The 51,528-nt window shown below is 37.9% G+C and overlaps 2 protein-coding genes across 4 annotated transcripts; both read left to right on the top strand.

Moving 5' to 3' along the window:
* The first annotated feature begins 480 nt into the window (after nucleotides 1-480).
* Nucleotides 481-20,041, top strand: LOC135599002 (formin-like protein 18). Of its 3 annotated transcripts, XM_065093618.1 has the most exons (18): nucleotides 484-1,065; nucleotides 1,760-2,460; nucleotides 9,232-9,453; nucleotides 9,526-11,273; nucleotides 11,362-11,491; nucleotides 12,267-12,338; nucleotides 12,708-12,806; nucleotides 12,963-13,004; nucleotides 13,312-13,392; nucleotides 13,474-13,524; nucleotides 13,631-13,712; nucleotides 16,712-16,806; nucleotides 17,415-17,486; nucleotides 17,560-17,676; nucleotides 18,846-18,914; nucleotides 19,011-19,077; nucleotides 19,381-19,737; nucleotides 19,829-20,041. In XM_065093618.1, exons 1-17 carry the CDS (start codon nucleotides 993-995, stop codon nucleotides 19,539-19,541), a joined length of 3,882 nt encoding a protein of 1,293 aa, XP_064949690.1. In that variant the 5' UTR covers nucleotides 484-992; the 3' UTR covers nucleotides 19,542-19,737; nucleotides 19,829-20,041. The 3 variants fall into 3 exon arrangements, with proteins under 3 accessions (XP_064949691.1, XP_064949692.1, XP_064949690.1); XM_065093620.1 differs by lacking the exon at nucleotides 1,760-2,460 and having other exon boundaries at nucleotides 482-1,065; XM_065093619.1 differs by lacking the exons at nucleotides 16,712-16,806; nucleotides 18,846-18,914; nucleotides 19,011-19,077; nucleotides 19,381-19,737; nucleotides 19,829-20,041 and having other exon boundaries at nucleotides 481-1,065.
* A 27,658-nt stretch (nucleotides 20,042-47,699) lies between these two features.
* Nucleotides 47,700-48,887, top strand: LOC103998599 (probable F-box protein At1g44080). The gene has a single exon (XM_009420105.3). The coding sequence runs from the start codon at nucleotides 47,700-47,702 to the stop codon at nucleotides 48,885-48,887; it is 1,188 nt and encodes a 395-aa protein (XP_009418380.3).
* The last annotated feature ends 2,641 nt before the right edge of the window (nucleotides 48,888-51,528 follow it).

Here is a 51,528-nt window from a genome sequence, read left to right as displayed (position 1 = left end):
GATTAATATCCCTATGAAAATTTCATATTTATTTGTTTTAATTTAAATAAAGAAATATATAAATAACATTCCAATGATAATTAATTGATTTTAATTTAGGGTTTAATTAATCATCTAATGTTAGTTGAATCATGGAAAATAAGCCACATTGAAATATATGTTTTTCTAATATATTTTGCAGGGATATATGCTAAACTTAGAATTAGACGGATGAATAATGATCACTTTCACAATTTTCTTTTATCTTAAGTTTTAACCATTAACTTACTCGTATCAGTGCTAGAATAGGTTTAATTTCTTTAGGAAACAATTTAATTTTTGGTTGTAGTCATATTTAACAGCACCTCTCTCTCTCTCTCAAAAAAAAAAAAAAAAAGAAAAAGAAGTGGAGGAGAGTAGGAAAAATGGTGCGTACAAATATCAACAGCATCACATGAGAACAAAGAAGAAGAAGAAGAAGAAGAAGAATTCCACACGTCATCTCTGCAGCATAGGCAAAAGGAAGGGATACGGGCGGGTCGCTGAATCCCAGATCTCCTTCTTCCTCCCGACGATTTTAATCCACCAACGATTCCTTCCTCCTAAAAATGTGATTATTAGGTGTTGATTACTCGCAAAAGATTATTATTATTATTATTATTATTTTTTTGTTTTCTCCATATCCACAAAAGGAGAGGGATTAAAGTAATAGGAGCGGGAGAAAAAAACAAACACAAAAAAAAGGCGCAAGCGATTCCTTAAAGTTGCAGCAAAATCCATGCTCTATTTCCGAATCCACACTCCCTCTGCTCCAAAGATAAGATTTTGATGGTGCTTTCCCCCTTTGCCCCTCCCATCTCTCCAAATGTTTCCGAGATCGTCAGGTAGGGGCGAGAGAGAGAGAGAGAGAGAGAGAGCTGCCATGAGCTCTACCCTTTCGCCTAGGGTTTCTTGATCTTGCCCGATTGTTTGGTGGCATCGGTGTTTCCGTTTGATTCGGCTGGATCTTGACGATGGCGCTGTTTCGGAAGTTCTTTTACCGCAAGCCACCCGATGGGCTGCTGGAGATTTCCGAGAGAGTCTATGGTATGCTTCTGAGACCTGACCTCTTGATCTCTTCAAACGCTTCTTTTTTGACAATGCTGCACAATCGAGTAGATCTTTCTGGACCTTCTGACAATAGTTTGTGTGATTTGTCCGTGACTTGTGACTTGCGATTCATGACTAAAGGTTGAATCTTTATCATACTTTGTAATTTGTCATTTCGTGTTTGATGTCGTGGTGTTGCAATGGAGCTCGCGGTTGCCAACTTGACGCTCGTCGTTGTATCATGTGATACGAACTCTGCGGTTTTCAGTTCACTAATCGAGAAGTGCATCCATTTGCACTTAACGCATTACCTCGAAGGACTTGAATCTGTCCACTTATAGCAAATTCTTCATTTGGTGCTACGTTTTCTCTAAATTTTGATCAGAAAGTATCCCTAACCTGTGAAAGGAGATCAAATAACTGTGTTTGATGAAATAATTTTTAGTTGTATTGTAGAGCCTATAAACATCAATGTCTTGGTGAAATCGCCATGCAGCATCTATTTTGATGATGTACCCAAGTTTCCCTTGTTTAAGTCAGTTTCAGTTGCCAGTTTCAGCATCTAATTCTATATAAGAACCATCCCCTTTCTAAACAAAACCTTGGTGCATATGATACGGGCTTAAATGGAGTAGTTATGTCTGATAAATTTTGCTTGGGAGAAATCAGCTTCTATTAAATGGTTTTGCAGTGTTTGACTGCTGCTTCACGACTGATGTATCGGAACAAGATGAATATAAGGTCTACATTGGAGGCATTGTGGCACAGCTTCGGGACAATTTCCCTGATGCCTCCTTCATGGTGTTTAACTTCCGGGAGGGAGAGACTCAAAGCCAGATTTCCAGTATATTGTCAGAGCATGACATGACTGTGATGGATTATCCAAGGCAGTATGAAGGATGTCCGCTTCTCACGATGGAAATGATTCACCATTTCTTGAGGTCAAGCGAGAGTTGGCTCTCACTGGGTCAGCAGAATCTCTTGTTGATGCACTGTGAGCGAGGTGGCTGGCCGGTTCTAGCTTTTATGCTGGCAGCGCTTCTAGTTTACCGCAAGCAGTATGCAGGCGAACAGCGGACATTGGACATGATCTACAAGCAAGCCCCTCATGAGCTCCTGCACTTTTTGTCACCACTGAATCCACTGCCTTCCCAACTGAGATACTTGCATTATATATCAAGGAGAAATGTTGGTGCTCAATGGCCTCCACTTGATCGGGCCCTTACTCTGGACTGTATAATCCTTAGGTTTATCCCTGACTTTGATGGAACAGGTGGGTGCAGGCCAATATTTCGAATTTATGGACAGGATCCTTTTATTGCTTCTGATCGGACTCCAAAAGTTCTATTCTCAACACCAAAGAAGGGCAAACTTGTTCGGTTTTACAAGCAGGTAATATTCTATGTCCTCTCTGAAATTAGGTGTTTCTTAAAATGTCCAAAGATGTTTTATAAACTTTTGTCCTTTTCTGTTTGTATCTTTTCTTTTATGGTTTACACTAACTGTTACTATATTGTCATGGCCTTAGCTGGAATTGCCTAAGGCGTGAGGCACCCTTGCGGCCAAGATGCGAACTTAGCTTGCGTTGCCTAAGTCGCGAGGCACCCTTATGGCAAAGACGCGAACTTAGCTTGCGTCGCCTAAGTCGCGTTTCACCCTTGCGATATTGCTCCGCAAAGATCAGCCCACTTGCAACCTCTCGCAGGTCCCGAAGGACCTGTAAAAGAGAAAGTTGATTAGTTCGAAAGAACGAGCGACGAATAAGTCTCGACGTCTCGCGAAAAGGGGAAGCTTCACAAGCAATTCAACGAGCACCTTGTGTGCACAAGAGAAAAGAGGGAGAGGGAGGAAAACAAGGACTTTAGAGGGTTGAACGAACAACTGCAAGTCCGCAAACAGTTGCTCATCGGGTGCCGGGGCGACAACAAGTTCTCGTCAAGGTAACGTGCGAACTTGCGAAAGGTTGTTCAACGCCCGACACTATACCGAAGCCCCATCCACCCCTGTGTCACCTGGGGGGTTCAAAGGGGCTGAGATGGCTGATGTTTTGGTGAGCGGAGGCGGGCTGCAGAAAACAGCCCGCGGCACACGAAAACGGAGTTGTTTTGGGCTGTTTTGGGGCTATTTTACTCGATTCGGTGAGCGGTCACTTTGTAGTGCTGCAACTTGTTCGAACTTATATTTTTACAAGCAAAATGACTCAAAACCAAGGCAAAACAGACTGCCAAGTAGCTGTACATGTAGATGAGAGCGACGAACGGTTCGTTGAACGGAGTTGTTGCGGGTGCGCGACGATCGTTCGTGACATTCTCCCCCACTTAAACTGTCGACGCCCTCGTCGACGCTTGTTTGTAGTTGTTGATGATTGCTTCTTCATGTCGTTGGGCGTCTTCAGGCTCCCAACTAGCTTCAGTTCGGGGAAGTTTTCGCCACTTCACGAAGTACTATGTTTGCTCAGCTCCATTGGGTAGCTTTATCTTGCGGTCCGTCAGAATAGTTTCAACTCGCTTCTCGTAGGAGGCTGTGATGGGAGGTAGCTGAGTTGGAACACTTCGGGAAGCATCTTGCGGATCCGAGTGGTAGGCTTTTAGGTTGCTGGCGTGAAGAACGTTGTGAATTTTGAACCACGCCGACAGCTGCAACTTGTAAGAGACGTTGCCTACCCTGCTGATAATTGGGAAGGGCCCTTCATACTTGCGCACCAATCCTTTATGGATTTTGTTCCTAAAGAATCGGAGTGATGCTGGTTGGAGCTTTACCAACACCAAATCGCCAACCTTGAACTCTTGCGGTCGCCTTCCCAAGTTTGCCCACTTCTTTATCCATTTTGTCGTCTTCTCCAAGTAAGCCCGTGCGATATCTGCATTTCGGTGCCACTCCTTTGCGAAGTGGTAGGCTGACGGACTACTCCCAGTATACCCAATTGCCATGGTGTGAGGAGTTGACGGTTGTTGTCCGGTAATGATCTCGAAGGGGCTCTTGTTGGATGCAGAGCTCCGCTGCAAGTTGTAGGAGAATTGGGCAATGTCCAACAGCTTCACCCAATCTCGTTGGTTGGCACTCACGTAGTGCCGACGATATTGCTCCAGGAGTGAGTTTATCCTCTCAGTTTGGCCATCCGTCTGGGGGTGGAGACTTGTGGAGAAGTATAACTTGGATCCCAACAGTTTGAATAACTCGGTCCAGAATCGTCCCAGGAACCGAGCATCCCGATCACTGATGATATTGTGCGGGACTCCCCAATACTTTACCACATCCTTCATCATCAGCTTAGCCGCCTCCTCTGCTGAACAGTGTAGGGGAGCAGCAATGAAAGTTACATACTTTGAAAATCGATCGACTACCATGAGTATCGATCCGAGTCTCCCTACTAGTGGCAAGCTCGATATGAAGTCTAAGGAAATGCTCTCCCACGACCTTTCTGGTACGGGCAACGACTCCAAAAGTCCCACCGGCTTTCGTTGCTCCGCCTTGTCTTGTTGGCAAGTGAGGCATGTTCGAACATATTCCTCCACATCAGTCCCCATCTTCGGCTAGTAGAAGGCCCTCTCCACGAGAGCCAACGTTCGATGAATACCTAGGTGTCCAGCCCAAAGGGAATCGTGACACTCTCTTAAGAGTTCACGCCTCAAATTGTCCACTCGAGGAACATAAACCCGATTCCCTTTTGTGTACATGAGTCCCTCCTGGACCCAAAATTGTCGTGCCTTGCCTTTTTTGATGAGCTGCATCAGGAGAACTGCCTGGGGGTCACCATACAGTCCATCCCTGATCCTGGAAAGGAAGTTGGAGTGCAATTGACTTGCTTGGCCTCCGCCCTCCAATTGTACGGCATTCACGTGCTCCACTTTCCGACTCAATGCATCGGCCACAACATTTGCCTTCCCAGACTTATACTCCATTGCCATATCAAATTCAGCCAAGAAGTCCTGCCACCGTGCTTGATTTGGGGAAAGTTTCTTCTGTGTTTGGAAATAGCTCAGAGCGATGTTGTCTGTCCTCAGCACAAATCACGATCCGAGAAGGTAGTGTCGCCAAACTCGTAGACAGTGGATCACCGCTGTCATCTTCGTCTCGTGCACTGGATACCGCTGCTCGGTCTCGTTGAGCTTGCTGCTCTCGTAGGCCACCGGATGACCTTCCTGCATGAGTACTCCCCCAATAGCGAAGTCCGAAGCATCTGTTTGGACTTCAAAAGGCTCCCCATAGTCTGGCAATTTGAGCACTGGTTCTTTCATAACAGCAGCCTTCAGATCTTGGAATGCTATTTCACATTTGTTCGACCACTTCCAAGGCTGCTCCTTCAGTAACTCCGTCAGTGGAGTTGCACGCTTCGAGTACTCCGCTATGAAGCGTCGATAGTAGTTGATGAAACCAAGGAAGGATCTCAACTCTGGCACATTCTTTGGAGTTCGCCATTCCGCAACCGCTTGCACTTTTGATTTGTCCATGCGAATGGAACCATTACCGATTCGATGCCCCAAGAATAAGATCTCCGTTTGGGCGAAGTAGCATTTCTCCCTTTTTACGAACAAAGTGTTCTCCCTGAGAACCTTGAAAATTGTCCGAAGGTGCCGAACATGCTCCTCGAGCGTTTGGCTGTATACGACGATATCGTCTAAGTAGACAACCACAAACTTGTCCAAATACTCCTTGAATAGTTGGTTCATGAGAGTGCAGAACGTGGCCGGAGCGTTGGTTAAGCCGAAAGGCATCACCAAGAACTCAAACGCTCCATACCTGGTCACACAGGTAGTCTTCGCTTCATCGCCTTCAGCAATGCGCACCTGCCAATACCCCGACCGAAGGTCGAGTTTCGAGAAATACTTGGCTTTGCCCAACTGGTCGAACAAGTCCGCGATGAGCGGGATGGGATACTTGTTCTTCACTGTCACTTTGTTAAGGGCTCAGTAATCGACGCATAGTAGGAGGCTCCCATCTTGTTTCTTCTGGAAGAGAACTGGAGCTCCGAAAGGTGCTTTAGAGCTGCGGATGAGACCACCGCTTAGCAGTTCACCTAACTGCTTTTTGAGTTCTGCCAACTCTGGCGGGGACATGCGGTAGGGTGGTCTCGCTAGAGGTTTCACTCCTGAATCCAGCTCGATGTTGTGATCCACGCCTCTGCGTGGTGGAAGAGTCTTCGGCAACTCGGGTGGCATAACGTCATTGAACTCTTTCAGGATGTTCGCCACCACAGCAGGTTCTTGAATGGCCTTCTCGTCGAGTGGCTCTAGCTTCATAGCAGCCACGAATGTTAATTCACCTTTTCGCACCCCTTTCTTGAGTTGTAATGCCGATATGTGTTGGGGCTCCTTGGTTCCTCTCCGAGAGACAGGAACCACGCAGGGGTCGTCACCTCCCATTATACACAGGGAGTTCAAGAACGGCATTCGCACCAACTTCGCCGCGTGCATGAACTCCATTCCAAGAATCACTTGGAAGTCGTCCACTGGCACTGCTATCATATTGGTGTTCTTGCTCCATGTCCCGATTTTGATAGGAACTCCCTTCGCCAACCCGGAGATTTGCCTGGCCTCCGAGTTCACCGCCTTCATTCGGCTTGGGCTCTTCTCTAAGATCAACCCAAGTCGCTTTGCTTCTCGATCGGCTATGAAGTTGTGGGTAGCACCCGTGTCCACCATTGCACGGGTCGTTTGGCCATTTAGTTTGATGTCCACATACATCAGCTCACTACTTCCTGCTTTTTGTAGCTTTGTCTTCATGTTCTCCCCCACTTGACCCCGCATGGTGTTCAACAAACACATTGCTCCCATCCGGGGTCCTTACGACTCCTCGTCGTCGCTGCTGGATTCAGAACTGCTCGAACTAAGAACAACAGCTTTGCCCTTGTCCGATCAGGGGTGGATGGAAGTCGTCAAAGCATTGAGTGCCTGTTTTTGTGGGCATTCCCTCACCATGTGCGATCCTCCGCACAAGAAGCATCCTTCAGGTTTTGAGGCCTTGCCTTTCGGGTTTGGCCCTGTGTGGGAACTCTTCTTCTTTTGTTCGTCCCCGAGCTCCTTCCCTCGAGAATGTTTTGGAGGGCGATTGCCTGAAGATTGTTTCCTTCTCCCTGGGTCTTCGGAGGAAACAAAGTCGGCGAGCCTTTCTGCAGCAGCAATTGCCCCGACCACATCGGTGACATTCCTTCGATTTAGTTCCTGTTGAGCCCATGGCTTCAAACCATCGAGGAAGCTGAACAACTTGTCCTTCTCGGACATGTCCTGTATGTCCAGCATTAGTGCAGAAAATTGTTTCACATAGTCTCGAATGGTGGTACTCTGGCGGAGTTGTCTCAACTTCCTTCTTGCGACGAACTCTGTGTTCTCGGGTAGGAACTGAGTTCTCAACTCTCGCTTCAAGTTCTCCCATGTGTCAACCCGACATCGACTTTGTTGGATCTCCTCCCAACGGGTTCGCCACCAAAGTTTCACATCTTCGTTCAGATACATTGTTGCTATAGAAACTTTGATATCTTCAGAATCCCTCGTAGCTCAAAAGTATTGTTCCATGTCGAACAGAAAGTTCTCGAGTTCTTTGGCATCTCTGGCCCCTCCATATCCATGAGGCTCGAGTGCCCTCAAATTTTGTGGTGGTGCAACGCGGGTGTTGCTTCCTCCCGCATTTAGTGCTCTTGTGAGCATGGCCACCCTTGAAGTGAGTTCCGCCACAACTTCCTACAGGTGTTGCACGGAGTCTTTGGTGTCATCTGACAGTCGGTCGACTTGGGCCTTGACCTTGTCGATCCTGGACTCCGCTTCCTCTTGCGAGCTCTCTACCCCAACAAGCCTTTGTTGGCCATGGTAAAGTTCCTCCACGCTCGCTTTAAGAACATCTAGGTGGGTTTCCGCTGTTGTGAGTCTCTCCTTGTGACTCTTTTTCCCAGTTGGCGCTCTAGATTGCGCCTCCTTCGCTTGCGGAGAGTAGCCAACTTCTCGCTCATCATGTTCGCTGCCGCGCTCCTCTTGATCGGCTTCAATAGCCTGAGAGCGAGTGTGCACATGCAGCCCACCTACGGCTGCTTGGGGCAAGGGTCCGGCTTGCCCCATCTTGCTTGATTCGCCATGATGCTTTGCCATGGCGAAGTTGCGAAGTTCCTTCGCTGCTCGCTCGAAGTGCTTGCCCGCTTTGATACCACAATGTCACGGCCTTAGCTGGAATTGCCTAAGGCGTGAGGCACCCTTGCGGCCAAGACGCAAACTTAGCTTGCGTTGCCTAAGTCGCGAGGCACCCTTACGGCAAAGTCGCGAACTTAGCTTGCGTCGCCTAAGTCGCGCTTCGCCCTTGCGATATTGCTTCGCAAAGATCAGCCCACTTGCAACCTCTTGCAGGTCCCAAAGGACCTGTAAAAGAGAAAGTTGATTAGTTCGAAAGAACGAGCGACGGACAAGTCCTGACGTCTCGCGAAAAGGGGAAGCTTTACAAGCAATTCAGCGAGCACCTTGTGTGCACAAGAGAAAAGAGGAAGAGGGGGGAAAACAAGGACTTTAGAGGGTTGAACGAACAGCTGCAAGTCCACAAACAGCTGCTCACCGGGTGCCGGGCGCGACAACAAGTTCCCGTCAAGGTAACGTGCAAACTTGCGAAAGGTTGTTCAATGCCCGACACTATACTGGAGCCCCATCCAGCCCTGTGCCACCCGGGGGGTTCAAAGGGGCTGAGATGGCTGACGTTTTGGTGAGCGGAGGCGGGCTGCAGAAAACAGCCCGCGGCACACGAAAACGGAGCTGTTTTGGGGCTGTTTTGCTCGGTTCGGTGAGCGGTCGCTTTGTAGTGTTGCAACTTATTCGAACTTACATTTTTACAAGCAAAATGACTCAAAACCAAGGCAAAACAGGCTGCCAAGTAGCTGTACATGTAGATGAGAGCGACGAACGGTTCGTTGAATGGAGTTGTTGCGGGTGCGCGACGATCGTTCGTGACAATATGACATGCTTAAATTAATTTCAATGACAGTGAAGATGATGGGCATGCTGTGACTTGTAACCAATTATTCCCATTAAAACAAGAAGTTGAGATTCTAATGAATGCAGACCTTGCTTTTTTATTGAACGGTATAATTTAAAGGAGTTTAATGTGTGTAAAACTTGTCTTCAAATGCCATTTCCCAGCTTCTACAAGATCCTGTTTCAATATTTTGATCATTTCTGTTGACAAATACAGGAAGATTGTGAACTTGTTAAAATCGATATTCATTGCCATATTCAAGGAGATGTTGTACTTGAGTGCATCAGCTTGGATGAGGATCTAGAACGTGAAGTGATGATGTTCAGGGTGATGTTCAATACAGCCTTCATTAGGTCTAACATTTTGATGTTAGATCGTGATGCAATTGATATCTTGTGGGATTCCAAAGATAGGTTTCTAAAGGATTTCAGAGTTGAGGTCTGTTCTCTTTCTATTCTTCAATGAATTAGTCCTCCAAATTTGTACTGATACTCTTTTTTCTGTGGGAAGGTAATTCTTTCAGAGATGGATGCAGCTAATTCACTAACATTGTTAGAATTTACAAGTGGTGAGGAAAAAGAGGGACTTCCAGTTGAAGCATTTGCCAAAGTACAAGAAATGTTCAACAATTTGGATTGGCTAGAAACAAAAGCGGATGCTGCGACGAAGGTTCTTCAGCAGATAACTTCATCAAAGAATTTGCAAGAGAAGTTGGATGCAGTTTCTCCACAGAAATTAGAAGCTGATGTTATGCTAACAAAGTCAAGTACTGATGTCCTTCATGAGAAAGTCCAATCTGGTGAAACCAATGATAGAAACAAGAAACCATTACCCTCTTCTCCTAAGAATCTGCCTTTTCCACTTAATAGAAGTTCTGATTCAGTTACAAAGAACCAAAATACTGAACTTCATGGTCTGCAGATCTCATCACATCAACCTTCCCAGATTAAAATAATATCCCAACGAATCCCAGCATCTCGATCGACTCCTGTGTTTTCTTCTAATTCTCTGTCAGGTTCCCATGTAACTGTTTCAAGATATCATAGTGCACCTTCAGCTCTTGGAATTATGGCTCTGCTGCATGACCATGCTGAACCTGATAGCTCTGAAGTTACTCACTCAACAAAGTTAGCTTCATCCCTTTCAACCAGTTCAGCTTTTGGATCCAATATTTCTTTGGAAACAGCACATGGCCTGTCATCATCAGGATCGCAATTGACATCTTCAGCTAGCTACGGAAAAAAAACTTCGCCAGTTCCTGCTGGTATATGTCCTCCTCCTCCTCCTCCACCACCACCACCACCACCATTGCCACCATCACCACCACCATCATTGCCGCCGCCACCACCACCACCACCACGGTTGCCGCCAACACCATCACTGCCACCGCCACCTCCTCCTCGTCCTGCTGCTACAACTGATGCAGAAACAACTCTCAAACCACCAGCACCACTGGAACCTCAATCTAGGACAATTGGAAGCTCAATTCCAGAAGTCCCTTCATCACCTGCTTGGAAGTTTTCAACTTCAGCATCACATACTTTCATCCCTTCCCTACCTTCTCATTGTGGAATTCCTTCACAGTCTAATGATAAATCAATTTCAATTCCTCCTCCACCTCCTCCTCCCTTTAAAGGAACATCACTGGCCCCTACCTCTGCTTACTTGGAAAAACCTGCTTCTGCTACAGATGCATGTCAGGCACTCTCAAGTAGCATAACAAGCAAGTCAGTACCTAGTCCCCCTCCACCACCCTCGATGCCCTCCCTCAGTCCTCATACTAACCTTCTGCCCTTGAGAAAAACAGATGATACAGCTGTTATTCCTCCCCCTCCACCTCCTCCATGCCCTTCTCCTGGTACTGGTCCTGTATCTGCAACTCGAGCGCCACCTCCACCTCCACCACCTCAGATTTCATCAAAACATTCTGGTGATATTACTACCAAATCATCATCTGCGCCGCCTGTACCACCTCCTCCACTACCTCCAAGTTCCATGAAGAACGTTACTGCTCTTAACTCTTCTGGAGGCAGGGGAACTGCCTCTGAGGTTATACCTCCACCGCCCCTGAATGGCATGAGCTCTCTATCAGGTGGGAGAGGACGCGGTTTGGCACGGATGACAAATTCTAGGAATATGCAGCTTAATCAATTATCATCCAAAAAGGCTAATTTAAAGCCATTGCATTGGATTAAAGTAACAAGAGCAGTGCAAGGAAGCCTATGGGCTGAGTCGCAAAATCTTGATGAATTCTCGAAGTAATTAGCAATCTATTCTCATCGAGTGTGAAAGTTTTACTAATTTTTTTGGCTTTTCTTTAACTCGTTGCAATTCTTTTTGTTCTAGGGCTCCTGAGTTTGACATGTCTGAACTAGAGAGTCTCTTTTCAGCAGTAGTTCCAAACTCTGACCATCGAGGTTCAGGTTCCAAGTCAAGTGGGCGTTCCATGGGTCCAAAATCTGAGAAAGTTCACCTGGTAAACACCTGCTACTTGTAAGTTTAGGCATACAAATGTGTGGGTTTTACTGATATGGAACCCCATTTGTATCACAGTTTATCTAGTAGCTTCAATTTTCTTGCTAATCCAATGCATTGTTCACGAGAGCTCCTATAAAGAATTTGTTTTGCCATATTTCCAATTGTTCTCTAATCTACCTTGGCTCCAGTAGAAGGCTGCTGCTTGGTATTGCATTCTTTGATGCTACCATGAAGACAAGTGGCATCCTGTATATATGGTTATGTGATAATAAATTCAATTCATCAAGTTCTTATTGAAATTCTACTTGTAATTTAGGCAAGGAACTTGATACATCTTTTTTAAGTTAATGTTTTGTCCAAAACAAAAGCTAAATTGTTTGGAACAACCGTTGGTTATTGCTCACAGTTTTAATGACATTCCTTGACAGCATTGCGCTGGCAATTTGCATACCTGCACTGTGCTAAAATACCTTTGTGCAGATATCATGCTGCTAAACCTGTATGATTTTAGCAGAGGTTGGTGCTGTCAGCACATGCAATCTTCAATCCTAGTTACTTTTCAGTAAATTATGTGTGGAAAATGTGATTATAACAAGAGAATAACACTAGATATTGAAAATACATCATTTAAAGTGCATTATTTTATGTTTTTTAAGTAACTAACTGTGGCATTCTTGCAAAGATTAAATATGAGGGCATATGAGCGCTTTTAATGCAATATATTACAGACTTAAACGTGGTCTATGATTTATTCAGATTACTTGTGCTTGCAGATTGATCTTAGACGAGCTAATAATTGCGAAATCATGCTTACAAAGGTTAAGATGCCACTAAATGATCTAATGGTAAGTAGGTGTCAGCAATTGAATTCATCGCAGCTGTTACTTTAAAGTTTGAAGCTTACCTTTTTCATCAAGTCTTACTTTTGAGATATCTTTGTCCTATGTGAAGTGCAGATTTCCATCTTATTTACTTCTGTCAACTAGTTAGTCACTTAACCATGTGAGACAAATTGATGCTCGTAAAGCTGCTTTTTTTAAAAATGAGACCAGATTGTGACTTGGTATTTTGTATTATTGAATTTCGATGGCTTGAGTATTGAGACAGTAATATCTGAAGGCATGAATGTTCCATTACTATTATTCATTAGTTTGATCCTGGATTGTGACACTAAGTGATCATCCTTCTGGTTGTTCTCTGGTTTTGTTTCACAGAGTTCAGTACTTGCCCTAGATGATTCCATGCTAGATGTTGATCAGATTGATAACCTCATAAAGTTTTGCCCAACAAAGGAGGAAATGGAACTACTCAAGGTAATTATCTGTTGTGAAGCACCTCAGTTCTTCAATATGGATCATTTTGGCATTTACTGGTTTTGCTTGATTTTTTTCTTAAGTGATGATACATTTTGCCATTTCTTTGCTTCTTATGTTTCAGATGTTACCTGTTTTTGTTTTTATAATTTTCAGGGATACAATGGAGATAAAGAAAACTTAGGGAAATGTGAGCAGGTAAATAAGTTCAATTTGTTGCTGCTGCAGTTTATTTCAGTGGACATTGAAATCATGTTGACACAGATTTTCCATATAAATTAGTAGTTTAATTGCGACAAACATCAAAAGTTTTGTTTGTCTTCGACAAATTTCTCCTAAGTCAAGTTTTCTGTTATGTAAACATTCAGAAGTTTGAATTTGAAGCCTTATTGATTCTTGACTTGCATGTAATTGTTGAAGGTAGGAGTTGCATTGTCATGTACATCTGAAACAGTTTCTGATGTACAATTTTTTTGCTTGTTTCTCTTTCCCCTGAATTAACCAGTATTTCTTGGAGCTAATGAAAGTTCCGCGAGTGGAATCCAAGCTAAGAGTTTTCTCTTTCAAAATCCAGTTCCGATCCCAGGTTTGATCATCTCTTGTTTTTTTCTTTGTTTGAAACTGAGGATGTTAATTGGAATTATTTTCTTTGTATTTCCTCTTATAGGTTGCTGACCTCAAGGGTAACCTGAACATTGTCAATTCGACTGCACAAGAGGCAAGTCCCTTTTTCGCTAATTTTCAATTGACAGATTAACTGTCTAGGAACTACACTAGTTGGTCCTGAGATTTTATTGCTTACCATTTATCACTTCTATTCTCAGATCAGAAGTTCGGTTAAATTGAAAAGAATCATGCAGACGATTCTTTCTTTGGGAAATGCATTAAACCAAGGAACTGCCAGGGGTGAGTCAAAATTACAAACAACGGTTATTTAGAATCATCTTTAATTTTATTATACAAGTAATCATCTCAAATATGGAACACACATTAATAGCAAATGTTTGGAGACACATCGTAACACCCTCGATTTAGTCTCACATCAGAAATGTGTTAAGACTTAGATTAGCCGGTCTGAAGTTGTACTATTGTTAAATTGGACTTCAGCATTTTGGGCCAGAGGTTTAGGCTCAACAAAGTCAATAGGTTATCCCATCAGGTTGGATCGTGTGACACAGATGATGCATCAATTTATGCCCATCACATGGAGCAACCTTGACCTTGCATGGTGCTGATGTTGACCTTTTGTCTCTTGTAGGATACTGTACCTATGAAAATTCTAATTTAAACTTTCAAAATATCAAGAACTACAGATTTCTCTCTGATTCACCTGGATCCCTACACCACTTAATATGTGGGATGGACTTAAATCATTAAAAGGTGATGAAGCCTGCTCATGCATAAGTGTTTATCTTGTTTGGTAAGTACATAAATTATCACATATTTCTTTCTCATTTTTCTCCCAAGATTAGGTACCAGGAAACTTTGTTAGCTAAAAAATTGTATATTCATTTTTGTCATCTCTTGAGTGGTGATTTTCCAATCACATTGAAACTACATAGTCTGAGTCTCATTAAGGAACATGAACTTCATATGAAATCAATTGGTCAGTTTTCTCACTTGGATGAAGGGCCATGATACAAGGAAGCAGTGATTTAAAAAGCGCTAGGCGCCAAGGTCCAAAAACGCCCGAGGCGCTAGGCGCTCGCCCGAGCGAAGTGAGGCGCTAAAATATAAAAATATATAATATAATTAATAAATATAATTATTTAAAATTTTAAATAAAAATATGCTATTTTAAATAAAAATTCTAGTCGCGAGCAGAGGGAAGGCTCGCGGGAGGGCTTGCGGGAGGCGCGAGCAGCGGGAGGGCTCGCGGTCGCGGGAGGCGCGAGCAGCTGGGAGGGCTCGCGGGAGGCGCGAGCAACGAGTCGCGAGCAGAGGGAAGGCTCGCGGGAGGCGCGAGCAGCGGGAGGGCTCGCGGGAGTCGCGAGCAGTTGGAGGTCTCGCGGGAGGCGCGAGCAGTGGGAGTCGTGAGCAGAGGGAAGGCTCGCGGGAGTCGCGAGCAGCTGGAGGGCTCGCGGGAGGCGCGAGCAGCGGCAGCGGGAGCAGGAGCGACGAGCAGCGAGATCGGGAGTGGCAGCGGCAGCGGGTTAGGGTTGGGTAAGGGTTATATCGGTTTAGTTGGTTCGATTGAACCAACTAACAACCGAACCAGTACCGAACCAGACCTAAAATCCTGGTTCGGTCACTTGGTTTACCTAGGCGCTCGCCCGAAGCGCCCAGCGCCTGGGCTCGGGCGAGCGCCCAGGCGGCGCCTGTTTGAAGCGCGCCGCCTGGGACATTAGCGAGGCGCTCGAGCCTCGCCTCGCCTCGCCCGAGCGCCTAGGCGAGCGCCCGAGCGCCTCTTTCAATCACTGCAAGGAAGCATTCATTACCTGTTTGGAGTTTCGACTATAAGTAAATTTTTGAAGGAGAAATATTTATAATTATATAACAAGATGAGACAAATTAGAATTATGTCCATGGAATCTATTTGAGTTGCTTTGGTATGTTGTTCTTTGTGGTTAAGCTACAATTTCATCTGACAATTGTATGCCAATATTGTGACTAATGAGGCACAAAATGCTGACCACTTGGGTTCATCTAAATTACTGATAGCACTAGAATTTAATCTTCTCTAAGGCCAAACCCAGATTGCAGATAAGATGTAGATTGTAGACATCATTTTTCATGGTTGGTGTTGACACTTAATGTCGTCTTCATATACTATTAAATTTTGTAAAACAATCTCAGAAATAGTCACACCACGAGATCATGGGACTGGGGAAAGCAACACTTTTCTGGAATCTGTTAATCAATCATCAATGTTCATTCACAACCTTACTTTAGCTAAAATTTTTCTATCGGTCATCTGTGCAACTGGTTTTGCCAATTATCTTCCATAGTTTTGTATGATTTTTAAATTATTCTTTTTCGAAAAAGGAAATATTATATTGATTCTGGAATTAAGCATACAGACTCTTAGGAGGTGAATTAGCTCTCCAGAAAACATCATAGTTATAAACTCTAGCAAAATTAGCCAGGAGATGAGCTTTATTGTTGAGGTTCCTAGGCATGTGTAACCATTTAGTGACCTTAACAATGTTGGCTCAATACAAAATGTCTAGGCAAACATTCCTCAAGCACCATGGTGAAATGCAGCCTTCTGAAAGTATGTTAAACATTGTGAGTGAGTCAGATTTGATCCGAATATTTATCAGATTGCCGTGTTGAATCTTCAGCAATGCGTGTCTTAGAGCCAAACATTCAGCTTGCAGAGGGTCACTTGGATTTATAAGTTGAGCAGTCTTTGCAAATGATTTGTCAACTAGTCTCTGTTAATATGGAAGCCAGCACCTTCTTTGACATTGCTATAAGAGAAAGATCCATCACCATATGGAATGAACGATGTATCAGGAGAGTTAAAAAGAGGGGGCTGATTAGGGTGGTTAAAATCCCTTAAGTGTTTGGACGACATATGACTCTCATTGGTCAAGGCTAAGGCCTTAAACCAGATAGAGCTATGCATGATCTGGTGGTTGCGGTGGAGGCACTCATGCCTGTTCTTCCAATTTTGAATTTAGATGATACACAGTACTTAGATCATGGTTTCACTGCAAGAAATTAAAAAAAATTCCCTTTCATTAATCTCAATTCTGAGGGTGTCTTTAGATTTCTTGTTACTTATTTTTTTTGTAATGCTTGACAAAATACTTAATTAGATACCATCTGATGCTTTTTAATTGTGAGCTAATCCATCTCTACCAAAAAAAAAATTTCATGTTTCCTCTTAAATTATTTAATTTCTTGCAATCGTGGTATAAATGCCATGTTTTCTGTATATGCTATCCCTATATTTTCAGGTTCTGCTGTTGGATTCAGGTTGGATAGCCTTCTGAAACTTTCTGATACACGTGCACGTAACAATAAGATGACTCTCATGCATTACTTATGCAAGGTAGATTATTATCGTAACTGAGGTTTTTTTGGGCAAATTGCATATATAGCCTTGACTCTAGGTTCACTGATTATATGTCTGATGATTTAAGATTATTATAAAAAAATCAAATATTTTATTTGAGAAATTCAGTTATTTAATAAAAGTTTGTCTTTGTATATCAAACCAGTTTAAAGATATGTGCTTTGGTCCTAAAATATTGCAGTAAAATCAGAATCTAAACTTGTATTTTAAAAATATTGGGTGAGTTGAGTTGGATGCTTACTATTGGTGAGACATTATTAATTTTTTTTTTGGAAAGCATAACATTCAGATTCTAGTTTAATAAAATATACTGAAAAGTATCTTGAAAATTTACCTTCCTGTACTGTTTTCTGGTTGTCTTTTGCTCTAATTCCCCTTACCACAATGAAACAGAATATTTAGCTTCTTTATGGGATCTTGCATAATAGAATTGACATATCATTTTCATACAGATGAACGAGTTTCTACCTGCTTTGTTTTTTGTTTATCTTGTTGGTGTTGCTAAAACTTAAACTTATCCCAAATGGATTCTGTTATCATAGTTACCTTCCAATCTTTTATTTTTCTTCCTTGTCAACCTGCAGGTTATTGCAGACAAACTTCCTGAGCTTCTTGATTTTCCTAAAGATCTTGTTAGCTTGGACGTTGCAGCTAAGGTACATTTGGTTGGTCGTTGATATTTTATGTTCCTTGACTTCAAAATCTTAGTGAAACAATTATTTGTTACAGATACAATTGAAAACTTTGGCAGAAGAAATGCAAGCAATAAGCAAAGGCCTTGAGAAGGTTGAACAGGAATTAACAGCATCTGAAAATGATGGCCCTGTCTCACAAACTTTCTGTAAGGTATTGCTTATGATTATATAGCTCCTTCAGTTCATTTGCTAATCTCCCTCTAATTACCTTTCGTTAGCTTCAATTGCTCCTTAAGTTCTTGTCTCTGTTTAGATACCATCTGTTACAATTTCTGATACCTGATCATGCAAGATATATTGGCTCAAACATATTGGATTTATGAGCAATAACTTTTCTACAAAAATATGTAAATGTTTTACTAGGTTAAACCTGAATATAAGCTGAAGACCTGGGTTAGTATCATCTCATGAATGTAACAACAAAAAAGGTCAGTTGTCAATTATTAAAATGAGTATGTCAACAATTAGAGTTTCCTTTTTCCTTTTAACAACAAAAAGGTCAGTTGGCAATTGTTTCATACATGTGCTTGTTTCCCTTTTTTGTGGTTTCTCTGATAACTTATGTTATATTGTTTGCTTGCATATGGATGTCTTGAGATATTTTACTTAGAAATTTAGTTAGTATTTTTTATCTTAGCATTCATTTTGTCTGCACAAAGACTAAATTTTATTGAGGATCTTACATCTAAACAGATTTATATTGTGTATTTTACATGACTACCTCTTAGTCATCTTTTGCAAGCAAAAGATGGAAAGAATTGGATCTACCTTATGACAAATGAATTCAAGCAAATTACTTGATGATGCATGACTTTTTTGTTTATGGCTGACATTCATTTGTCAGTGGCCAGAAAACTGCATATAATTGTCAGTAAATCACACTGGCAATTTTCAAGTACAACACTATTTCTATCGGCAATTGAAAATCTAGTTAGTTCGCCACATAAGATGTAGAACAATGATGCTGAAATATCTGTAAATTGAGTTCCCTTTGACAAATGCTAATTGTTCACAGTGGCAAATTCAGGTTTCTGACCAAGGAAGTACCATCATGTAAAAAAATTGAGGCCTAACTGGATTCCTTACAAGATCCAATGTCAATTACTCAAAAAACAAAAATATCTTTATCAAACTCATAATTCATGGAATGTTGTTGTCTTGTTGATGAGTATCTTTGTCAGCCAGTAGCCTGAAGTAGTTATGCTCAGTTTTTCTGGATGCTACTGAATTTATCAGTAGGAATTTTGATGCAATATATAACTTACACAAATATTGTTTGTATTTTCCTTCTTGATCCATATCTTACACTGTTTTTGTCAGACCTTGAAGGAGTTTCTTGTTGTTTCTGAAGCTGAAGTTAGGGCCCTAACTTCACTTTATTCCAATGTGGTATGCTTTGATGTTACTGCTGCTGATAACTTTTCAGTCTTAAAGCACTTGTTATACCTATCCTGATTCTGACAAAATTTTGAACTCGACCTACAGGGTAGAAATGCTGATGCATTAACCCTTTATTTTGGAGAAGATCCTGCCAGGTGTCCATTTGAACAAGGTACATGTCATTCCAACCAAGAAATTACTGCTTGAAAATTCAACAAATGATCAACTGCTTGCTTCAGACTCTTTCCTGCATAGATGATACCCGAGTTCTTTCATACAAGCGTTTATAGATGCCCATGCTTGTGAGATGGCATAATTTTGCATTCCTTGCCACATCAAAATGTTTGCTTGCTCGCATGCAGCATATTAGCTGTATTATTATTGGTTGACTACTTTTGTATATCGAACTCAGCTAGAGAGCTTTGGGGTACATATCCTTATAAAATACCTGTGATTTTTATTCTTCATTTTGCAGTCGTCTCAACACTTCTCAACTTTGTTAAGATGTTTGCACGTGCCCATGAAGAGAACTGCAAACAGCTAGAGTTGGAGAAGAAAAAGGCACGTAAAGAAGCGGAACAAGAAAAAGTGAAGAACAGTCATACAAAGAAAGAGCCACAGAGTATACCACCATAACTGATGTCACCAACGCCTCTGACCATTAGATTATGCAAGAATTCTTCTCTATCATATGCAAGGAACCAATGGTAGCAGATAGAGAAGATCCTAACGGGACATATCCTATTATAGAGTATAGCAAAGGGAAACACCTTAGTCGATATTGATAACTCCAGAACAAGAAGCTTTCAAGAAGGTCCTTATTATTGATACGGTAAGCGTTTTACCACCTTTTAGCATCATTATCTGTGTTGATCTCGTCCGAACTACGATGCATTAAGCTCTTCTCTTATCTTCTTGTGCAGCTTGCCATAAGGAGAGAGGAGCTTGGAAACACAACTGGGGGGGGCTTTGTACAGATGACTAACCCAAACCCATCTACCTGTATGAATACTCTGTAGAGGTTTTTGTTTTTGTTTGTTACAGTCTGATTACGTGATGTTCACTTATCAAGATGTATATTCTTTCTTGTTTTTTTTCATAGATGATGATGATATAAAAGGAGAAATTTTGGTTGATGTAGTTTGATTAATTCATGTTGCTTGCATTTTATATAAATAGATAGGTAATTAATTAGAACTTTCAACTTTGACTCTTCGACTCTCTCAATTAACGGCTGTTTGTGCATCAGCCGTCATGCTCTGTTTCAGGGAAGCACAAAAACTAACGGCGCTCACTCTGGCTTTGACAGAGATGCAAAAGTATAATCGAACCGTTCAATGCCGTCCAGATACTGACGTGGATATCATCTTGACCGCTCGTGTTCGAATTCTACCCCCCTCCCCGCACTCTCTCTGACGCCTCGTTAACTGTTGCGTGGCATCGCGTGCTGTTTGAACGACAACCGCCGTGTAACTAACCAAGAAGATTCCAACAGAAAGGAATTAAGGGCGGAAGTGACGTTGTAGATCGAGTTCGGGAGATGGCCGACGAAGTCCCAAGAAGAGCGACGTCGGACGGGCTTCGCTCGCAGCTCGTCAAGCTCACCTCCCAACTCTTGACGAGCGTCGACGACTATCTCCGTTTAGGCGCGCCGTCTGCAAGTCGTGGCGGTCTGCCGTCCCCCTCTGGCCCGATCACCTCCCCACTCAGCTCCCTTTCCTCCTCCTCTACACCTCCGAACCAAAAATCCGATCCGTCTTTCGCCTCACCGCCGCCTCCGCCGGAAATATTCGCCCGCTACCTAATGCATCCAATTTGTCCTGCGTCGGCTCCTCCTTCGGTTGGCTTATTCTCTGCGGGGACTGCGGTCTGATCAAGCTCTTAAACCCCCTTACTAGAGAGGATATTCGGCTCCCCTACCTCCTGGGTTTCCTGTTTCATATTCTGATGCCGGGGGCCGATGAGGTCGGCGATGACATAGAGGAGGCTGTAGTATCCTCGGATCCCACGCTCGACCGCGACTTCGTGGCTATCCTCTTCAAACGCGGCGTGGACATTACTTGCTTAACTTGGCGCCCAAGGTGACGAATCATGGACGGAAAGCGTTAACTCCCCTTTCTTGGACCTCAGTTTGTCTCTCCCGGAGGAGCAACCGGATGCGCAACATCGTTCCCTACGGCAACCGGATGCTATACGCGATATACGGCGATAACGAGTACTGGGAGATTCTCCAGGTTGACCCAGGCCCGACGGGGAGGGGGACGATTGCCGCATGGTACGCCATGCCGTATCTGCGTGCCGCGCACTCGGTATCCCAGCTACTTGGTTGTATCGGTCGGAGAACTGCTGCTGGTTGCGTGCCATTACAACAGAACTGCAGATGGGAAGATGACCCGCGGAGTCCATGTCTTCAGGCTGGAAACGGGGCGGAATAAGCAGGCCAGCGGTGGCCGTCGAGGTGGAGGATATCCACGACCGTGTCTTGTTCTTGAGCCCAAGCTCATTTGTGTACGTCAGCGCTGAGGGCTCCTACTTGGTTACCGGGTAACTAAATAATTAAGTTAGGAATCAATTTTTATTTTCTTAATTATTATTATAATTTAAAAAATATTAATCTTATTTTTTTATTTACTATTATCAATTAATGACTATTAAGCATTCCAAGTGATATCTGGTTAGTACATTAAATACAAATAATTCATATTAAATAAATATAAAAATTAAAATAAATTTTCTAGAGGCTCACCTCCTCCTATTTGACGAGAGGTAGATTTTTCTATATTTTTTAAAATTAAAAGTTTTTTATTTTGATTATTTAAATATTAAAATTTTTATAGATTGAAAATTTTATCATTCTTTTTAATGTCAAAATATTTATTATTAGATTAAGATATATTATATGAAGTTTTTAAGGGATTCTTCAATTCTCCTTAAAGATTTCTTTGGATTTAAATACACTGAAATTATACATATTTTATGTTTTATGTATTAAATACATGATATTTGATTCTTTATATTTGGATTAGGAATGTTATTTCTTCGTATTACAGTTTAACTTTTAATCTTATCTGGATTAAAATATATTATGATTAGTTCAAAATAAAATCTTAATCTTTTAATTGTTAAAACTTTTATTGTTAGATTATAATATATTATTTTAAATTTTTTATCCTTGTTAAGATTTAAAATTTTATTGTTTGATTAAATCATGGTGAAATTATTCATGTCATGTATTGAAAATATGATTTCTAATTCTTATTAAATTTAGAATATCATTTTCTTGTATTAAAGTTTATCTTTCAATCTTATTATTTAATCTATTATTATGTTTTAATATATTATTGTTAATGAGTATATATTATCATAATTCAATATTGATGAAATTGGATAGACATAGAGTTAGAACAACCCGCAAACTAGACCCAACCCATAGGTTAAGCCATAACTTATTGGCTAGGCTTAGCAGACTAGGCCCAACCCATAGACCAGGCCTAACCCACAGGTCAGGCCCTAGCCCGTAGGCTAACCCAGCCTAGCCCAACATGGGTAGTCATATGCGATGCATATGACCAATTCATGGGCCAAGGTTGGCCCAACCTACTGTGGTGTATGTACAGTTATGTGCAATGCATATGACCAGTATATGAGTTGTCCTAGTCTAATCCAATATTATGTAATTATTGGAATTGAGCTCAAACGTTAATTGAACTAAATTACACTTGATTAGTCTAGATCAATTCAGGGTGATTCTGAATTGGTTTGACTTATTCAAGTCAATTTAACTTAAATTGAATCTAATCTAGTCCAAATTATATTACATACTTAAGAGCTTACGAGAGATGACAAGGACCATACTTAACAAACATAACATACTTAAATACTTTTAGGTTAAAGCTATTAATATTGCATGCTATGTCATAAACAAGGTTTTTATAAGACCGTATCTATCTAAAACTCCTTATAAATTATGGAATAAAAAAAGACCCAACATTTCATATTTTAGAGTTTTTGAATGTAAATATTTTATTTTAAATGAAAATGATACCTTAGAAAAATTTAATATAAATCCTATGAAGATATTTTTCTTGGATATTCCTCTATTTCCAAAACTTATCGAGTTTTTAATAAGAGATCCTTAGTTATTGAAGAATTTATTCATGTTATTTTTAATAAAACTCTAAAAGTTAAAAAAATAATTTTGATAATGATTTTAAATTTAATAAATTAAATTTGGCTGAGAATTCTACTCCCCGAAGCAACTTAGATATATCTATTTTTAAAGAGATATTTTAAATGCGTTATTTCATCCCGATATAGATATGACTAGTGTGAGATTATATTATTTTCATATCGAGGACAGGTAGGGTGATTCCCTTTGGGGATTAGCGGGCCATCGACATGGCGGCTAGACGGTTCCTCCATCCGCTGTTAGGAGAAACATGTCCCCACTTTAGTGGGTAAGAGACACCACTCCATCCGTTGTTAGGAGTACGATATAAGTTTTCCTCCATCGATTGTTGAGAGATGGGGAAGTGCTTATTTGGGTATTTGATATACGCTAATGAGATGATTGATTTTTGATTATATATTTATTTTTAGTTAACTTTTGAAGTTCATACTCAGCGTTGTTGAATTTTTCTTGTTTTTTATTTTTAAAACAGTCTCTTACTAGGACTAAATTGGATTCCAATGAAGAATGGACATTTCTTTAGAGATAGAGTTAGTTGGATGATTCATGGAGTTAACATCACTATTTTTACTTTTTTACTTATGATTTAATGAATAAATAATTTATAATAAATATTTATAAATGATGAATAAATTAATATTTATCTATTTGACTTTAAACGTGTGGGAAGATGAGATAAAAAAAAATAATCTAACATGCCCGATAAAAACGGGCTAAAGTGGCCCGCACGGGACGTGGATGCCGCGGCCTAATCTGCGCAGCTACAATAAGTGATGGTAACCCAATGCCTCCTTTTTTTGTTCTTTTTTCACCGGTAAAGTGTTCGTTTCCCTTGTACAGTCAAATCTGAGCAACGATACAAGCAATGAAGCCATTGAAATTTCTTCTTCTGCGATGTACTTGTCTCTCATAATCTGACCCACTCAGGTGTCATGTGATGATTAACCCCATAACCAGATCTGGTTTCGAATGTCCAAATAGACAAGAAATTATAATAAACAAATAACTCAAATACCAAATATTTATACTATTTTTCGGGATCAAATTTTGATCCCATCCAATGGTGAGAGATCGTTTACACTACGAAATATTGAGTATTACTGTTTAGATGTAATATGTGTGTATTCATATTTTTTTCATTTTATTCCTACTTTACATAATATATATTATTTATAGTAGGTTTGATCGTCTCTTTTGATTGAAATTTGTAATTGTTTCAGTTTTGTATATATAGATTACATACGATCATCACAAATAAAACTATATAAAAATAAACCATCCAAATAGCACTATTTTTGATATTTTTGACTCCATAAAGCGGTATGAAATGTCAACCAGTATATTGTTCTGGAGTTATTTGGGTGGCCCATGATTGGATAAGTCCTTGGGGTATTATCTAGGGTTGATTCACCGTCTTGTTCGTGAGCGTTTACAACGACTTTTGATTACGATAGACTATTTTAGATATTTTCTTGTATGAACATTTAGAACTTGTGAAATCAATATTTATAATTTATATTATATTTTAAGTGTTTACTGAAATATAGATTCCAATATAATGTTTCTTTTGACTCTTCTCTTTTATAGGTCCTTAGGGGACCTTATGAAGTTATAGAGAGATCGTTTCTTTATGGATAAATATGTAAAGGTATCGTATGACTTAGGCAAATCAATATAAATTTATAACATAAGGTATCAGAACAAGATAAGCACACCTAAAAATATTTGACATGCAAATATAGGGGGACTTAGCGGGGTTACATTGCGGGCAGCCATCACACAAGAGTGTTTGAGAGAAATGGGCCAAAGATGTGGGGAAAGGAGTCACTCAAAAGAGTGGGTATTCGAAATTAATATTCAAAGGAATGACCAACTTTTCTTGTGTGAGGCATTGCAAGGATAAACAAGCTAAGAAGGATGCGTAGCGCATAAAGATTGTAATGATTGAGTTCGAGCTACAGATTGACATTGCAACCAAACTTGATAGTACTCTATGCAAGTCGGGGCACTTGGCAACAGATGAGATCATGCAAGGAGAAATGAATTGCTCAGCAACCAAAAGATATATGAAGGCTCAGAGTGTTGGGCTGACAGCCCATAGTGGGTTCAGCCCATGGTGGGCTTTATCAGCCCATAGCCCACACCCCTTTGACCTAACCCTAGATCAATATAAGGGGGATGTAATGCCTGCGTTTTGTGAGAAGGTGGCTGCATTTTTAGGAGAAAAACTGCAATAACGTGGTGATCCAACAGTAGCAAAAAGGAAGAGAAAAATACAGAAATCCAAGGAGAAAGAAAGAGAAGAAAACAAGGATAACACAGAGTGACTGTTCTCAATCATCCAGCAGTGTTCTCATCTCAGGTTAGATCAAATCTATAGTAGATTCTTACTGTGATTACTTGGGGACAATTAGGAAGGATTTAGAATATTGAGCATAGTGACATGATCTTTATATCCTAGTTATTCTCTTATGATTGTTGCTAGGGTTTTGGGCAAGAGATTGTGATTTGTATATTCATTATTATTATAGTGGATTATCTCTAGTTTGTCCCGTGATTACCCTTCACATTGAAGGGGCTTTCCACGTATATCTTGGTGTTCTATTTTATTGTGATTCTATTTAATTATGCTGCATATTATGATCTTCTAGTACTTATTTATATACAAAGGTTATTCCGCATTATATCCCATCAACTGGTATCAGAGTAGGATTTTGGTGATTTAATTTTGTATTTGAACATGGAGGCCAGTAATGTTTCTCGCATGATTAGTTTGAATGGAAATAATTGGATGATATAGAAACCAAGAATGAAAGATATCATGTATTGCAAAGATTTATATGGACCTTTGCAGGGGGATAATGCAAAACCCACAACTATGACATATGATGAGTGGAAGAGGTTAGATAAAAAAACAATTGGGTTTATTCGACAGTGGCTTGATGATAGAGTCTTTCACCATGTTTCTTCTGAAATTTCTACATATTCTCTTTGGAAAAAGTTGGAAAGTCTCTATGAAAGAAAAACAGCTAGCAGCAAAGCTTTTTTGATCAGAAAACTTGTGAACCTAAAATATAGAGAGAGTGCTTCTATTGTTGAGCATTTGAATAAAATGCAGAGTGTTACTAACCAGTTATCCTCTATGAAAATGTCTCTTGATGATGAGTTATAGGTATTATTACTTCTCAGTTTATTACCAGAAAGTTGGGAGACATTGGTGGTTTCCCTTAGTAATTCTACGCCAGATGGTGTTGTCACTATGAGTCAAGTAACAAGCAGTTTGTTGAATGAGGAGTTGAGAAGAAAGAGTTCAGCAACATCTCAGAATGATTCACAAGCACTTATCTTAGAGAATAGAGGAAGGTCAAAGTTTAGAGGCAGTTCACGCATTGGTAGAAGCAAGTCAAGATCAAGAAAAGATATTATTTGCTATAACTATGGTGAGAAAGGACATTACAAGAATCAATATAAGTAACCTAAGAAGAATAACAAAAGGGGAAAAGAAGTAGAGTATACAAAGTCAAAAGATAATATCACAACTATAGTGTAGGGCGGTGATTATTTGATTTTGTCTCCTTATAATGATATTTTTTCTTATATGTGTTAGGATCTTGAGTGGGTGATTGATATAGGTGTTTCTTATCATGCTACACCACAGAAAGAGTGTTTTGCTACATACAGGTCTGGAAATTTTGGTGTTGTCAAGATGGGCAACTATGGCACAGCAGATATCATTGGCATGGGTGATATCCATTTAAAGATCAACCTTTGCTGCAAGTTGGTGCTTAAGGATGTGAGGCATGTGGTTAACTTGAGACTGAATTTAATTTCAGTTAGAAGGCTAGATGATGAAGACTATGATAGCAGATTTCATAGAGGACAATGGAAGCTCAGTAAGGGTTCTCTTGTTATAGCTAGTAGAAAGAAATGTCATACTTTATACAGGTTGTAGGCTCAAGCTTATGGTAAGCAGTTAAATACTATAGAAAAAGACTTCAGCATGGAGTTGTGGCATAGGTGACTGAGACACATGAGCGAAAAGGGGCTGCAAGCTCTTTCCAAGAGAGAAGTATTGCCAGACCTCAGAGGTATACATCTGAACCCTTGTATTGATTATTTGGCTAGTAAATAACATAGAGTTTCATTTGCTAGTCATGCTTTGTCTAGAAAAATGTATGACTTAGACCATGTTTATATAGATGTATATGATCCTTTGAGGACAAAAACTTCTAGTGGATCTGTTGATGTTCTTGGTATAAGTGGTGCACTTTATTTTGTCACTTTTATAGATGATTTTTCCAGGAAAGTTTGGACCTATGCTTTGAAGACCAAAAATCAGGTTATTAATGTCTTCAAAGAGTTTCATGCCAGGGTTGAAAGGGAGACAGAAAAGCAATTGAAATGCATGAGATCAGATAATGGTGGTGAGTATACAAGATTATTTAATGATTATTGCAGGTCATATGTGATCCAACATAAAATGACAGTTCCTGGTACACCTTAGCATAATGCAATTGTAGAGAGGATGAACTGCACCATCATGGAAAATATCAGATGTATGCTTTCATAGGCCAAGCTACCCAAGCAAAAAGAGAAACAGTTGCAGCTTCAGAAAATTCACACAGATGACAACGGAGTAGACATGTTGACAAGGACCTTACCAAAAGAAAGACAGGAGATATGCCGACAACTGGTCAGCATGGCTTTACATTGAAGAGTCATGGGACAGCCTCCCTTATAGGCTGAAAAGGAAGGTTATTGGGTTGATAACCTATAGTGGGTTCAGCCCATGGTAGGCTTTATCAGCCTATAGCCCACACCCCTTTGACCTAACCCTAGATCAATATAAGGGGGGTGTGGTGTCTACATTTTGTGAGAAAGTGGCTACGTTTTTGGGAGAAAAATTGCAGCAACGTGGTGATCCTTGCAATAGCAAAAAGGAGGAGAAAAAGACATAAATCTAAGGAGAAAGAAAGGGAAGAAAACAAGGACAACGCAGAGCGACTATTCTCAATCAGCCAGTAATGTTCTCATCTCAAGTTAGATCAAATCTATAGTAGATTCTTATTGCGATTACTTGGGAAGAATTAGGGAGGATTTAGAATATTGAGCACAGTGACATGATCCTTATATCCCAGTTATTCTCTTATGATTGTTGCTAGGGTTTTGGGCAAAAGATTGAGATTTGAATATTCATTATTATTATAGTGGATTATCTCTAGTTTGCCTTATAGATTTCACCCTTCACATTGAAGGGGCTTTCCACGTATATCTTGATGTTTTATTTAATTATGATTCCATTTAATTCCACTACGTATTATGGTCTTCTAGTACTTATTCATATACAGAGGTTATTCCGCATTATATCCCATCACATAAAGGCAAGGGAAATTGCTAACTTGAAAATTTTGATACTCATGCAAGAGTTTGTATGCACACGACGGATTGTCTATGGCCATCCTAAGATAATCGAAACTGAACACCATAGAGCATGAAAATTTTCTCTTCAGCATAGGAAAGACATGTCCGTAGAAGAATGAAGTGTGTAATAGGTTCAGTATGTTACTAGATCTTGAGAGGCATAATAGAAGTTATATTTGTGAAGTCGCAATATAGCAAATGTATTCATGATGGTGGAACAATGTATAGTTTGTTCAGCGAGGTAAAATAGTCCAAGGAATAGTAAACTTTGAAACTTCTAGAAGGAAGAATGCAAAGAGGAAAATAGATTTAATGAGATAAATTTTCAGGAGGGATAAATTTTGGTTCTCTCTAGAGATAATCATATGTAACAGACAACACATGTTGAGGAGGGTACCTTAAGACGATAGATCCATAAATCTCGATAGATAAAGTGAGCAACAAGAAGTTATTGTATGATCTTTTATGAGGTAATGTGTTAGAAAACATATTGCAAGATCAAGTGGGGAGCAACCCAAAATAATATTAAATAAATGCACGCTTAGAGTTGATATGAATATCAAACTCAATAGAGGGTTGACTCATGGAATTGTAGATGTGAGACTCACCATCAACTAAATATAAATTAAGGAGCTAAGCAACTTGAATAGAACTTGGTGAAGTGCCCAAGTTATATAAAGAGAGTCGACATAGAAGATAAAATATAGAGTGGAGACAAAAAGACTTCCTTAAATAGAGGTCAAGAACATGAACTCTTACAAAGGTAAGAGGAGATCATGCGATTCAATGGGTTCCTTGTTCTGATGGAGTAAGCCTATCTTGCATGCGGCCAAAGTCGAAGGGATCTTTAAGGCACATGCACTTTATCTCGATGTAGTAATTGATAGAGGGACTAAGGTGACCTAACTTACAAAGATAAAGTTAGAGTCACAAGGCTTTGGCACGATGCAAGAGGACATAGAGGTAGACACTCTTAAAGAATATACCATAGTGCTACTATTCAGGTTGTTATAAAAGAAGCTATATGTAATGGAGGTGGTGTTGGGAGTAGAGGCCTAATATCTAGACAATGATACATTAATATTAGTGAAATCAATAGATTTCAAGAGTTGTTGAGTAACATACTATCATAGAGCTATTCTTCTTCCAAGAGGTAACATGGTTTAGTAGATTATTGTCAAATAGTTTGAGATAATGCGAAGAGACTTAATCATATCAAGTTATGAGAGAAATCTACTTTGGTAGGTAACATAATGACAAGAAGAGCTATGGATTCATGGAGTGAATGCCATTGTACCATAAAGATGAGTTTTCTATGTGTGCATCAAATTTTACATTGGATGAAACCTTTGGTCATAAATATATAGGAGCTGTGTACCACCAAGAGAGAATTCTGAGTGTAAGTACTAGCAAGTCCCACAAGAATCATATAGTAATATGATCATAATGGTAGAAAGTTGGACTATTCAAGAGCTCATATTTGCTTGAGGGAGTCAAACAAGTTGGAGGACAAGGCTGAGCGAGTGAACGTTACTACTAAGGATACAAAGGAGAATAAAATTGGCATAAACTTTACTACATGATAATACAGGTCATATATGAGAGTTATAGTCTAATTTTTCAACGATCAAGGGAACTATTGAAGTACATATAAGTGTTAAAGCAAGTGTTTAAAAGAGACAAGAAAGTAACAATGAGTCTAGAGTGATTCGACTACTCAGAACCAAAAATCGATTAAAATATATGTGGACTTAAAAGGAGTATGATAATGTCACAATGTTATGGACAAGTCTATACACAAGGTGTTCAATGTGATGTTTCTATGTCAGTATTTCAATTTTATTCATACTTTGCATAGCATGTAGAGGGTCTTCAATAGACTTAGCAACCATATTTTGGTTGACTTTATAGTCGTTTTAATCTTGTACACATAGGTTGAGTGTGGTTGTCATGCAAAGATAAAATTACCTAAAAAAATATTATTTAAATATATTTTAAAGTATTTTTGGCTTTATAGAGTAGTGAGGAGTGTTAGTTAGTATAGCACCCTAGAGCTCCTCTAGTAGCACATGGATATATGAGTTAGTGCTATAGCAATTTTAACTAATTTTAAAGTTCAATCGATAAATTCATATCGAAAATGTGATTAACAAAAAGTGTGAGTAAGGGTTGTGAGTAAAGTAAATGAGTAAATAATAACAAATCGAAAGCAAGAGGAGGAATGTAAACCAATTTATAGTAGTTTGATGTTGTCGACCTACGTCCACTCCCGATTCCTCTTCCCTCCAGGCTATCAGCTTTCACTACTGATATTTTTTCCAATAGGCAAAGATCAACTACCCTTATTATAACTTTTTCCTTTTAACACGCTTAGAAGAGAACCGCCACATTCACTCTTTTATAAGATATATCATCTCCTACAATTTATAACCACCTCTAAACTTAAGAAGGAGGAAGAGACTCAAACAATGCTCAAAGTAAGAGCTACAAACTTTCATAAACTTGAAATTTAATACTTTATCAATTAAGCTTGAATAGGGTATTTATAGGCCTCAAGAGACTTCAAAAATAGAGCTAAAAATTTTAAATCTCTGAAATTTTTGGGTATGACCTGTACTATCACTAATACACGGCAGTGCTACCGTCGCAACTTTTAACATCACAATTTCAAACTTTTGGTCAGTACTATCATCATAATTTTTGAATTTTGTGCAGAACTACCATTGCCCTAGGCGATATTACTACTTAAGTAGGCAATACCATGGTCGACAGCATTGACAAGCACTGTTTGTGCTTATCGACTAACTCAAGTGGTACCACCACCTAGGCCTATATTAGGCTACTAGTTTGGCCTTTTAACATGCCAAATTCAGCCCGAATTCAAGTCCATTGGCTTTCTCGATAAATTGGTTTGGTTTCAACCTAATACTGACATAATTTGACCCAGAAAGACTTTAATCAAGACTTTAATAATCAAACCACATGTCTGGTACAATTATGAAACTTTCAACATATTATATGCCATTCCGGAATGTCATCCGATCTTTTGATACTTCATTCGAACCTCCGACACATTGTCCTTTTTTTTGGCATATCGCCCGATCTATCGGCATATCAACTTTCTCATGATATTTGATTTTTTGGCACAATACCCAATCCTTTCGGTACGATGCTTGAACTTATAGCATAAAGTCTAATATTTGATACATCGACTAATCTCTCGACTCAATATCCAATTTTCGATATAATACCTTTTTTGACATAATATTTGATTTTCCTATTTCGACAATTTGCCTTTTGATAGTTCGAGTTCATGATCAAAGTATATCTTGCATTACTTAGCATATTAGTCCATAAACTCATCAATTGATTTTATCATCAAAATATGAGATTCAACAATCTCTCCCTTTTTTATGATAACAACTAATTGATGATAGAGTTTTAACTAGGCTCCCTTTGTCTATATGTCATTTTGAAAGGTTATGATAACTTGAATTCAAATCATCATATATCATTTTAAATGCTTATACTGAATTCAAGTTAGAAATAATTTGATCATAAATCCTATTGATTTTCAATAACAATCAATGCAAAAGTCATATGTAAAATTTCAATCAAAATATCAAAGAATATCATCATCATCATAAGTTAAAACAACATAATCTTTCTTGTTTAACCTACATAGTTACCATGTCATCAAAAAGTAAAGACTATTTCTCCCCCTTTATCATCAACAAAAAGAAGAAATATACAAGCTACTTAGGTGGTGACAATCTAAAATTCTTAAATAGAGTACGAAAATGTACATCAAAAGTTTTAAGATGCTAATGAATATGCTGCATCTCAGTCAAAATCTGGTCTTGATAAAGCCCAAGATGATCCAATTGGACTGCTATGGGCAGAAGATTAAGAGAGTGCCGAATTCGCTAGAGGTCTCGCCTCAAAGGGACTAGTAGGAGGAGAAGGACTACCTCTATCTATAGGTGTTTCTGGTTCAGGCTCAAGTGGAGGAGAATAAGTTCTTCTAGGTTATCTAGTCCATATTCCATTAATTACAATGCACCTCAATCTTAATAGGTTTCTATTAATGATATTGAATCTATTTAGTTTCATGATTTCTTCGTTTGGTAGGATGACTATGTCATTTGCATGCAGTAGTTTAGTAATCAGGCCATTATATGGAAGTATCATGTCTTTATTAGATATATCAATTATGTTTTAACGTATTAGATATCCAAAATAACAATCACGTCTGGTCATAATCTAATACAAGGTGCCTATTTCTAAAGTATTAACTTCATCAATATGGTATTATTTAGGAAGTAAAATACTAATCATGATATGGTGAAGTAATTTTGTGTTAAATGGTAAAAGATGCTCACGACTCTTTGGAACAATATATAAGTTAGAGTTTTAAAAAATAATGCCAATTGCCTCAGAACATATGACCCCAACTGACTCGGTGTCCCATTGTCCTATAAAATAACATCTTTTTTAATAATTTTTATAAGATCATAAATTATGCCATCTGTGATAGATATATGATGCCCTAGAAGATAAGTGAATATCCTATCATTTTCATATACATGCAAATTATTATAGAATATTTTAGCTATTCTAAGATAGATATGTTTACTAATTTGAAGAATAGGTAGGACATTTAAGTTAGCAAACCATTGAATTATTTCTAAATTACCTAAATCTTCTATATCTATATAATTTCTTTTCTAGATAATCATAGATTCAATGTTTGAAAATCTAAGAGCATGTTTATAGGAATAAAAAAGGGTGGTGTCATAGATTTTATATATTCTTCTCTTTCCTTTGTCCTTTAAGGATCTTCTACGTGCCATGAAGACTATAACATGAATTACAAAAATAAGGACAAGATCAAATAATAAATTAAGAATAAGAGGAGGATGTAGAGGTTACTCTTGTAGTTTAGCTTTTTACCAAGTCAAACCTCTTCCTTGATCACTAAGAGGATTGATTGAGTTCTACACTTGATCCTTAGCCTTATAGAGGGAGGAGGGATGAGTGTCCTAGGGCTTTAGAAGAAGAAAAGTTCTTAATGAGAGATTGGGGAAGGTTTAGAGGGTGGCTTAGAGGAGGAGTGATTTTGAGTAGTAAGAGGATGAAAGAGGGTTGTGGAGAAAGTTTAGAGAGAGAAAGAGAGGAATTAAAGGAGAGAGAGGTCGACTAAGGAGAGAAATGAGTTAGGACAGTTCTACCATCGGCCCTAACTAAATAGGGCTAAGGTAAGCTTTTTGGCGATAGTACTGATAGCATGGATGATGCTATCGTCATTGGCTAGTGGGTACTAGTGGAAGTACTGCCAGTCTAGCAATGTCATCGCTGGGCCCATATTTTCGGCCACCTTATTTTTTTTTAATTTTTTTTAGGCTTATCAAGATTCAGTCATTTTGGTTTAACATGTCTAAGTCCATTATAATAAAATCAAATTGTTTCTTACTAAGTGGTTTATTAAAGATATTTGTTAGTTGATGTTTTGTATCAACAAAATACAAAAATATGTCATAAATGCTTATATGATCTCTAATAAAATGATATCTAATATTAATATGCTTGGTTCATGAATGTTGAATAGGATTCTTTGATAAGCAAATTGCACTAGTGTTGTCATATTTTATAGTAATATTTTTTATGTAAAGTGTAATGTTTTTCATCTAAATTATCTACACACAATATGCTTCTACTACAATATATTCAGATTCTACTGTAGATAATGTGATAGAGTTTTGCTTTTGGGAAGATCAAAAAATAAGTGCATGACCTAGAAACTAATAAGTTCCAATGGTACTTTTTCTATCTATTTTACATCATTAGAAGTTAGTATTGACATAAGCAATCAAATCAAAATTTTTAAATTTAGGATACAATAATCCCAGATTATAAGTTCCTTTCATATATCTAAAAATTATTTTAACTACTTTATAATGAGATTGTTTAAGATTGGACTAGAATATTACACAAAGCCCAACACTAAATATTATATTGAGTCTAGTTATAGTAAGATATAATAAACTACCTACCATACCTCTATAAGTCTTTTGATCAAAGCATTCTCCATTATTGTCTATATCTAATTTAGTAAAATACTCATTGGTATGTTAATAGCCTTAACACTATCTATGTGAAACTATTTTAATAGATCCAAAATATACTTGACTTGACTAATAAAAATATCATCATTCAAATACTTAATTTATAATCATAAGAAAATATCAATTTACCCATCAAACTCATTTCAAATTCTTGGCTTATATTCTTTACAAATGATTCACATAAACTCATTTAAATAATAAAAAAATTATTTTTAAAATATTTAATAAACAATGTGGTGTCAACCTTATCTTCTAAAATATTATTTTAAATAACAAAGGAGCTAAGTCTCTCATACCAAGTCCTAGGGCCTTACTTTAACCCATAGAGAGCTTTAGATAATTTATAAACATGGTTAGAAAAAAAATTATTTTCAAATTCGGGTGATTACTCAATGAAAACTTCTTTGAAAAAAATTATTAAGAAAAATACTTTTGACATTTATTTGAAATAATTTAGAATTTTTAAAATATAGCAAGAAGTATCTTTTGGCTTTAAGTTTAGCCATAAGAGCGAAAGTTTTTACATAATCTATATATTCTTCTTAGTTGAAACTTTTGGCTATTAATCTAGCTTTGTTTCAAACCATGACATCCTATTCATATTGCTTATTCCTAAAAACCTATTTAGTGACAATCATAAGATAATCACTAGGTTTAGGAACAAGCATCTAAACTTTATTTCTTTCAAATTGATTTAATTTTTTATTCAATGTTGAGACTCATGAGTCATCTTTGAGAGCATTATCAATACATTTAGGCTCAATTTGAAATAAAAAATAGTATTTACATTTTTTTTAACGAAGAACGAGTTTGAATACCTTTTAATATCTCTATAATAATTAGCTCCTTGGGATATATATCTACATACTTCCATTTCTTGGGTAAGGATTCTTTAAAAATAGATATATCTAAGTTGCTTTGGGGAGTAGAATTCTCAGCCAAATTTAATTTATTAAATTTAAAATCATCATCAAAATTATTTTTTTAACTTTTAGAGTTTTATTAAAAATAACATGAATAAATTCTTCAATAACTAAGGATCTCTTATTAAAAACTCGATAAGTTTTGGAAATAGAGGAATATCCAAGAAAAATATCTTCATAGGATTTGTATTAAATTTTCCTAAGACATCATTTTCATTTAAAATAAAATATTTACATTCAAAAACTCTAAAATATAACATGTTGGGTCTTTTTTTATTCCATAATTTATAAGGAGTTTTAGATAGATACGATATTATAAAAACCATGTTTATGACATAGCATGCAATATTAATAGCTTCAACCCAAAAGTATTTGGGTAAGGATTATTTAAAAATAGATATATCTAAGTTGCTTCGGGGAGTAGAATTCTCAGCCAAATTTAATTTATTAAATTTAAAATCATTATCAAAATTATTTTTTTAACTTTTAGAGTTTTATTAAAAATAACATGAATAAATTCTTCAATAACTAAGGATCTCTTATTAAAAACTCGATAAGTTTTGGAAATAGAGGAATATCCAAGAAAAATATCTTCATAGGATTTATATTAAATTTTTCTAAGGTATCATTTTCATTTAAAATAAAATATTTACATTCAAAAACTCTAAAATATGAAATGTTGGGTCTTTTTTTATTCCATAATTTATAAGGAGTTTTAGATAGATACGGTCTTATAAAAACCTTGTTTATGACATAGCATGCAATATTAATAGCTTTAACCTAAAAGTATTTGAGTATGTTATGTTTGTTATGTTTGTTATAAAAACCTTATTCTTTTTCTCAACAACTCCATTTTGTTGTAGATGGAGAAATTATAGTCATATTCATTCAAATCATAAATTTTTTAAAAATAATAATTTTTAAATTCACTACCATGATTGCTACAAATAGAAGAAATCATAAAACCTTTTTTATTTTGAAGTTGTTTACAAAATTTAGTAAAATAATTAAAATAATTATTTTTATGTACCAAGAAGTATGTCCAAGTATATCTACTATAATCATCAATAATCATAAAATCATATTTGCTACATCTTAGACTTGTGATATTAATAGGTCTAAATAAATATATGTGAATTAGTTGTAATAGTCTAGAGATATTCAATTGGTTTTTAGGTTTGAAGCTACTCATTATATGTTTTCCTAGTTGGCATATATCATAAATTTTATTTTTAACAAATTTAATTTTAAGTATTTATCTTACAAGTTTTTTAGTTTTAATTTATGAGATTAATTTCATACTAGCATACCCTAATCTCTTATGTCAAAGTCATGTATCATCATTCAAAACCAATAAGCAAGTTTCATTGCAAAAATCATCAAGATCAATAGTATAAATATTATCACTTCTTAAAGCAATCATAGATTAATTCTTATTTGGTATTTCTATCTTGTAAGCATAAGATTCAAATTTAATATTATATCTCTTATCACAAAGTTAACTAATGTTTTTCCGGTTATGTTTCAAACTATCTACCAAAAGTAAATCTTTAATCAAGAGATTTGATATGTTACCAATATTTTTAATGTCAATGATTTTTTTTTTATTGTTGTCTTCGAATATAACATATCCTCTATCTCGACTAGTGAGTTTTGAGAAGTATATTGAATCTCCAATCAAAAGTCTTTAGTATCCTCTATCAAGATACCATCTTTTGCTTCTAGCTCTTGTTTAGAGACATACCTACAAGAAAGAGGGATTTACTTTAAGTGCGCATTTAACTTTGGGTCCTTCATGGTTAGATCTACCTTTCTTGACTTTTGACATCAAATTGCCTATAGTTCCTTTAAGAACCCAAACTATGTTATGATAACTATATTCTTTTAAGAGAGCATGAATAAGTATAGTGGCCAAATTTTTCATAAAAAATATATATTTAACTTTAGGAGGAATATATAGTGTGGGTTTTTTTATAAATTTTGTAAGCTTTTGATGAGTGTTACTATTCATAAAGTTAATTCCTTTTTTTCTTGATATATAACTTTGGTTAGCAAGAATCATATTCAGTGACTTATTTCTAATTTTAAGTTTTTCTAATGTTTATCATAATAATATATTTTCCTTTTTAAGTGATTCTTCACATTTAGTATAAGATGTTGACATATAGTTGTCATACTTAATTTTTAATACATCAAATTCATTAGTGAGAGAGACAAGATCATTTTTTAGTAAATTATATTTTTTATCAGTATTTTTAAATTCATCATATAAATCATGAAATGCTTCAAGTAGTTCATTACATGATAAAAATATTTTGGGAGAATCAAATACCTAAGGTCATTAAGGCACAGTTTACCACTTCTTTATTAATTTGCTTTTTGACTACTTCTTTATTAATTTGCTTTTTGACTTCTGACTCATTGATTCATCCCATGTTGTTTTGAATACATTTTTCTTCTTTTGGGTTGATAGCTTCTTTTTCAATTGCTCTTTGAAGTGTCCTAGCTTTTAGCACTCATAGTATATGACTACATCTTTCTTAGGCTTATTTTTATTCTTACCTTCTTATCTTGTAGGATTTGTTTTGTTTCTCCTCATGAATTTTTTGAATCTTCTTGTAAGGAGTGTTATTTCATCATCATTATTACTTGAGTTTTTACTTAAGTATTCTTCTTTGGATTTGAGGATAATATCCTTCTCTTTCTTTGGAAGGTTTTTCTCTTCTTCATCATGTAATTTATACGTCATTTTATAGGTCATTAAAAATCCTATTAGTTTTTCAAGAGGAAAGTTGTTCAAGTTTTTAGCTTCTTGAATTATTATTACCTTTAGATCCTAACTTTTAGAAAGAGATCTTAAAATCTTACTCACCAATTCAAGATTAGTAAACTTTTTACTAAGAACTTTTAAATCATTGACAACATTCTTAAAATAGAAGTATATGTCATCAATAGATTCGCTTGACTTCATTTTAAATAATTTATAACTGTGAATCAAAAGATTAATTTTAGATTCTTTTACTCTATTTGTGCCTTCGTGAGTAATCTTGAGTATATACCAAATATTATTTGGGGTATCATAAGTAGAAACTCGATTGAACTCATTTTTGTTTAAAGTATAAAACAAAGCATTCATAGCTTTAGCATTTAAAGAAAACGTTCTCTTTTCAAAATTATTTCATTTATTCATTGGTTTAGAAGATTTTTGGAAACTAATCTCGATGACATTCCCTAAATCGAAATCCATATAAAGTAGAAAAATTATCATTCAGATTTTCCTATAGGTATAACTCGTCCCACTAAACATAGGAGGATGAGTAATGGAGTGATTTTTTTGATTATTTGAAAAAGTCATTAGATCTTTCTTAGGTGTTAATCTAACTAAGAGAATCATACTTTGATACCAATTATTATGATTCTAATGACACTTAGAGGGGAGGGTGAATTAATGCTATAGCAATTTTAATCAATTTAAAAATTTGAACGATAAAATCTATATTGAAAATGTGATTAATAAAAGGATAGTATATAGCTTTATACGTGAAGTACAACTCTCAAGAAGGTAAGCGAAGTCAAGTAACCTTTGCTTTCTTAACTTTTAAGACAATAGACAAAACTGAATACCCCTTTTCTCTTATTTATCCAGCTGATGAGCTATGCATATGTTTAAAAACCTTTCAAAGAGACTTAATGGAAGATAACAGTTATCAAATCATCACCAATGGTGATCAACTCTACTAAAGGTAGATTGTCTAGCTCATTACCTAATAGAATATCATTCAAAAGCGAGGATGATGTGAACCTACTTAGAGGCACAACTGAGCAAAAGAGGAATTAATGGATAAATTTTGTAGAGAAAAGATATTAAAAAACCTTTTAAATCTATGAGACGGTGCTCGTTAAAGCTTCAACAGACATCCATCCAGTTCAAGCGGCACGAGATGTTTAAAAGTCTTGCACACAAGAGAAAAAGTCTTTTCTTTTATTTGAGGGATCTACAAGAATCAGTAAAGATCAACATAACTTGACTGACTCCACATCAAAGTTAGAGTCACTAACGAGTTAAAGCAGCATTGGTGGATCAAAGTTTGACTTCTCAATTGTTGAATCTTAGATTTTAATGATGAAACTAATTGATAATATTATGATCTAATATGCATTTTAAGTGACACAGTACTAGCTTCGATTAGGAAAGACAAATTGATTAAAGTAGAAAGAATAAGAAGTTAGGCCGGAATTGAACATGTCAAAAGATTGGACGTTAGACCGGAGGAATAGTCAATGTGTCAGCAGAAGGTTTCATGCCATAAGTTCAGGCATTGGGCCAAGAAGATCGGACATTGCGCTAAGGAGATCAGATGTTGTGAGAAGACAATATGCCAATTGGGTAATACGTTGAAGAAGAGGACGATATGCCGAAGGGTCGAACGAAGCGCCGAATGAACTAATGATATGCTAGACAACTTAGTATTCTTGTAATAATTGTCTAGATTGAAGTAGTTTTAGTTGTAATTGGGTTAGTTTAGAATGTAATTAAGCTAACTCAATTGGGGGCCAACTGGCCCGAATTCGGACTATTTTGGGTCAAGAGAAAGGCCCATTCAGTGACCCAAAAGTTATGTCAAGCGATGGCATCGCCAGTGGCTCAGTCTCCAAGACAGAATCTCCAAGACTGTGTCAAACGGTAGTACTACTAGATTGGGCAATGGTACCGCCAGATTGGGTGGTGGTACCGCCAGTCTGGGTGGTGATACCACCCAAACATAGTCTCTCAGATTATGTCAGGTGGTGGTACTGCTAGATTGGGCGGTGGTACTACCCAATATTAGTGCTGTAGGCAGTAGTACCACCTGGCATAGGTGGTGGTACCACTAGTACTCAAAAACCGGGGATGAAACACCTTTAGGCTCCAAGTTTGAATCCATTTAGGGCCTATAAATACCTCTCTCATCCCTGCTCAGAGACACAAGAACTAAAAATAAAAATAAGAAAAAAATCTATTGTAATCTTGTGAGAGTTCTCATCCTCTAGTGTAAGTGTGATTTCTATTTAGAGAGGAGTGAGTGGGGGTGTAAAGGTTCTCTCTTGAGCCTATTAAAAGGAGAATAAAGTTGTAAGGGTAGTTTGTCTTTGCCCATTGAAGGAAGACCGTTAGTAGATACTGGTGGCCTCGATGGAAGAGGAATCGGGAGTGGACATAGGTCACAATGACTGAACCACTATAAACTCGGTTTGCATTTCTATTATGCCATTTACTTACTTTGCAACTGCTTTGCTTCTATATTACTTTAGTTGCACACTCTTATGAACATTTTCAAAGTTAAACATTTTCGATATCGGTTTTCATCGAATGTACTAAGTTTTCCGACTCGACGTGATTTTTATCGTAAGCACTAATTCAACTCCCCACCCACTCTCTTACTGCCGGTTTGATTGTAACATCAGTAACAACGATGGAGAGCAATTAGAAACTGAGATAGGTGTACTGTAGCTTAAGCAGAATATTGAAGATTTTATGAAGATAAGGAGATGTAGCATCCATAGAAGCTTTGGCGAGGACCTCGAAGGAACAAATAGGAGAAAATGTCACAGATAAGTTTGTACACTTAATGTTCGATATGATGTTTCTGTTTTTGTATCTTTCAATTTTGTTGATGATTTGTATAGTATCTAGAGGGCTTATAGTAAGCTTGATAACCCCATTTTAATTAACTTTTATGATTATTTCAGTCTTGGATATGTAGGTTGTGTGCGATCATTATACAGAGGTAAAACTACCTAAAAATATACCATCTAAGCAACCATTTTGAATGATTTCTGACTCCATAGAGTGGTACAAAATACTAGCTGATATAACACTTTAGAGGTACCTGGGTAGCACATGACTCGATGGGCCTTTGGGATAATATGTTTAGGGTTAGTTCGCTACCTTATTTCGTAATAGTATAATATGGGGATTTTTTATCACAGTAGATCTCATTGGACCCTTTGTCGTGTGATCGATTAGATCCTATAAAGTCTATGTTTATAATGTATATTATTTATCAAGTGTTTGTTAAAATATATGCTTACGGGATCTCGAGTATAGTGCTTCTTCTAACTTATTTTCTTTTTTGCAAGTCTTTGGGGGATGCTAAGGGGTTACAAGGAGGTTTACTTTTTGTAGACAAACATATAAGGGTACCACATGACTTAAGTAAATCTATTTATGTAAATAATAATAGGATCAGATCTATTGATCATGAAGAAAAGGACGTAGATATGAGATAATCAATATTAGGGTCATTGGCATTAATTCCTTACTCTCATGGAGGAAGAGTACATAGTCATGGAAGGAGCTGAGGAGATAAAGAATACAAATGTAAACTCTAAGTACCAAGATAAGACAAAAGCGCAAAGATTAGAAAACTTCTTAAGATCTATGTCGATGGGCTTCTCAACCTGAAAATGGGGGACTTCGGGTCGACACAAGAATGCTTAACTAAGGAATAGAGTAGGTAGTACCTAGAGCTATACCTTTGTTGCTCAAAGGAGTTAACAATAAAAATTATAGAGAAGATGATACAATTCCAAAGATGACCAAAACTAATATAGACATGCTCTAGTTAGGGTAAAATTTTACTTTTTTCAAGCAAAAAAAATGATAGAGAAGATGATACAATTCAAAAGACGACCAAAACTAATAGAGACATACTTTAATTAGAATAAAATTTTACTCTTTTCAAGCAAACACTTTATGCCTTAGAAGTGTGAGCCTTAATTACTTGAGACTTGCTTCGGGTGCTTCAAAAGAGTAAGTGAAAGTTAGGAACCAACTTGATGCATGAAGTATAACTCTTAAGGAGGCGAGTGAAGTCAAGTAAATTTTGTATTCTCAACTCATAAGAGAATGAATAAAACCAAATTACCCAATTCTCTTAGTTATTTAGTAGAGGAGTTTTATGGTTGTTCAAATACAATTCAAAAAGATAAAGTGATAGATAAAAGTTATCAAATCTTTACCAATGATTAGTTCTACTAAAAATAAATTATTTATTTTATTTTTTAATAAAATATTAATCAAAAGTACTATCACATTTTAATTATTATCCTTCCCTCTCCATCACAAGAGGCCGTGGGGCAAAGGGAAATGCCAATCTAGCAATCAATCAAATCACACCCACATAATAACATCGACATATTGACATGGATAACGTCTTTTCAAATTCGTCATTAACTCAAACGCCACTAATGGTTACTTCATTGACTGGTACATGTAAAACAAACATCTATCCCACTCACATCCATGTATTCAGGTTCGACCCTAATGACAAAGATAGGTCAATGATAACTGTGGAAGTGGAGGATATCGAGTATGTGTTGTTCTTGGGCTCGTATTGTTCTGTTTCCATTGCTATCGGAGATTTCGCTAGGTTCCGTGGGATGTCATCTACTCCGTCATCAAGGGCACGAGAGTGTAAAGGGAAGAAGTGTGCCAATGTTGGGTGTCAGGTGCTGAAGCTAGAGAATGGTGTGATCGTAGATGTTGATTCGAGTAGTGTTGAGGCAGAGACGTTCGAGTATAGATTGGTCAGTCATGTATACCAAAAATGTTGCTCTAATACCATATGCCTTTTATCCATTAATTAATCGATTTCATGAATATTAGTGAAAGAAGACATCTCTAAAATGATTTTACAGGCAAATTCTGAGAGTAATGAAATCGGTAACAGAGTTAGAATTTTGTCGCATCTATGCCATCGTTATTGGTATAACCCTAACCCAATTAACAAATACTCTAGCTAGGATCAGTCTGATAAGTTAGGATCAAACGGCTCGGACTAATTCATATCGCTTGCATTTTGTGTAAACAAATAGGTAGAAAATTCTTTCGACTTTTGACTCTTTTTTCTCTCAACATAACAGCGGTTTGTGCATCTGCCAATATGCTTTGTTTCAGCTAATCACAAGGAACCAAAGGGGCTTACATCAGCTTCCGTACCCACGCAGAATGGTTCGATGGCATCCACATCTGACGTGGACAACATCGGAACTGCCGGTGTCCGAATTCTACCCTCTTTTCTCTCTGACGTGACATCGCGTGCTTCTTGAACCACAACTGCCTCGCACATTTCACCTCCCTGTGACTAACTTATTAAGGAAAGATATAATTTTTATTCACCGAAGAGATATTAAGGTTTCGAGGAAAAAAGTTTTTTTTTTGGATCAATCACTCAAATTATAATCAAATAAATTATTCAAATATGAGATGAACTCTATTATGTTTAATCAATAAGGATCTTCTATCATGCCCCGCAAGATTGAGTTTGTGAGGGAGTAACTTTGTAATTGAAATGTTTTACGAAGGAGAGACTTTGCGAGGGAGTCTATTAGTTGAATCAGCAATATGTACATGAGAAACACGTAGTTGATGATTGACAACTTAATCTTTAACAAAGTAAAAATCGATAATAATATATTTCATGTGTGATGGAATACTGGATTAGCGCATAGGTAGGTGATACTGACATTATCACAACATATTGTATAAGTGAATTTGGAGTGATGTCAAGTTCATGTAGCAAGTTGGTGACCTGGTTGAGTTCTGCAATAGTGGTGGCAATGGCTTGGTTTTTAATTTTAGTGGTGGACCTCACAATTTTTTTTTGTTTCTTAGAACTCTAATTTATTGAATTTGATCCACGGAAGACGATATAGGCTTATTATCAATGTTACCTACTGAATCAACATTGACGAAGGCATGAAGATGAAATGATAAATGTTTATAAAGAAGAAGTCCATGATTCAGAGTCACTTTTAGATACCCTATGACTCATTATACTATAGGCCAATGCATAGTGGAGGGTTGATGTATGAATTATGATTATTTATTGATTGTAAATGAGATATCTGAACATGTGAGGGATAAGTACTCCTTACTGCCATCATATAAGTGGAGTTGTAACTTCTTTGATATTATGTATGTTTGTCTTTAATAATAGATCTTAAATATACTTCTTTTAAGATATGAAGAGTTTAGAAGATGTGAATGCTTCTTCTACTCCTAGAAAGTAGCTTAAGGTTCCTAGATTCTTGATGGAGAATCGATCTATCAACTGCTTAAGGAATTCCTTGATCTCTATATGATTATTGCTGATAATGATAGTGTCATCCACATATATCAGCAAATATATAGTACTTCCTTTTTGTTGTCACAGAAATAATGATGTGTCAGACTTGGAGTTGATGAAGCCAATTGACGATAAAAATGAGCCAAGTTCGGTATCCCAAGCTCTTGGAGCTTGACGAAATCTATAAATAGCTTTTTATAATTTACAAACATAACTTGGATATTGAGGATGGATGAAGCCAGGAGATTATTGCATAAAGACATATTTAGTTAGAGGCCCTTGTAAAAATGTATTATTAACATCTAGTTATTATATGTGCCAAACTTTTATGATAGCCAAACTCAAGATAAGTCAGATTATTGATGATTTAACAACTAAACTAAATATTTCTGTGAAGTCAACACCTAGTCATTGGTGAAATCCTTTGGCCACTAGACATGCTTTGTATTTGACAATGGATCTATTTGGATTCTACTTAATTTGAAAGATCCACTTACACCCGATGATATATTGTGTAATGAAATAGTACAATGGTTCATGTGACATTATAGAGTAGAGTATCATATTCTTCACACATGGCTTTACACTAGTGTGGAGATTTTTGGGCTTAAGTGATTGTTGTAGGTTAAATAGGTTCAGGTGGAGAGTTTATGGTAGCATGAGAGTCAAAGATTTGATATAGTTTGAAAATATCACTTTTGGAGCGTGTTGTCATATGATGTCTTGGTGTGATTATATTATTGGGTTGTCATAGGTATAGAAATTGGTGGAGGGTCATTGACATGTACCTGATTAGGTTGATGCACTTCAGTTTTACTTAGTTAAGGAGAGGATAAAGACATCATTTATGGTGCTAAGGGTGATGCTTCATCGGGCATTACAGGTTGAATTATCGAGAAGTTGTAGAAGGAGTGAAGAGTTGTTGAATTAGAGTAAGGGAGTGTATGTTTTGATAAGAAGTGCTAGTTGGCATGGTAATAAATTTGTTTAAGGGGGTATCAGGTGTATTCATATGAATCCAGTGATGTAGGATTGTTAGAGTGGCTCATATTATTGAAGACCCATGATTTTAGAAGGAAAAGATAGACTTGATAAAAATAATATGACATGATATAAGGATTTTTTGAGTTTGAGGATCATAACATCGAAAAGCATTATGTTCAAGAGAGTAAGTACCCTATGAAGATGCACGGCATGGATCTTGGTGTTAACTTATATGAAGCATAGGGGCATAACTAGGGATAACATAAACAACCAAATACTTTAAGTTTTTAAAGATTTAAAATTTTATGAAATAGTTTTTTAAATGGTGACTAGAGTTGTAAGACGGGAGTAAGCATGCGATTAATGAGGTGGACTACAATTTGAAAGGTTATTGATAAAAAAATTGGTGGCATAAAGGCTTGATGTAAAAGGGTGAAACCAGTTTCAATTATATATCGATGTTTTCTAACTAGTTGAAGAGTATGTGATGGTGACTTGAGATGAGAGATAGGTTTTTAGGGCTTGGTATTTATCTCCTCTATCAAAATAGACTGTTTTAATGGTAGACTGGAAGAAGTTCTCGACTAACTTTCTAAAATGAGTAAAAATTATGGAGACTTCATATTTATGTTTGAGAGGGTATAACTATGTATATTTAGTAAAGTAATCTATGAAGATGATATAAAATTTAAAATTATCAAAAGAAGTGGTTGAGATAGGCTCTATTTAGTAAAGGAATATATGAAAATGATATAAAATTTAAAATTATCAAAAGAAGTGGTTTAGACCGGGCTCTAGACATTAGTGTAGATAATTTCAAATGGATTGAAATGGGATATGAAAGATGTTCTAATAGATAATCTATGACTTTTATTACTAAGACAAGGAGGAGGCTGAGTAGCAGCAAGAAGGGGGGTTGGTGGTGGGTGTAGGGAGTGGAAGGAGGCTGTTGGAGCAGGCAAACATAGAGAAAATAACTGGCGTAGGGAGTAGAAGGAGGCTACATCAAGGCAGATCAGGAGAGAAAAGGCAGACGCTCAGCTCACTTGAAGTCCACCGGTGAGGAAAATCAACGGCGAGCAGCCACTGAAGGAAGAAGAGGCAACAATTTGAGACTTCCTTGTGATGGGCGATCATAGTGAGGAAGAAGGGGGCGCTTACCTCTTATTTCTTCTCGACAATGCTTGCCTCTAGTGATTCGCTAGTGAGGAAGATGTGGGGATGGTGGTCGGAGTGAGCTTGTTAACAACAATGCTCAGGGCAATAGATGAAGATGGACGATCAGGTCCTTCATGAAAGTGCCTTCAGTGTCACGATGAAGAGGATGGGTTGGGGTGGGCGATGTATGTCGGGTAGGAGCGCCGTTGTTTCATGATCCCAACCCGGTTCCAGAACCTGTCAGTGTTCGCTGCCTAGATTGAGGTTCGTCGGTTTGAAATCCACCAGTTAAATCAATAGCGGTTGTAAGTAGAGTCTGTCACTGAGTAGAAGAGGCAGCTTGAAAGAAATCGACATCATTAGATTAGACTACTTCTGCCGAGCAAGATGTTTCAGTCTGAGAAGGACCGTCGACCAGAAGTTTTGCTACAACCGATGATAGATGAGGAAATCGATTGACGGATGGGTACTGTTGCTGCAGATCAACGAAGGTAACAAGGGAAATGCTCGATGCAGAGATGGGCCATTATTGCTACAGAGACAGTAGGCTAATCAACAGAGAAATTATTGTTGAGCGAAGGGATCGAAGAGAGATAATCGACAGTGGAGAAAGGAGATTGAAGGGGAAGGCTTGCTCGATGTGCTATGATACCATATTGAATTGAGGAAAGAGATAATTTTATTTACTTAAGAAATAATATTTATAGATGTATTGAGTAAGATATTTTCCTTATCAATCACTCAAATGATAATCGAATCAGTTATTCAAATATAAGATTATCTCTATCATGATTAATCAGATCTTTTATCACTAACAAACCAAGAAGATTCAATAAAAAAGGAATTAAAGGGGCGGAAGTGACGTCGAGAAAGGGAGACGCACGATGGCCGACGAAGTCCCAAGAAGAGCGATGTGGGCCGGGCTCCGATCGCAGCTCGTCATGCTCACCTCCCAATTCTTGACGAGCGCCGACGATTATCAGCGTTTCCGCGCCGTCTGCAAATCGTGGCGCTCTGCCATCCCCCTCCGGCCGGATCACCTCCCTACGCAGCTCCCTTTCCTCCTCCTCGTCTCCACGTCTGAACCAAGATTCCGATCCGCCTTCCGCCTCACCGGCGCCTCCACCGGAAATGTTCGCTCGCTACCTAACACAGCCAATATGTCCTGCATTGGCACCTCCTTCGGCTGGCTTATCCTCCTCTCTATGGAAGGCCATTTGATCAACCTCTTCAACCCCGTTACCGCCGAGGACATTCGGCTCCCCTCCCTTGATGGTCTCCCGTTTGATCATGTGGCGCCGGACGCCGATGCGGCCGCGATTGTCGTAGAGAAGGCTGTATTATCCTCGGATCCCACGCTCGACCGCGAGTTTGTGGTTGTCCTCTTCATACGCGACGTGAACATTGGATGGTGTACGTGGCGCCAAGGTGACGAATCATGGACGACAAACGCGAATCCTGGGGTGCAACCTACGTCCCGGATGCGCGACGTCGTTCCCTACGGCAACCGGATGCTGTGCGCGATATACGGCGGCAACGACTACTTGGCGGTCCTCCAGGTTGACCCAGGTCCGCCGGGGAGGGCGACGATTGCCGCATGGTACGGCATGCCGACCTGCGTGCCGCGCACTTATCGCCCCACCCACTTGGTTGTATCGAACGGAGAACTGCTGCTGGTTACGTTCGATTACAATAGGACTGCAGACGGGGAGATGACCCCCGGATTCCGTGTCTTCAGGCTGGAGACAGGCGGCATAAACAGGCCGGCGGTGGCCATCGAAGTGGAGGATATCGACAACCGTATCTTGTTCTTGAGCCAGAGCTCGTCCGTGTCCGTCGGCGCTGATGACTTGGGGTTCCAGGGGAATGCCATCTACTTCGTCTTCAAAGAAGAGATTGAGCAGGGGGAATATAGGTCGGTGTGGAATGTCGGAGTTCAGAACTTAGAAAGTGGTGAGATCACCGAGGTTGTTGATTCGGACGTGCCCGATGAGAGCGGGCTAAAGTGGCCGGTACGGTCGTCGGACGTCCCCCGATGGATGCCGCCCAATCTGCGCAGCTACAATCAATGATGGTAACCCGACGCCTGCTGTTTTTCACCGGTAAAGTGTTCGTCTCATTTCCCTTGTGCAGTCAAATCTGAGCAATCGGAATAAGCAATGAAGCCATTGAAGTTTCTTCTTTTGTGTTACACTTCCCTCTCATAAACTGACCCAATAATGCGTTATGTCACTATTAACCCCATGACGGAATGCAGTTTTCTTAATATGCGTGTCTATGTTAATTTTATGTCAGGGTATGGCAAGTCTTAATGTTTCTCTCTCTCTCTCTCTCTCTCTCTCTCTCTCTCTCTCTCTCCTTGCGTTTTAAATACTTGGTATGAAAATGTTATCGGGATTTGATGTTTTGGTTTGAGCGGTAGCTAGTCAAAGCTCAGTCCATCGCTAGTGATCTCCCCTTCCAATGTTGTAGTGATCAACGTAGAAGCTACTATGAGAATGCCACCGATTCCTTCCCAGAATTGGCCTGCGATTTTTTTCTAAAATCCAAGTGTATCTCCTTCTTCATGCATGGATGCCTTACTCTCCCCACCTCATCCACGTGGAATGGACCCCATCCCTCCGCTAGTTAGTAGGCGAAGCTTTCACAAATTGGGTTTAGCTTCTCCATCCGAATTGCATCCTACCACCTAACACATGGGTGCAAAGTAGATCGCCTCCTCATCTTATCTTGTATTGATAAGGTGGTTGCCACATCCTCATCCATCATGTTGTTACAGAGATTGTTCTAAAAATTATACACTTTATCATGGGAATCTGAGTTTTTCTAAAGATGGAGTGCTTTACATAGATCAAAAGTATCCAAGGAAAATTATTGAAAAAACTTGCTTATCGGGTACTTTGTTAGTAACACCCTCCTTTTTCACACCATCAATAACCCAATGAATTCTATTTGGAAACTTGTAGGATCTCTTCAAATCTTTTCTTTTGAAGTAAAAGAAATTTATTTTTAAATATGATAATTAAGACGATCTTATTAGAGTTATGGAATCTTAACCTTGGTACATTCGTAACAAATTACTCATTCTTCGTCCTTGAAATTATGATTCTTAATTGAAAAAAATTAATTTTTCTGCTATCCCACTATGGGTAAGATTCTACAATCTCCTAGACACAAACCTTTTGTTTTTGAAGTGTCTAAATTTCTTAGTTCAATAATAAGTGGTATAGAGGTTTCTGCATGCAAAAAAGTTCATTGATTCTATTTAAATTACTCTAAATGACAAGTATAACTATATCATTAGCGTTGAATACAATTAAAATCTTGCACACTACTCCCCGTACAATATGCTTTATCATGCAATAATGAATTGCTTCAAATCAAACGCAAAAATACAATGCACATTCAGATTTTGTACGCCTTTCAAAAGATATATGTGAAACAGTTACTAAAAGTGATGGTAAGTTGGGAGATCAGCCTTCAGAAGGATGTGATATTATAAGTACTTTTAGTCTTTCCCTCTAAAAGGGCTCAAGTTTCGTGTGACAAGTAGTAGCTTGTAGCTCCTATCAATCGAGTCATTATGCATAAACTCAAAATTAGATCCTCCAGCTAAGACTACTAAAGCAGTTCGAAGGCCTAGTGTAAGTAACACCACAAATAGATTCTCCCCCCATTGGTAATGATAGATTTTCATGAGTGTAGAAAAATATAGGGTTACTATCCTAAACCCCTGAGTAAATATCCAAAATTCTAACCTTATGATTAATTTTCATATATGAAATATTAGGGGTCTTAATGCATCTTCTAAATACTAGATTGTTAGGGTTTCTACCGTTAAGAACCACATTGCTTAATGTTTCATTCTGCAGCCTTGGGTTCAAGTAAATATAGTACTATTCATCTATGTTTTCAATTTGCTGAGTAGCTCTCCTCAAGTCATGTTTTCTATTCTTAAGGATATTCAGTTTAAGAAAACATCCATGTTTTCTATAACATGTGGGCTCTATACTAAGACTAATTGTGAAGAACTTTGAAACTATCTTCTTCAAATTTTAGATTATATTTATAATATTCATGAGCCATGGGTTGTCTCGAGCAATTTTAGCATAGTTTTCTAACCTCAAGATAGAGTTGTTGGAAATTCGGCTTTTATAAAGATTGTTATTTATATTATTTGAATTGGGGTTGTTTGACTTGAAAATGAAAAATACAACATCTAAGTAGTTGGTGCACAATGAATTATGAGTAAACTAGATTGTGTGCTTCTTAACCAAGTCTATATTTTTAATTTTATAGATTTAAGACTTAGTTTCTCTCTCCTGATGGATCTAATCATGCAATGACAATGGTTCGTATCAGTAAACAAAAAAGGGTAGCGGATGTTGTCGATTTTGTAATTATTGGACTTCTTATCTTAATTTCTTCAAAGTTGTGGAGGTGGTGTGGAATTCCTCCTTAACATCCAATGGCTAAATCGCCCTTCTACATTTTGGTTTAGAAGTTTAAGACTGTAATACCAAGGTTTAAAATCTGATACCATTCTATCTACTAACAATATAGGAATTCCTTGTAATTCATTTGAAACCAATTGCACAGTTTACACAAACAAAGTCCTAGGTTTTGTTAAACTCCTTAAAACTAAAGAATCCTGCGGAGACAAACACCCACGCAACCCCCCGCCCCCCAAGGTTCAAAAACTTTCTTGGATTT

The sequence above is a fragment of the Musa acuminata genome, chromosome BXJ2-1, assembly GCF_036884655.1.
Source record: "Musa acuminata AAA Group cultivar baxijiao chromosome BXJ2-1, Cavendish_Baxijiao_AAA, whole genome shotgun sequence".
Classification (NCBI taxonomy): domain Eukaryota; kingdom Viridiplantae; phylum Streptophyta; class Magnoliopsida; order Zingiberales; family Musaceae; genus Musa; species Musa acuminata.
Note: the sequence above shows the minus strand (reverse complement) of the source record. Positions and strands in the feature narration are given on the sequence as shown.

Excerpts from the sequence above, each read along its gene's own strand:
- LOC135599002 (XM_065093618.1), top strand. The coding sequence starts at position 993 with ATGGCGCTGTTTCGGAAGTTCTTTTACCGCAAGCCACCCGATGGGCTG. Across the intron at positions 2,461-9,231 it reads TTGTTCGGTTTTACAAGCAG|GAAGATTGTGAACTTGTTAA; the intron begins GTAATATTCTAT and ends TGACAAATACAG. Across the intron at positions 11,492-12,266 it reads AATCTGAGAAAGTTCACCTG|ATTGATCTTAGACGAGCTAA; the intron begins GTAAACACCTGC and ends TTGTGCTTGCAG.
- LOC103998599 (XM_009420105.3), top strand. The coding sequence starts at position 47,700 with ATGGCCGACGAAGTCCCAAGAAGAGCGATGTGGGCCGGGCTCCGATCG.